The sequence below is a fragment of the Schistocerca serialis genome, chromosome 2, assembly GCF_023864345.2.
Source record: "Schistocerca serialis cubense isolate TAMUIC-IGC-003099 chromosome 2, iqSchSeri2.2, whole genome shotgun sequence".
In the NCBI taxonomy this organism is placed as follows: domain Eukaryota; kingdom Metazoa; phylum Arthropoda; class Insecta; order Orthoptera; family Acrididae; genus Schistocerca; species Schistocerca serialis.
Window position 1 is genome coordinate 68,351,276 of NC_064639.1, and position 72,089 is coordinate 68,423,364.

Here is a 72,089-nt window from a genome sequence, read left to right on the forward strand (position 1 = left end):
GCCTTCACCTCAATAGGAAAGGGAAGGGAAGGGAAAACTTTCTGGGTTGATTGCAGAAAACTTAAGGGAGGACACTGTTACAAGTGGTAAAATACCAGTGGTCACATGTGTCAGAGGGATGCCTTTTCCAGGATTGGGAAAGGGGAAAGAAAACGCGTTTTAAGGGAGATTGGCAGACATACTCAGTTTGTGAAGACAGATGGAGTCAGATTTTAGCATACAGCCTCCATTTAAACAATGTTTAACAGAAAGTAATCACAAACTGCCAGTTCATCTTCGCCAAAGCAGTTATAATCCCATTAGTATACAGTATCAGTTATCTTTATTACACCAGAACATTTCAGGACTCAGAAATAATGTTGATGAACTACTCATCTGTATTGATGAAATGAATTCATCTAACCAAGTTGACATAATCTGCCTCTCTGAACATCAAGTGACCAATGATATGGATATTTTAGACTGGATTTAAGCTAGCTTCCCACTTCTGCAGAGTAAAAATCTGCCAACCGGTTGCATAGGTCCTTCACGACAAGATTAAAAAATCATACGTTCTTCAGAATAATTATTCAATAATGAATAGCCAATTACTGATTAATAAGATAAAATATTTGGAATGTAATCAGGAGCCAAAGTTAATATCGTTCAACACTACTAACCTTTACACTAATGTACCAGTCCTGTATATGACAGAAATTGTGGAGAATATCCTTCGTAGCCTATAAAAAACATGTAACAGACAAACAGATTACTGATCTCATACGTTTGTTGTCATTGGTAGTAAAATATAACTCCTTCGAGTTTAATGGCAAACTGTATAAACAACTTGACGGCCTAGCAATGGGTAATCCGCTAGCGGGAATTTAGGCTGACATTTTCATAAATTCGCTCTTCAGTAGGTACAACTCTACAGAATTGGGTGTTTTATCCTATTCGCGATACGTAGATGACATTTTGATTATTTACAATGGCACTAATGAAGGAGTAGATCAACTGAAAATTGGTTCAATTTGTGAAAAAATTAGTTTCACATGTGTGTTACAAAATGAACCTCGCGAATTAAATTTCCTAGATCTGAAGTTGGCGATAATAGAGAATAAAATAATTTTTGACATTTTTCGAAAACCCATAAGAAAACTCATAAGAAAGCTTTCTTTCATTCAGCAATACACTGTGCCGTGGTTACTCCTTTATTATAGAAAAACTGCAGAAAGAAATTTATTTAATTAAGACAATAGCATTTAATATCGGCTATGAACACTCACTAGTGGAAAACATCCTTAAAGTGGTGACTCTTTCTTTACTATTTTCTTTAAGTACTGGTCAAACTAATAATAATGATAAAAAGTACATCTTAATACCCTTTTTAGGTAAGATATCGTATAGGATTCATCGTCTGATAACTAAAAAATGCGGCTGCAAAGTTGCTTTCTCCACACATAATAATTTACAAAAAAAATTGATTCATAATCTATAAGCTTCAAACGAACCTTTACGTGGCTCAGGGGTATATAAAATTTCCTGTAATACATGTCCAGCATTTTATATTGGACAGACAGGCAGAGCTTTCAACGTAAGATACAAAGAACATCTTTTAGGCAAGAAAGGCACTAATGTGCACAATTCAACATTTGCAGAACATCTTTTCATAACATGGCATAACCCCAAAGAATTAAACGAAATCAGATTTTTGCATTGAGAAAATAAAGCGAGGAAACTTGATGTCTTGGAAGAACCTGAAATTTTCAGGCACACACAAATAAAGATACCATGTTGAATGAACAAGAACAGCTGAAAAATAGAAATTTCTTTAATGCTTTTAAACCAGTGCTCTCAGTTTTATGATACTTATAATCCAGGTTCTCTCCTCCTTTTCAGAAACATTATTTTACCTCTGTTAAGTTATGCTCATTACTAACACATCCGAAGGCCTCTGTGCCCTAGTTATGCAAACTTGCTTTTCAAATTTTGTGTAATATAGTGAACTGATGTTCTTCATTACGTATATAATTCCAGTCGTATTTAACTCTGGTTCTACCTGTGCTACGTAAAACGTAGCGAACTTTGTGCTATTTTGTCCCATTTGGAGCTCATTTATAAATGTTAATAATTTGTAAAATTAATTTTTGTTAAAAGTTGTATTGGCTATACATATGATTTACTTCAGAAAATGTTTAATATACATAATTGTTTTGTTCACGTTATTAGTGGCACCCTACATTACATTTACTTAGCAGCGTGACTAGTTGCCACACAGTCAGTCTCCTCACACCACACTGGTGTTACTTATGTTTTAATGTTTGACTTTTTGAAGAATATGATGTCTTATAATTAATGTATGACTTGAGAAACTCAGCTCTTAAATCACTGTACATCTTTGATGATATGTTCTTCATGTAAGTACTATTTGTTTTACACTCATTTACATTAATGTAAACTTTTAATAGATAAGATATTTAACCTGACATATTCATTTTAGGTAATTACTTTACCTTGTGTTGAAGTCACCCTTAGAGGTGACGAAAGCTGGTCAAGGTATATAGAAAATCTATGCAACTGGTTGGCAGATTTTTACATGTATTTCAAATTTGTGTATACGGTTGCTGCAAATGTCAGCCATGTTCAAAGTTGTCTGCAGAGTAGATATGGCTGGAGGAGGAGTTGTCACATTTATTAAAAACTGCCATAAATTCAAGAACATTGACATTAATAAATTCTGTTTAGAGCAGCATCTAGAAGCATGTGCAACAGAAGTAGAGTGCCATGACAGATCCTATATAATAGTAACTATTTACCGAGCACCTGCAGGAAATTATAATCTATTCATAAAACATCGAGAAGCCTCTTGGGTTATTTAACAGGAAGAAACAAAGGAATTTTGATTGCTGGTGACTTTAATCCAGATTTTCTAATGCAATCTCCCAGTAAATATTTCCTGCAGTTAGTAATGTTGTCTTTCAATCTAACTCACATTGTAAACTTTCCAACTTGGATTACTAAATCCTCAAGGAAAGCCATTGATACCATTTATATAGACAAAACAAAGGGCTATCATATGATGACATGCAGCGCCTTGTTTTAGAAGTAAATTCTAAGCAGATTATCAAGGCTGCTAAATCAGGGTACAGGAGAGTAGTCAGTCAACCAAAGTTAAGTGTTTTAGAAAACTGCTCAAAGACATGAACTGGAGAGACGTTTATAGTGTTCATGAGATGAATGAAAAGTATAATGTATTCATGAACAATGTCAGTACCATGTTTTAAGACTGTTTTCCTCTAAAAGTTACTCAAATTAAACAAAGTCTATAATAAAATCATGGATTACACAAGGAATAAATATTTCCTAAAAAACAAAAAGGAAAATGTATCTGTCGACCAAGAATAGCTCCAACGCTGATGATTTAGCTAAATACAAGCAATACTGTAAAATATCAAAAAAATTAATTCAGCCATCCATACAAATGCACTACAAAAATAAATTAGCAATGTCAGAACAAAATAAAAACAATATGGGATATAGTGAAAGAGGAGACTGGTAGAACCAGAAAGGAACATTATTAACCGATGGGCAAAGTATGGCAAACCAATTTAACAACTACTTTATATCCATTACCGATAGAATGGGATTGTCAGGATCAGTAAATAATGCCCTTGAATATCTGAAACTCTCTTCACCAAAAGAAATAACTTCCATAATAAAATCTTTAGAAACAAAGCATTCAAGTGGTTATGATGAAATATCAACAAAGTTAATTAAGGCATGTTCTTGTGAGTTTAGTACAATTCTAAGTTACTTGTGTAACCAGTCAATTATAACTGGGACATTTCCTGACTGGGTAAAATATGCAGATTTTTAGCCTCTATTCAAGAAAGAGGATAAGGAGACACCATCAAACTACAGACAGATTTCACTTTTGCCAGCATTCTCAACAATCTGACCACAAATAACATTATCTAGAATACAGTTTGGATTTCTGAAGGTTTCTGATATCGAGAAGGCTATTTACACCTACAGTGAAAATGTACTTAATTCATTAAATAACAAATCACAGGCAGCAGGTATTTTCTGTGATTTGTCAAAGGCATTTGATTGTGTGAACCACAACATCCTTTTAAATAAATTAGAATTCTATGGTGTAACAGGCAGTGCTGCAAAATGTTTCAAGTCATACCTCGCTAACAGGAAACAAAGTGTGTCAGTGCAAGAAACCAGTGAATTAAGTCATCAGTCATCATCAAAATGGAAAGAAATTACATGTGGTGTCCCACAAGGATCCATTTTACAGCCATTGCTTTTTCTTGTGTACATTAATGATCTCTCATCAGTTACACTGCCAGAAGCAGAGTTCGTTTTGTTTGTAGTTTTGTTTGCAGATGACACAAGTATTGCAAGAAATAGTATGTCGAGTGTAGTTCTAGAAAGATCTGTTAATGATATTTTCATGGATATTAATTAATGGTTCAAAGCCAACTCACTGACATTAAACTTTGAGAAGACTCACTATATGCAGTTCAGAACCTGTAAGAGGTTTCCACCCAGCATATGCATGAAGTATGTAGAAGAGCAGATAGAAGAGGTTGACAGTCTTAAATTCCTGTGATTACAACTCGATAATAAATTCAGTTGGGAGGAGCGCACCACAGAACTGCAGAAGCGGCTTAACAAATCTGTATTTGCAATTCGACTGTTAACTGACATACGCAACATAAAAATGAAAAAGCTTGCATAGTTTTCCCACTTTCATTGCATAATGTCATATGGTATAATATTTTGGGGTAACTCTTCAAGTCCAACAAAAGTTTTCAGAGTCCAAAAGCGTGTAATACGTATTATTTGTGGAGTAAATTCATGGACGTCCTGTAGAAACCTCTTCAAAGAACAGGGTATACTAACTACTGCCTCTCAGTATATTTACTCCTTAATGAAATTTGTGCTAAAAATATATCTCTTTTTCCAACAAACAGCTCAGTTCATACATACAATACCAGGAACAAAAATGATCTGCACAAGGACTTAAAAAGGGGTCCACTACTCAGGAACACTCATCTTCAATAATTTGCCAGCAAACATAAAAAATCTAGTTACAAATTAAGATCAGTTTGAAAGGAGGCTGAAAGACTTACTAGTGGCCAACTCTTTCTACTCCATTAAGGAATGTTTTAATAGAAACAAATGATGTATTGTATATATTCATAATATTAGTATTATTATTTCAGCTTTTAAAAAAATGACATGTTCCACATCCACGAGGATCTCTTCAGCACGGATCTATGGAACGAAAAACTAATGTAACCTAAACATAGTTGCTACGATCGTGTTTTTAAGAGGTTAGTCCTTTTGCTAAATGTAGGTGTGGGCTGTAGAATCCCTCTGCGGTCAGCTTCAAATGACTGTTCACAACAGTGTTCCTCGAAAAGAACATCATCTCCCCTCCACGGATTCCCATATGAGCTACCTGGTGAGTATAATCCAACTACTGAAAAGAAAATTACTCGCCATGCAAACTCACTCTCATGATCAATATAATAACTTAGCCTATCAAAAAGATTTCAGTGATGTGTCACCTGGTGGGTTGGCTAGGGCACCATGGAATGGTTCCTGACAGGCATTTCATTTTTCTTTTTTTTCATTGCAGTGATATCTTTTAATGAAATTTCAATCTCACACCTACACAGGGCGAAACAGGCTCGCACGATTTGTTTCGTAAATGCTTGCATCATATAGCAATGCTTTGGTAAAACGGGAAATGCCACAGAGGACAAAACGGCTACGTCCTCTTGAGTTATATCTCCTTGTTGTCGAACGTAAAATGAATGTGTTTTTTTCTGACATGTGAGTCAACGGTGTGAAAGATTGTATTGTCTAATGTTATTTCACGTGTCTGAATGTGAGTCAATGGTGTGAAAGATTGTATTTTCTAATGTTACTTCACGTGTGTGAAATGTGCATGTGTATGACGGTTTATTTACAGACGCTGAATGCGAGAGGTGCGCTCAGGTCCTGTAATTTTTCCATCAAGCTGAAAGAAATTGCTTGATATAGATGTTTTTTTTTTTTCATTGGAGTTTGAATTCGCGCTTTTTCTTTACTTTGATGATGGTTCCGAGATGACGAGGACATTCTGCAGTGATCGGAAATTTTCGCAGAAAAATAGTCAAAGTTTCTTTTCCTGATTTTACTCACGGTGGACTTGTCTCTGATAATAATTTTTGATCGGTAGTAGTGCGCTTTGTGGGGGCGTCACAAAAAATGAGATGCACGCTATATCCTGCAGTCTAATGTAAAAAAGCTATAGGATTTTGCCAATAAAACTTAAAAAAAATGGACTGTGCCTATTTTCATCAAAAGAGGACATTTGATATCGTCACTATTGCGTTTTCCTTTTCTAATAGATGCTTTATTATAGGAGTCGTATTGACGTTAAACACAAATGTTACAGTCCAGTGCTCAGAACAGCGTGGTGGCCGAGTTCCATAAGAAGTCGCGGCTGTCCCTTTACACAAACAACCCGAGGTCGAGATAGCCCTGTTTTGTCATGGTATTGTTCTGAGGGACGACGCCGTTGCGATCTATTGTATGTGTTGCTTTGTCGGCATCGATAACGCTGACTGCCCAGTTGCGTGCTCACGGGAGCGCATTATACTGAAGACAGTGTAGTGTGAGGCGGTCCATTAGGCGAAAGGCTTCCTGTTTCCCAGGCATCTGAGTTTAGAAAAACCCATCTGGAGTGTTCTCAGGAATTTAGTTGTTGTTCCAGAGGGATCAAGTCTTTACAAGAATTACGTTTAACAGATCGCAAGAAAGAGTTACGTTGATGTTAAATAAAAGTGTTCTCCGCTGCAGAACGACAGGCCTATTGGAGGCGTTGGGAGCATGCCCAGTCTGTGGGTGGACGCCCTCTGACCAGGGAGGCGGCGTGTGGGGGCTGTTTCACTATTTTTTAGATGAACAAGTAGCACTTGCGGCGGCTGTCCTTTTATCTCCTATTGTTTAGTTGACTAAACATGCTGCTGTGTTGGTTGGTCAGGGGCGGGGGGTTTAGTTGATCAATTTAATTAATTTGCACATCAATTTGATATCAAAAGTGTCCTGACGCCGCCATCTCCCCACTACTCACAGAGAGGTTTACTACTTTAATTCCGAAAGAATACGTTACGCGGACAGCTGGGTAACACTTTGCTTACGACATATGAGTCTCGAAATGACCACAACGAGGATATCAGAGAATTGTAGAGCTAAATCGAAAGTTTAGCAATACTAATTCTTCCCATTCACTACTCGAGAATGGAACAGGAAAGGGGCGAAGATTTGCTGGTACCATAAGTACCCTCCGCCACATAAGGTAAGCTGGCTTATGTAGTATAGCTGTGTACGTTGGTGTGAAAATGTAATCGTTAGTTTAAATTTTAGTGCCCAGAGGTGCATTGTGATCACCGGAGTTAAATGTGGTGTGTGTCGGTGGGATGGCCTACTTTCGAGGGTTTGCGGAGCACGGCGGTGGACGGCTGCAGACGGGGACCTGAGGCACACAATTCTTCACGCCGTCGCGACGCTGTCTGGGGCACCGTCACTCAGCGCTTTCGCCACCTGACGGCGACTGGCGTGACGCCTGTGCGTCTTGTACAGCGTCCTCTGGTCCCTCACCTTCCCTCCTCCCTCCCCTTCTCATCACTCCATAGTCCTGACTGCACGCCTGCTTCCGAACAGGAAGCGAGATAAATCGCGCCTCCAGCGCCGCTGTCAGACGGCTGAGGTGCTCAGCTTGCGGCTGAAATCCCAGCAGACTCGGTGGTGGCATCTCAGCGTCGGACCAGGCTGTCTCCTTGCCGCCATTTACCATTTTTATCCTTACTCGGGGACCATTTATCTACAAGCGAATGTTCCACCATCTACTGTCAGTGTTGGCGAAAGTTTCAGCTGCGTAATTACTTCCCAGGTTCCGACACTGTGCAACATCGTTCACAACTAACAAAGGTACTCCTTAAGTGATAGAACCCCTGGGTGTGCTTTAGATGGTGACTTTCATCAGACACCAGGGTACAGGCAGGAATGCCGGGGGAAGTGGGTTAGTATCATTGCGGTTCCTTATATATATATATATATATATATATATATATATATATATGATCTGACAGGCAGCGTGAGCAGTGGATTGCAGCTGTTCACTGATGGCGCTGCAGTGTACGGGAAAAAGTCATTCTTGAGTATCTGCAGGACGATACAGCATTTCTATTTATCCGCGCGGAGTGACCGCTCGATTTCAGGCGTCATGTCGCGGATTGCGCGGCCCCTCCCACCGGAGTTTCGAGTTCTTCCCCGGGCATGGCTGTGTACGTTGTCCTTAGCATAGGTTAGTTTACCTTAGTTTAATTTAGTTTAAGTAATGTGTAAGTCTAGGGACCGATAACCTAAGCAGTTTGGTCTCTTACACATTCGAACATCTTGAAAATTTTTATTTCTATTTTTGCGATGATTGGCAGCAGACTCTAAATGTAGGAAAACGTGAGTTAACGGGTATGAGTAGGAAAAACAATCCTATAATGTTCGAATACTGTTTGACATGGTCACAACGATTAAATATCCAAGCATAACGATGCAAAGTGATATGAAATGGAACTAGCGCGTAAGGACGTAGTGTGGGAGGCGAATGGTCGACTTAGATCTCTTGGTGCTGTTGTTGTTTTCAGTTCGAAGACTGGTTTCGTGCTACTCCCCGTGCTACCCCATTTTGTGCAAGCTTCTTCATCTCTGAATAACTACTGCAACTTACATCCTGCTGAATACGCTTATTGTGTTCATATTTTTGGTCCCTCTACAATTTTTACCCCCGCCCTTCTCTCCAATACTAAATTTACGACTGCTCGATGTACCAGAATGTGTGCTATCAACCGATCACTTCTTTTAGTCACGTTGTGTCACAAATTGCTTTTCTGCACAGTTAAATTCAGTACATTCTCATTAGGTACGTGATCTACCGTCTAATCATCACCATTATTCTGTAGCACCACATTCCAAAAGCCTCTTTTCTCTTCTTGTCTGAACTCTTTGTCCTCCATGTATCACTTCCATACATGGCTACACAATTGCAACAAACACCATCAAGAAATACTTTTTGAGATTTAAATCTATATTCGATGTTAACAAATTCATCTTCATCAGAAACATTTCTGTTTCTATTGCCGGTTTATGTTTCATATCCTCCCCACTTCGGCTATCATTAGTGACTTCCAGCCCAAATAGCAAAACTCTTCTACTACTTTAAGTGTCTCGTTTCCTAACCTAATTGCCTCAGCACTGCCCGATTTAATTCTACTACATTCCATTATCCTAGTCCTGAGACTAGTTTGATGCAGCTCTCCATGCTACTCTATCCTGTGCAAGCTGCTTCATCTACCAGTACCTACTGCAACCTACATCCTTCTGAATCTGTTTAGTGTATTCATCTCTTGGTGTCCCTCTACGATTTTTACCCTCCACGCTGCTCTCCAGTACTAAATTGGTGATCCCTTGATGCCTCAGAACATGTCCTACCAACCGATACCTTCTTCTAATCAAGTTGTGCCACATACTCCTCTTCTCCCCAATTCTATTCAATACCTCCTCATTAGTTATGTGAGCTACCCATCTAATCTTGAGCATTCTTCTGCAGCACCACATTTCGAAAGCTTCTATTCTCCTCTTGTCTAAACTATTTATTGTCCATGTTCCACTTCCATACATGGCTACACTCCATATTAATACTTCCAGAAACGACTTCCTGACACTCAAAATCAATACTCGATGTTAGCAAATTTCTCTTCTTCAGAACCGCTTTCCTTGCCATTGCCAGTCTACATTATATATCCTCTCTACTTCGAGCATCATCCGTTATTTTGCTCCCCAAATAGCAAAACTCCTTTACTACTTTAAGTGTCTCATTTCCTAATCTAATTCCCTCAGCATCACCCGACTTAATTAGATTACATTCCATTATCCTCGTCTTGCTTTTGTTGATGTTCATCTTATATCCTCCTTTCAAGACACTGTCCATTCCGTTCAGCTGCTCCTCCTGGTCCTTTGCTGCCACTGACTGAGGTTCGCCGATGACATTGTAATTCTAAGTTTTTATTTCTTCTGCATGTATTTTAATACCTACTCCGAACTTTTCTTTTGTTTCCTTTACTGCTTGCTCAATATACAGACTGAATAACATCGGGGAGAGGCTACAACCCTGTCTCACTCCCTTCCCAACCACTGCTTCCCTTTCATACCCCTAGACCCTTATAACTGCCATCTGGTGTCTGTACAAATTGTAAATAGCCTTTTGCTCCCTGTCTCCCTGTATTTTACCCCTGCCACCTTCAGACTTTGAAAGAGAGTATTCCAGTCAACATTGTCAACAGCTTTCTCTAAGTCTACAAATGCTAGAAACGTAGGTTTGCCTTTCCTTAATCTATTTTCTGAGTCAAGTCGTAGAGTCAGTACTGCCTCATGTGTAGCAGATGAGTTTTGCTACTTGGGGGCAAAATAACTGATGATGGCCGCAGCAGAGAGGGTATAAAATGCAGATTGGCAATGGCAAGGAAAGCGTCTCTGAAGAAGAGAAATTTGTTAACCTTGATTATAGTTTTAACAGTTAGGAAGTCTTTTCTGAAATTTTTTTATGGAGTTTAGCCATGTATGGAAGTGAAACATGGAAGATAAATAGTTTCGACAAGATGAGAGTAGAAGCTTTCGAAATGTGGTGCTGCAGAAGAATGCTCAAGATTAGATGGGTAGCTCACATAACTAATGAGGAGGTATTGAATAGAATTGGGGAGAAGAGGAGTTTGTGGCACAACTTGACTAGAAGAAGGGATCGGTTGTTAGGACATGTTCTGAGGCATCAAGGGATCACCAATTTAGTACTGGAGGGCAGCGTGGAGGGTAAAAATCGTAGAGGGAGACCAAGAGATTACTACACTAAGTAGATTCAAAAGGATATAGGTTGCAGTAGATACTTGGAGATGAAGAAGCTTGCACGGGGTAGAGTAGCACGGGGAGCTGCATCAAACCAGTCTCTGGTTTGATGCAACAACACTCACCTTCTCACCAGATGTTGTCTCATGACTGGATCTCCCAAAGCTGTCAATAGTTCTAACGGAATATTGTCAACTCCAGGGGCCTTGTTTCGACTTACACCTTTGACTACACTGTAAAATTCTTATAAGGCATCATATATCCAGTTTCATCTTCTCTCTATATTACGCTGCCTTCAGGTTCATCTGCCTTCTATTGACTCTCTCAGTTTTGGTTGGCAGGAGAGCCAACACCGGGTTACTAGAGGAGGCCGAAAGGCACGCGTTTCAGCTCACGCAGGCTGGCGTGAGGTCTGGAACAGGACAAGGAAATTTGAATTTAGAAAAACGGACGTAGCTAGTGGAACACTTAACTTTAATCCGTTAATGGTGAACGTCGGTCTTGATGGTACATGAATCAATATCAATAGTAACTGATAATGGCGCTTTGCTAGGTCGTAGCAAATGTCGTAGCTGAAGGCTATGCTAAAATATCGTCTCGGCAAATGAGAGCGTATTTTGTCAGTGAACCATCGCTAGCAAAGTCGGTTGTACAACTGGGCGAGTACTAGGAAGTCTCTTCAGACCTGCCGTGTGGCGGCGCTCGGTCTGCAATCACTGATGGTGGCGACACGCGGGTCCGACGTATACTAACGGACCGCGGCCGATTTAAAGGCTACCACCTAGCAAGTGTGGTGTCTGGCGGTGACACCACACTCTCTCTACACACTCCTTTCACTTTTCACCTTTTCTCCTTTGCTATGGACTAGTTTTTCATTTGATTTCTTGATATCCACACAGCAGCTACTCTTTTCTTCAAAGGACTGTATAATTAGCCTGCAGTTGGTATCTTTCCCGTAGTGAAATACGAATCCGATTCTAAATGCTCACATTTGTCTTCTACCCATTCCTGCTTAGGCGTTTTGCGCATCCTGCCTGTTTCATTTTTTAGACGTTTGCATTCCCTTTCATTTTCTTCGTTTACTGCACTTTTATATTTTCTCCTTTCATTAAATTCAATATCCTCTGTGATATTCAGGATTTCTACTAGCTAGTACGTCTTGTTATTTTCCCCATCTGATCATCTGCTGCGTTCACTATTTCATGTCTTTAAAACTACCCATTAGTCTCCTACTGTATTACATTGCCACAATTCTAGTTAACTGTCGCCAAATGCTCACCCTGCAGTTCTCACCAACCTCTCGTTCTTCCAACTTTTTCAGGTACCAGCTCCTCAATTTCCTAATTTTCTTGCAGTTTCTTGATTTTTAATCTGCAGTTCAGAATCAAGGAGTAGTGGTCAGAATCCACATATGCCCCTGCAGATGTCTTAAAATTTAAAATATGGTTCCGTAATCTCTGTATTACCTCCAGGTCTCTTCCACATATAAAACATTCTTTCACGATTCTTAAACTAAGTGTTAGCGATTGTTGAATTATTCGAGTCAAATGGTTCAAATGGCTCTAAGCACTACGGGACTTCTGAGTTCATCAGTCCCCTAGACTTAGAACTACTTAAACCTAACTTATCTAAGGACATCACACACATCCTTGTCCGAGGCAGGATTTGAAGCTCTCTGGTATATAAACCTGTACCTCTGTGCTATGTGTGAGCTTAGTATGTGCCTTAGCTACGATAATGCGTTGACTACGCCAGTTATAGAATCTCACATGCATTCCTATTGTACTATTCATTGTTACATTTTGTATTTATAGCTTTGTGTTCACCTGACAAAAACCTGTTCCTCCTGCCACCGAACTTAATTAATTGCCACTATATCGAACCTCACTATATACCCCTTTTTAAATTCTTTAATCTTCCTACCGGATTAAAAGATCTAACATTCCACACTCGTACCCATAGAACGCCAGTTTTGTTGCTTCTGATGACGGCAGCCTACGGGTTGTCCCTGCCCGGAGATCCGAATGAGGAACTATTTTACCTCCGGAATATTTTACCCAAGAGTATGCCATCATCGTTTAAGCGTACGGTAGACCTGTACGCCCTCGGGAAAAATTATAGCTGTAGTGTCCCCTTGATTTCAGCCGTTCGTTGTACCAGCACAGTAAGGCCGTTTTGGTTGATGTTACAAGGCCACATCAGTCGATCATCCAAACTGTTGCTCCTGCAACGAGTGTAAAGGCTGCTGCCTCTCTTCAGGAACCAGCCGTTTGCTGGTCTCTCAGTTGGTACCCCTCCATTGTGGTTGCACCTACGGTACGGCTATCTGTATCGCTGAGTCACGCAAGCCATCCCACCAATGGCGACGTCCATCTTTGATCAGGGGGCGGGGGGAGTTGGGTTGATTGGGAGAATTTTAGGAAAATGTAGCTTCTCCATAAGGAGATCGCGTATAGCACATCAGTGCAACACATTCTCGAATGCTGCTGAACAATTTAGAATCCATACCAAGTCGGTTTAAAGAAAAACATCCGAGCAATCCTGAGGCGTTCTGTTGGATTTGTTAATAACACAGCTGCTTGAGAATGAAATGAGGTTGCCTGACGTGCAAAAGTAGTAAACTGATGATCTGAAGCTCCCCAGCGGGATGCGCAGTCTACCCACGAGCAGAGAGATACAGGCAGTGTGTCCCTTGGCGTAACTGCACAGTACAAGCGGACTGGTAGGCCTCCTTGGTAATTACGTAGCTAAAGAAGTCTGTTGATTCCGAAATAACTACTGTTATTTTATCTTCAGCGCTACTTCTAAGATCTGATGCTGTTTCAGGCAGGTTTGTAACTGGCTGAGCGTGTTACTTGGTAAGGACTTTTGCAATTAGCAGTAACGCGATGTCTCGGAAAGTTCAAATGGTTGAAATGGCTCTGAGCAACATGGGACTTAATTTATGAGGTCATCAGTCCCCTAGAACTTAGAACTACTTAAACCTAACTAAGGACATCGCACACATCCATGCCCGAGGTAGGATTTGAACCTGTGACCGTAGCGGCCGGCGTATTGGAAGGAATAATAAATTTTTTAGGAAGTGCAAGTGTGGCTTAATCCCAGTAAAATATTCCGTATAACACTGTCCTGTTTTTATTGGCTGTATATGTAAAGGTGTTAGAATGCAAGCGAAACAAATACAACCGAAGGCAAACCATAAAGTTCAAAATGTCTTTCGTTAATGTCATCTCCAACTCCAGGTCATTATTGAAACATTTAGACATCAGCTGTATCTCTTCTGTGATAGCCGGCTTATGTGACCGAGCGGTTCTAGGCACTTCAGTCTGGAACCGCGTGACCACTACGGTCGTAGGTTCGAATCCTGCCTTGGGCATGGATGTGTGTGATGTCCTTAGGTTAGTTACACTTAAGTAGTTCTAAGTTCTAGGGGACTGATGACTTCAGATGTTAAATCCCATAGTGCTCAGAGCCATTTGAACCATTTTCTTCTGAGATAGTTTTGGCTTTCTTTTAGGATGGTATATTAACAATCCGAACGATTAATCGTGCCTGCTGTTTGCTTTTTTTGTTTGTTTTTTGTTTTGTATATTTCGCTTTCCAGGCATCCTCACAGATAAAACTCTGAAGTTAGAAGACCTTGGTGGTCAAGATACGGGCACATTTCTGTCAAGCGATCTTCAATGGAATGTTGGGTTCAGTTTCACCTGATGACAAAAATGTGCAGGAAGATGGTCTCGTCTTCGTAGCCAAAGGGACGCCGTCCAATAATGATGCAAGTTCATTTTCAAGAACTTCTACGTAAGGGGGGCGCTAAAAGATGACGCAGGAACACAACGGGCTCAATAAACTGCCTAACATACGACTCCACACGTTTACAGAGGGGTTCGAGGTGGAATGTAGCAAAATCTAACAGGTGTATCTCCTTAATCAGTAAAAAATTGGCAGCGCGGTCTAACGGCAAAACGCACGCCTGGAGACTGAGAGGCTAAAAGATCGAATGCCAGCCAGACCACAGATGTTTTCAGCCTTCGTTTTAACTTAGCATTCACTTCTCAACGATCGAATCTGTCGTCAGGAAGGGAAAGTTGTTCGCTCTACTTTACCTGGCGACATAACTAGGATACATTAGGAGTATGTGAGAATGCAAAGCGAAGTCCAATTGAAAGACTTGCGTTAGGCCGTTGAGCCACACACACACACACATTTATTATTAGAACTTTCTAAAATATATTATTGTTCATCCTGAAAGACCCTATATATTTACAATACACTGAGACAGTGACGATATTAAATATTGGCAATAGTGTAAATAATAAAACGCACATTTAGTTGTTTTAGTACTGTAACTCGGATATCAACGTGCAAGAACCTCCCACTTATACTATACATCCAGTATTGTCCTAGTTTAGGAAGTGAGTCCGTACAGGATCGTAGAACAGGCGTACAGTATGACTGGCCGTGCTTTTCCATCCGAGTTTTGCGGAGATTGAGACAAACCGCCCTTAGACTATTTTAGTGAGCTGTTGTGTAGGACACTTTCTGCCGGTTTTGCCGAGACGGTCTCGAAGTTTATCTCGAAGTTTATGCCCCTCACAGAAGCAGTATCAGCGCCGTCGGGTTCTCTGTAAAGTGCACTCTACTTCCTGTGATTCTAAGTGATGAAGCGGGAAGCTATATTATTTGTAATAACGTTCTAAATGGATGCCATGATGATGTATTTATTTACTAAACACCATAAACTGATAATACTGACGCAATTATTAATGATTAAATGCGTGATATTTGGTCGTGGTTCGTACATTTTTGTTACTTTAAACATTATTCATTTATTTTGAGAGTTGGCAACACTCTCTTAGGATTTAAAGTTGGCTACAGCGCGCATACACAAACTCTGGAATCTAACATATTGTTGTCGCGCTTCGCAGCGCACGGATTAACTAGTGGCAGTTTGGAGGCCAGTGTAGGAGCCCGCCTGCTGTGGTGGGCACGTGTGTTGGGCGAGGGGTCGTCGCCGAGCTGCCGTACTGCTGTGTCCGCCAGCAGCGACACAGGATTTGGCAGTGAGTTGATATTTTTTTTTATAATTTGCAGCGCGCCTAGTAATTTAAAGAAAAGAGTTTGTGTATGTGCGTAGCAGCAGACGGTAATTTTGATAATGATAGGAGTTGAATTCTTAATGGAAACAAAAAAAAAAATGGCTCTGAGCACTATGGGACCCAACTGCTGAGGTCATTAGTCCCCTAGAACTTAGAACTAGTTAAACCTAACTAACCTAAGGACATCACAAACATCCATGCCCGAGGCAGAATTCGAACCTGCGACCGTAGCGGTCTTGCGGTTCCAGACTGCAGCGCCTTTAACCGCACGACCACTTCGGCCGGCAATGGAAACCATTGTTAGGCGAATAGATTAAGTATTGATTTTTGTCATTAATTTTTTTTTTTTGTAATTGTCAGGGAATTATTTCACTATATATTTAATTGAAAAGTATTTCAGTCAGTCTCAAGAGTTTGATTAATTTGTAATATTACTTTAATGCCACTGGCAGATTTAGATACGAAGCGATTGTTCAAAGAGCTTCTAGTGTTTTTTTTTTATTGAATGAGAAAGAATCGCTTTCAGAGTATAGTTTTTGAAAAAAGGAATTACTTGTTTGGGTTATCATTTACCGAGTTTAGATTTGACCAAACCCTTTCGCTTGAATTATATGTAGCTGTAGTAAGCAACAGCAGCTGCAGCAACAGCGGGAGCCGCCATACAGAACATGCATTGCACTGAGCATGAATAACAGGTTTTTTTATGTTTTTGTTAAATAATGTAATGCAGAAGATAAAGCAGTGGCAGCAGAAAGACCAAGTAAGTTATTTGTTGCGCACAGGACCAATTAAAAAAAAAGATAAAGTTTAGGCGATCTCTGTAATAGTAAAGTTAACAAGAGTACAAGCACGAATTTTTCAGTAGAAAACACGATATAAGAAGACAGAGCTCGCGACATTCAGTTTACTAAGACGATCGGTTCGTGGCGTTGTAGTAGATTTCTAAGAAAATACCTGTGACCTGCAGGCTTCTCCTAATCTCTCTATTGGAGAAAGAGACTTTTGTTAACAGGCATTCATTAAGCAAGATTACTGTGCTTGGCCTACGTACCTTGCTGTTGACGTAACAGGCGCTCACATGTCTAGCAACAGCGCCCCACACCACTGTCCACTGGTAACGCCATATGGTCCACCGGCTGCCTTAGCCAGCGTGGGAACTCCAGACTTTGTGCCTTCTGCAGTACCGCTTCACTCACTGAATGCTACATGATATCTTCAGACACGAAACAGAATCATAAGGATATCAAGTGTGGCTTTTACAGGAGGGGCCCCTTACTTGAGTAAGGATGTTCAGTATTCATGGGTACGAAAGGAACGATCATTTGAAGCATATCACTTCATGTGGTCGTATGCCCTATTCTGAATGGTTTTAGAGATAGAACACAGGTTGCCACTGGTGTGGCGAGGCTCATTCGGAAGCATTCCTTACCAGGTTACACAACACACAACATAGGTGAAGTATGACGGAGGTGGGAGGCTGATGTCACTCCACCTTCGAAACTGTCTCTCCTGCCTCCTTTTAACTCCGCCGCTTCTGCAGACCTGCTCTCTGAATTCCGTGGGCATCGGGAATAATGTGGTCATAACAATCGCCATATTTAATAAGCATTTCAAAGTCACAAAACGAGTTTTTTTAATTTTTTTGCAAATGATTGAACGCAAGGAGTCACATGTGTTTTATGACAAATACTCGAAACATTCTTATTCATCGAGCTACGAAAGTAACTCGTACGCAGCAGTAAGATTTCGGAGGCTCACGGCGCATAGAGACGTCAATAGCACTGCGGGAAAATCAAGCAGCTCGCTCATAAACGTCCACAGAATCCGGGGAACATTAGAGCTGGGTGTGTATACGAGTCCTCAGCAGCGAACAGTGACACAAGATGTCCGCAAATGTTCTGTTCTCAGTCATATTTTCTGTTGTTTGTTAATCATTGGCCCATCAGTGTCAATATACTGTAAGTTCTTTTTGCAGATTGTGCATCTATATTACAGGGCTATTACAAATGATTGAAGCGATTTCATAAATTCACTGACATATGGTCACGACACACTACAGATACGTAGAAAAATTCATAAAGTTTTATTCGGCTGAAGCCGCACTTCAGATTTCTGCCGCCAGAGAGCTCGAGAGCGCAGTGAGACAAAATGGCGACAGGGGCCGAGAGAGCGTATGTCGTGCTTGAAATGCACTCACATCAGTCAATCATAACAGTGCAACGACACTTCAGGACGAAGTTCAACAAAGATCCACCAACTGCTAACTCCATTCGGCGATGGTATGCGCAGTTTAAAGCTCTGGATGGCTCTGTAAGGGGAAATCAACGGGTCGGCCTGCAGTGAGCGAAGAAACGGTTGAACGCGTGCGAGCAAGTTTCACGCGTAGCCCTCGGAATTCGACGAATAAAGCAAGCAGGGAGCTAAACTTACCACAGCCGACAGTTTGGAAAATCTTACGGAAAAGGCTAAAGCAGAAGCATTTCTTAAACAGGAGATTGGAAAACCGATGGATCGGTCGTGGTGGAGATCATGATCAACAATTCGTGTCATGGCCTCCATGCGCTCCCGACTTAACCCCATGCGATTTCTTTCTTTGGGGTTATGAGAAAGATTCAGTGTTTAAACCTCCTCTACCAAGAAATGTGCCAGAACTGCGAGCTCGAATCAACGATGCTTTTGAACTCATTGATGGGGACATGCTGCGCCGAGTGTGGGAGGAACTTGATTATCGGCTTGATGTCTGCCGAATCACTAAAGGGGCACATATCGAACATTTGTGAATGCCTAAAAAAACTTTTTGAGTTTTTGTATGTGTGTGCAAAGCATTGTGAAAATATCTCAAATAATAAAGTTGTTGTAGAGCTGTGAAATCGCTTCAATCATTTGTAATAACCCTGTATTTGAACACAGGTTTGGTGGTTAAAGCACATACGTGCCCACCACTAGCCTAAAAACAAGTGCACTTTAAATGTGTCCTACCTCGGAAACCGTTCGGAATAGGGCAGATGTCCATGTGAATTTCTTCCTTCAAATGAGAGTACCTGTTATATGTCGCAATTATGGCCATACTTCCTGCGACACCCTGTATGTGTAAATAATGCAGTCTTAGCATTCACAGTACAGTGCATCACCTTTTGGTAATCTGTTGTAAACTGAATTTAAAAAAAAAATTGTAGTGAGGCATTAATATGGCGTGGTATTCCACGTCTCCTGATCTTGATTCACATCAGCTGACAATACCAATATACTACCTCCAGTACACTTTTGCAATGTATATCGCGAAAATTCTCACCACCTTATTCCGTCATCGATTATAAATGGATCAACAGTATTACATTCAAACATACATCTTTTCTCCCTTGAAGAGATGTTTTGCACGTTATAATAAGGAATCAAAATGTATAAATCTATATTTCACGTCCTTGAATCGTTTTACTTACAGAACGGAGACTTATCTCAATTGATATAGCAGGTCGAATGTGTCGCTTTGGCCAGTGGTAACTGCAGTCACCATGTTAACTAACCATCATTGCCGCCAGGGGCTTAGGGCAGCCGCGCTGTAAATGGACTACTATTGCCTCCACCATGGAAACGGACATTCTTCGCCACAATTTTTAAACTGGCCATCATAACCCACCCTGTAAATTAACAACATTGCCAAACACTGTAAACTGACCACTATTTCCCCACGTCCCAACCATTATTCCCCCCCCCTCCCCCCCTGCCCCACACACACTATCAAATGACCATCACTGCCTCAGCTGAGTTCATTGTAATGGTAGTCACCAAAATTCTGGATCACGTAATTCATGGTAATGGCTGGATGGACAGAGCAGGGAGAGAGACGTGCTGTCAACTGCAGCTTCACGCACAATTCCGCCCCCACCACTCCCCCTCCCGCCCCCCTCTCCTCCACGGTAAACTAATTGCCGCCTCTCAAGCCCATGAATGTGACACACGCGAGCATAGATTACGGACATAATTACAGTAATGGCACGAAACACAGTAAACACAACAACACACGGCCAAAATGTTCCATGCTGCTACGCGTTCTACCATGTAAACAAGGCGTATAAAGAACTACCATGTTCAACATTTCGTTGTCACTGCTCGCGACCGGGCAACACCGCACGTTGTGCCAAACAGTAAAGTCCCAAACAGAAACTAAGAAAAGAGGCTTCAATCATAGACAACAAAACCACGGAAACGAACTTGAGCTAAACTCAAAGCCTTGATAAATCACTTCGGCTAGCCTGTACAGGAGAATCTGCTAACAATTCACAAAGAAAAGCTTCTATCCCTGCCAGTCTCTCTTGTATCTCATTCAGCACTAACCTAGCTTCCGCATCAGCTACAGTCAACCAATCAATAATTTGATTCACACAATTTATGTCACTTGTTAGCCTTGGGCAGCTGACTCACCTACAACTGTAATAGCTCTGCCACGATGCCTGTAGGAGTCTGCCCACCGACCACTACTTCATTCGTCAGCAACTCAACTCCCAGCACATCCCTAGCAGCCATACCGGCAACAGCTCGCAGGAAAGTCAGACACAATACCTAGTTCATAATTTAATACTACGGATTTGTATGAAGTGGGGTTCAGGATATATGAGCGAGCGAGGTGGCGCAGTGATTAGCACACTGGACTTGCATTCGGGAGGACCACGGTTGAAACCCCCGTCCGGCCACCCTGATTTGGGTTTTCCGTGATTTCCCTAAATCGCTTGGGCAAATGCCGGGATAGTTCCTTTGAAAGGGCATGTCTAACTTCATTTCTCATCCATCCCTAATCCGATGGGCCCGATGACCTCACTGTTTGGTTCTTTCTTCCAAATCAACAAATCAGGCTATATTGTTGTTCAGAGGTGAGCTTTCTTTGAAAAACAACTTTCTTACATACCAAATTATCAACAATAATCGAAATAACAATATATCGGTTTACTTGTAGTATGTAGCCCAATTATAGTTTTTGAAGGCAGGGCATATGAACAACAAAATTGAAGAATTTAAACTCCTTTAGCACAATGACCAATGACTTAAATTTTAAACACTACCCGCGATAATACTATAATGGAGGCCAACAAAATCAGCACAGCAGATCACACTATGCAGCCTCTTGTCCAGAAAGACAATAATCACAAATTATAATCGGTTGGTTACATGGTTAATCAGTTGATAAAAGCAGTAAATCTGATAAACAAGCCTACAACTTCGTTGGACTTTCATACGTTTGTACTCAAACTGAATCTAGATCGAGTAACCAGTGTCTTCACAACTGATGACTATTAGAAACAGTACTATCAACCATTTAACATTCTGCCAACGCAAGTTTAGGAATTAAATTTTCTGTACAATGACATGCACGTTTTGTATTATCTTCATAGTTTAATACATAGTAACAACAATAGCTTCAGTATGTGTGATCTGAGGCTTTCCCGGCGAATGTGCTGTATCCGAGGTTCTCGGGTGTCCAGCCGAATCCGATCGTCGAAGTTCCACGATATTTCGGCGAATAACCGTTCCGCCATCATCAGGTGGTGCTGACGGAAGCACCACCTGATGATGGCGGAACTGTTATTCACCGAAATATCGTGGAACTTCGACGATCGGATCCGGCACCTGAGAGCCTTGGATACAGCTTCAGTATGGTTCACATTTTGTGGAAACAATAGCATGTCTACCTCGCCAGCAACCACCAGTAGCCTCTACACACTGCACTGTACACAGTGTCCTTACACTTATAAAATGACTATATATTCGTTACATTCAATGTTCAGCTTTTGCCCTTCTGGATACACTAACTTACATGATTATGCCGACCAATATACCTCTGTTGGTCAATAAAGCACACTGTCACTGCTTCCACTGTAATATTGAGCACGCATCTGCAGCTCTTCTGCAGTTACCATCTTCTTGCGCAAGAAAAGACACCAAGAGAATTCCTGGCTTGTGTCTGTCCACATCAGCGTCCGCGCCTTCCGTTGTCCATTAACGAAGTCCCACTGTCAGATCCTAGGCGTATCGGCTCTAGAGAACGCTGTCCACCGACTGACTGCTCTGACCACACAGCTGTAACTGCAGCCAACGTGACACCTCTGCCTGCTGCTTTGATTGAGGTGGGTCAGGGCAACTCCCAGTTTCCCGTCCAGCACGGCATCACAGCGTGTCAGCTGCATCACGGGTGGAGGTTCTCCTTGTCGTTGCTGCATCTCCTGCCCCGCTGCCCCTGTCTCGAAGTACATCCAGATTAAGCAACCACGACTACCTCCCATAGCTTGGTCACAACGCATACCGACCACAAGTAACACGAGTTACAAATTCATGACACAAAGCAAAAGTCATTATCTTATTTATGGATTCTTCAGTTACTTCTTCGTAGAACAATTTCACATTTAAGGCTGAATGACGACTACACTGTTTTTATTTTCCTGATTGTTGGTTATTTCGAACAAATTTTCGGCTTAACAGGCCTTCTTCACGAAACAACTGAATAGCGTCTGGAAGATACACTGGTTCTTTGGTAACTAAACATTGTAGGCGAAGACACACTCACCTGCGTGGAGTGTTGTGCACCAAACTTGTTTCTTAATATTGAAATAACAATTTACGCAATGGACAATGTTAAGCTCAATAAATAATTAAACTACACAGTATTACAGGTTAAATGAATATTTTTTTTTAGGACACTGTTAAACTGAGTACTTTTCATTTTTCTTGTGCAACAAAGATTCTTTTTTTTTATTTTTACAGAATTACACCCAATAATTAGAATACACAATCTTACATTATTTTTTTCTGAGATACTGGTAAAGTACTCCATTCGCATCAACAACAGAACAGGCTCCGCTAATGGTATACTATGCCTTCCACATCGCTGGTTTGGATTCTACACAACGCTGGTGACTACTTTGAGGACAGTAAAAGGTGCAAGCATGTAACTCTTTCGTATCGGTTGTCAATAAATAGTTGCCAACCCTAGTAGTATCTACATATCTGTACTATTACTTGATGTTATCAATTAGAGGCTTATTATGTGCGATCTGTTTTTCGACCATGAGTATTTCTGCTAAAAGAGAGCTGAGGGGAGACACCCTTTCCAAGCCTTCTATCTGTTCGTATAGAGTACTTTCAAATTGAAAATAAATTATCGTAAACACGTCTGGGTGGCCTGTTTTATGTCTGCTACTTGTACAGGGTTGAACCTGTCCTGTATAGTAGTTCTATCAATATATCGTATATTTTAACTGTGTACTGTGTTCAGTATTGCCCACTGCGTAAAAATGTTGTTTATAGTGTAAAACATTTTTGTTTCTCAATACAAGTTGCTAGTGATCAGTTATGGCATCTTAACCACAAAAAAAAAAAAAAAAAAAAAAATGGTTCAAATGGCTCTGAGCACTATGGGACTCAACTGCTGTGGTCATTAGTCCCCTAGAACTTAGAACTAGTTAAACCTAACTAACCTAAGGACATCACAAACATCCACGCCCGAGGCAGGATTCGAACCTGCGACCGTAGCGGTCTTGCGGTTCCAGACTGCAGCGCCTTTAACCGCACGGCCACTTCGGCCGGCCCTTAACCACATATCCCGTAATAATGGAAGACTATGTATTCTAATTATTGTGTATAATATTCTCCATTACCTAGAGTTATCTTATAATGTAAAAAACCATTTATAATGGATCAAATCAGATATAATGTGGGGCTATAGCCACAGCTGCATGGGAGTCGGCAACCGCTTCCAAGCCTGCCAGTAGTATTCTTGGAGGGTGTTGCTGGAATTTGTTAGCAAACTCAATTACTACTAGCCGGGCCACTCGTTATATGGACGTTTCCAGTACTTTGTGATCGGTAATGGAATTTAGAACAAGGCCTTGCTAGTACTGACAGTGATATTTTGTTCATTTTCTTCTCTTTTTCCTTCTGTTTTAGGACCATCTGGGGATGAGATCTGAATTTTAAATCATTGTTTCACGAAGTTCGTTTCCTCTTAGCGTCAATGGCAGTATTCTGTGTTGCTTTTCATTCAGAATTCTCACCGTTTTTTTCCGATGCTTTCGCCACTCCTGACGTGCTTATTTATTTTGATAGATGAAAATACCTTATAATGAATTTAACTTTCTGGTATTGTCTTTAAGTATTTCATGGGTTACGTGTGCCAATTTTGATCTAGCTTCCGATTTACTGGTGGCTTTCTCTACGTTCTTTCTACAAAGTGATCCTATATTTTGCTACTTGGGGTTTTCAAAGGATCTCATCGAATTCATTAATATCCTTGAATCTTTCCTTTGTAGTTTACTTGTTTCTCTGTGATCATACTTCCCAGAGCATCTATGTTTCCCATTATTTTCGTTCTTTTTGTTACAGCTTCCTGGAATAGGTCTGTCGTCCACAGACTTCTAAGTAGTAGTTAACTGAAATATTTTCTTTCCCCTGTTCTTAATTTGATTCGTCAATTCTTGTATTTTGCCTTCGAGAATCATTTTAATTTTCTTCTGAAAGTTTTCTGTTTCGTTTATTTACCCTCCAGAGATTAGAGCATTCAAATGCTCTCTTCCATCAGACCACGGTTACACATTTACTGTGTGCATACACGTGGAATGCCAGTACCGGATCGAAGCTAACAGTAGCTCAACAAAAACAACTACTACTATTACTACTACTACTGCTCAACAACTACTACTACTACTCTGACTACTACTATAATACTGACAGGAATAATAAATTTAAGGAATTTTGTGTTTTAGTTACAAAGTTCAGTTCCACACCTCGTAACAGATACAGAAACGCAACAGCTGTATCTTATTTGTGCCTCAGGAGAATATAATAAAAACGTAATCAGTGTAAAGAATTAGCTGTATAAGTACAGGGTTATTACAAATGATTGAAGCGATTTCACAGCTCTACAATAACTTTATGTTTTGAGATATTCTCACAATGCTCTGCACACACATACAAAAACTCAAAAAGTTTTTTAGGCATCCACAAATGTTCGATATGTGCCCCTTTAGTGATTCGGCAGACATCAAGCCGATAATCAAGTTCCTCCCACACTCGGCGCAGCATGTCCCCATCAATGAGTTCAAAAGCATCGTTGATTCGAGCTCGCAGTTCTGGCACATTTCTTGGTAGAGGAGGTTTAAACACTGAATCTTTCTCATAACCCCAAAGAAAGAAATCGCATGGGGTTAAGTCGGGAGCGCATGGAGGCCATGACACGAATTGTTGATCATGATCTCCACCACGACCGATCCATCGGTTTTCCAATCTCCTGTTTAAGAAATGCTTCTGCTTTAGCCTTTTCCGTAAGATTTTCCAAACTGTCGGCTGTGGTAAGTTTAGCTCCCTGCTTGCTTTATTCGTCGAATTCCGAGGGCTACGCGTGAAACTTGCTCGCACGCGTTCAACCGTTTCTTCGCTCACTGCAGGCCGACCCGTTGATTTCCCCTTACAGAGGCATCCAGAAGCTTTAAACTGCGCATACCATCGCCGAATGGAGTTAGCAGTTGGTGGATCTTTGTTGAACTTCGTCCTGAAGTGTCGTTGCACTGTTATGATTGACTGATGTGAGTGCATTTCAAGCACGACATACGCTTTCTCGGCCCCTGTCGCCATTTTGTCTCACTGCGCTATCGAGCTCTCTGGCGGCAGAAACCTGAAGTGCGGCTTCAGCCGAACAAAACTTTATGAGTTTTTCTACGTATCTGTAGTGTGTCGTGACCATATGTTAATGAATAGAGCTACAGTGAATTTATGAAATCGCTTCAATCATTTATAATAGCCCTGTAGATACAGCCATCTGAAATACGAACAGACGGTCGGTGTCGTCAGCAAGAGAAACAGCAAGGAACAAAAAGAGTAAGATGCATGAATGATGGAACAGTAAGAATTTAAAGTGTCGTCTAACTGGTAAGAGCAAATACCACACATTCCAGAGTAAAGAAGACTATTACTTATCGAAACCAAAGAGCACAAACGGTGATCAAATGAAATAGAGAGAAGTGAAAATGCTGAACAAGACAGAAAAAAACTATCAACAAAGGACAACCACGAATGTTAGGAATAGTGTAAAAAAAAATTCTAAGATACGATCTCCCTGCGACCTGTTATTAAACGAAAAACGACACCTTTGCAGTGTTAAATAAACAGAACTATGAAATACTTGCAAACATTTTAAACACCTTGTAAATTATTAATTAACAATTAAACCCAACAATTAACAAACTGAAAGATCAAAATGGGTCGCCTGCTCTTTCACATTGCAACGAGATCAAACACAATATGATATAAAACTACAAGAATCCTTCAGAACATCTTATGGTAGCCGGATTAGGGAATTTTAGGTCCGAAGAACCGATAGATAGGAGTATTTTACATTAAACAATAGTAAAAGTGTCAGAGATATGAAATGACCGGAAACTATGTTGGATTTATCCTGTGAATGAAATGGAAAATGGAACAGACGTGAACAATTACCGTGGTACCTCATTTCATCCGAGAAACGTACGTAGATCCCACCCCTGTTCATCTTAAAATGACCAGAACAAGATGAGAAGGATAAACTGGAAGAATATGAAGGAGGATTCAGAATATTTCGGTCGACAATGGGACAAATACTAAATTGGAAAACAGCTAGGTGCATAATGAGAAGAAGACACTAAATCTTTAAATCGTGCTACTTGCATATGAGTTGTAAAAAACTACTACGGCAGACAGAGGCATATTGACAAGTGTTTTCCACGGACCTTACTGCAGGCTATTAATGAAGGTCCGAGCATACGGATTACGTTCCCAGACGAGTGAGTCGCTTTGAAGACTTCTTGTGTTACAGAACCGAGTACGTTGTTGTCGATAGTGCTCTTCTGAGACAAGGGTGTCGTCAGGGGTACCCCGGGAAAGTGTGGTAGGACACCTCTCAATGTCTACATACATATTTGAGGTGACTGGCAAGGTGAACAGCAGTCTGCGGCGGTTTGTTGGTGATGCTATGGTACAGGGGAAGACGTCGTCGTTGAGCGACTGAGAGAGGATACAAGATGATGCGAACAAAATTTCTCGTTGATGAAACATCTAGACCTAATTTTGTAAAGCAGTGTGTAATGGAACGAATACCTAAGGACGGTAGTAGGGAAATGCGCATAGTCAACCTCGATTTATTAGAAGATTTTTACGAAAGTGTAGCTCATCAATAAAGGAGACTGCTTATAGTGCACTAGTGCGACCCGCTCTTGAGTACTGCTAGGATGTTTGGGATCCATACCAGATTGCTTTAAAGGAGGACATCGAAGCAATTTACAGGCGAGCCACCATATTTGTTACCGCTAGGTTTGAGTACTATGGGGATGCTTCCTGAACTCCCTGGAGGAAGGTGTGATATTTCTGGCTGTGGCCGCCAGTATTTTATTTTGATAGAATCTCGCTTTAATGCAGCTTGACGCATGGGAAGTAGCATATTGTACAAAAGTGGAGCGAAGTACAAGCGACAGATGGTACAGTATGTACCAGCCCCATGGGAGAGTCCGTCAATTGTATTGAACTTGCATCTGATTGGCGGCATATTCGGGTGCTAGGTTGCAAAACACCTAACTACTCTTATTAATTATTTATGTACTTTTCATTTATTTAACCTGGTTTTTTGTATGACGATCTCTCATGGTTACCCTTCGAATATATCGTTTTTGTTTATTAAATTTCACTAGGTTTGAGAAACGTCTTGAGTAACGATATTGCAACCGATGTGCTTCGGACACCTTCGGGTCCCTTTGGTGCGCCTGGGAGACTAAGCGCTTCGGCTGTGCTAGTCACTCTGTTCTGGGCGTTTTGGAGGGACGGACGTGTCGTACTCTGTATCGGAATTGTAAGAAAAGTTACCGTACAATTAAGAAAGCTATGTCGAGAGTTGTAAGAAACAGTGTACAATGTGTGAATATTTAAAGAATAAGCTGAGAGGCACCCACTTACCTTGCTCATACTGTGGCATCAAGCAGTCAGGCCTGCAAGATGAGTGGTCTGCCAAGTGAGCGGATTTATTCTTATTTCTCGAGTAACATCAGTGACCGATTATGAGCTCTAGTACCCACAATTAAGCTACAAATTATTCTCCTGTTTGGATACTGCGCAACGGAAATGGATAACGCACATCTGACTGTTTAGAATTTACACAACTCTGATTGTTCACTACGCTCTTGGAACACCACATTTTCTTTCTTACCCAAAGGCTTTGATCAACACGTGGCCATCGCACTGAATATGAATGGCGCACAGTGCAGTTTCTGGATAGGATGGCGGATCTTTTGCTATATCTCACACTTCGACTCTCGCACCCATCATCACGAAATTTTACGCCAGACCGAGCGGTACAGAAAGGAACATTCATAACCCACTGCCTCTGAACCTATCTTGCTGCTCTCCCATGCATACCACAAATACTTAAATTACATGAAATACATCACACTGGCAGCATAGAATACATCACAAAGAATAGTCACAACGTTAGAATCACTTCACTTTCAGCTTTCCCACATAATGAGTATTCATCCCAGTTTCACACGACACTGCCCCACTTCGTAACTTTTCTTTCCTACTACGAACTCTGGAGGACATATGCACGTCTTCCTGTGCAATGCAAGCCAAGTGGCGTTGCTGGATAGACGGCTGACTCACCTTGCTTCTCCCTCAGAGTATTAGAGTTTGAATCTAGCGTCACACGGAAACATAACACGCAAAGTAATATTAAGATCAGAATCGTCACACACGCGAGTCCTCAACTGATACCTTGGACGAGTACTTCTCTTTATCCTTTGTCTTATACACAGATTGAGACTCACACAGTACTCACCACGTGGAGGTGCTCCTCTTTAATTTCAAGTCCCGCACACGCCATTTCTTAAATACTTCCAACATATAGTACACACGCCGGTAATTCAGCTCAACTTTAGCACTCGGGAGTATTTCAACTTAGTACTAGCACTCTCAAGCATTTCAACTTAGTACTACACGGGGTTTCATTGTCACCGTTGGTCAGTTCCGAAGATAACTACGATCCCCTAAATATTACCTCCCCCCAAAAGTTCCTGAAATAGAGGAATAATTATTCCAAACTACTCTTAAGTATTTCATATGCATACCAATGTTCTCCACTCTTTTGTCTTTACGGAGCACACCTAAGACAGGTCTTACCAACACAAGATCCAGCGCCAGAGTGATGAAACATGGTCGTTATGCAGGTCATCTCGCATCTCCGCCGAGGTGGGGGAGCACTATGCTACCGTATTGGTCAGCCACATGTCAGACGCTCAAAGCTCAGGTAAATTTCATCTCTTTGGTTCCATCAAAGGTGACCAAAGGACCGTCTCAAAGATGATCATATATTGCACATTCACTATCTGTGGTTAGCAGACAACCATACATTCATTCATTTCACTGATCTCACCAAATTGGATGTAGGGATTTATTTTGTGGGAGTGCACATGTGAACAATTAAATAAATAAATTGTCATTCTTTACTACACTGGTATCCGGCTTCACTGTATTAAGTGAAATTGAGTTATTATTACAGAAACTATGTTGTTCTGACAAGAATAACGGAGAATGTTGTACCTATTTTCAATGTCGGGCGATACTGTACCCTGTCAAAGCAAACAGGATACATCAATGAGAAGTCTCGCCTAACATCATTGTCAATACTACAGATCTTGCCCTCTGTAGATACAGAGACTAACCATGAAAAGCACAATCAAAGGTTCGAGATGACGGCATAGCAGCCTCCGCCGAAGAAGATCCCAAGACTGTTGAGCTGTGTTCTGCGTTTGGGGACACGAGTTTAGAAGACGGCAAGTTGGTGGAAAGAACGGTTAGGTACTCTCTTTCAGTCTCTCTGGATCTCTCCATCTTCCAGATCTGACTTCCATGGGACACATAATTTTTTCGCAAAAAATTGTTGAGAAAATTTATAGACTGACATTTAAAGCTGCCTGCAGAACTATTTTATTTGCCACCAACGTCCTATAAGGACAACCAAGGTAAGAGAAATTAGGATTCGTACGGAGGCATATACACAGTCATTTCTCCCTTTCTCCGTTTCCGAGTGGGACAGGAAAGAGAGCGACTAGTAGTGTTACAAGGTACCCCCACCATGTACCTTACGGTCGCCTGCTGAGTATGTATGCAGATGTAGATGCAGATTATGAGAGTAACCGTGACTAATACGAAATCCAAGACGAATCGTCAAGACCGTTTCCTTCAAAACTTTGAAATAGAAAACAGAAGTTTGGTAGGGAACCGGATTCTCTTTACTCTTTTTCAACGGCGTTTTAGCGCAAAATAATAAAAGGATGATTCACGGAATTAAAACTTCGGAAATATTTTAAATCCTTAAGGACAGTGACGAATAAAGTGGCATGGAAATAAGTTGTTTCGGTTTTACAGGGGTTGAAGCCATAAAAACAGAGGAACAAATTAATGGACTGAAGAAAGTGTAAGAATGAACTGGTTTGGAATTATCTGTGGGAAAATTGGAAGTAAGGTAAAATATGAGGGTTCAACATCATTTACCACTAACCAGATATGGAAGAACAAAATGCATGATTAACTGCAAATTTCTAGGTGACTGGTTTACAGCAAATGGATTCGGAAAAGTGCCAAAAAAAGAAAAAAAAATGAAACAGCTTTGCAAACCGAACTCCACATTTACTACAAATACTGTTTTTCCACAAATAAAAATGTACGTCATTACAACTGTCACATCATAGCCTATTTAAATAGTTCTCAGTGTATTATCATATCTGAAAGGTGTTATCATGTGGAATTTTAAAGAAAAGAGATAAATTTACTAGGTCCACATTAGAAATACGCGGTCTACATAAGAAATCGGAACTAAAATACATTTGAAAATAGAAAAATTTTAGGATACAGTTATCAAAAGCAGAGTGCGATTTCACTGCCGCGTAAGAAGACTGAATGACTATAGATTGATGAACCATGTCTTTAAAACATTTCACACGTGGCAGAAAATAAGAATTCCCTGGAACATGTTAAAAACATCCTGTAGGATATCGCTACACAACCAGGAGACAAGAAAAACTGAAACATCGTCAGAAGACTTGTATTGACATTTGGGATTTCCCAGGATAGGAAACAACTGTAGGGAAACAGTTTGATGAACGGTTTACTTGAAACAGTGCATACCATTGAATGTACCTACACAAAAATGTCGTTATACGTCTCGTAGTTCGAGAGATATGACGTCATAATCACTAAGATGCGTGAACAAATGTCGCATCATCCACGAAGTTTTTATTACATTGATTCTTTACTACTAAAACTGTCTTACAGTCGTGTCAAAGTAATCCGAGACATCTGGCAACTCTTGACAGCTTTCAACTGCGAAGTAGAAGTAGCTGTAGCCGAAAACAATAGCCGCCTATACAGCTATGAAGAGATGTTGCCTTAGAGACATTTAGTTGGTTGGTTGGTTTGGGGGATGGAAGGGACCAGACTGCTACGGTCATCGGTCCCTTTGTCCAAGTACTAAAAATCACCCACAGAGAATAAAAAACGAGTAACAGAATAGAGCACAGACGACACTTAACAAGAGAAACTGAGACAAAGACCAGACAAAACGAACTAAAAGCACACAGAGTGTGACGGTGGTTGGCCGACCAGAGAAATAAAAAAGGAAAAGCCAACCACTTGAAACACATTAAAAAATCAGTTTAAAACCGGAGGCCAAAGGCCAGAATCAACACAAAACAATAAGATAAAAACAGAAACACTCAGATTAAAGAATAAAAACCCCCTGCCCGAATAAAACGTAAAACTAAGTCAGCCATAGCCGAGTCATCTGTTAAAAGGGCAGGGAGCGAGTCAGGCAGCGCGAACGACTGCCTGAGCGCAGCTAAAAACGGACACTCCAATAAAACATGAACCACGGATAAAACGGAGCCGCAGCGACATAGAGGCGCATCCTCACGGCGCAATAAGTGGCCGTGCGTAAGCCGAGTGTGCCCAATGCGCAGCCGGCAGAGGACAACAGACTCCTTGCGAGAGACCCGCAAGGAGGAGCGCCACACACCGGTAGCCCCCTTGATGGCCCGAAGTTTGTTGCGTGAAGGCAGGGCGCGCCATTCAGTGTCCCAAAGGTCCAGAATTTTGCGGCGTAGGAACGCTCGCAAATCTGTCTCCGGGAGGCCAACGTCCAGAGATGGTGCACTAGTCGCCTCTTTCGCCAGCCGGTCAATATTCTCGTTGCCGGGGATCCCAACATGGCCTGGGGTCCACACGAAGACCGCAGAGCGGCCGCAACGCGCAAGAGTATGCAGGGGCTCATGTATAGCCATCACCAGACGGGAACGAGGAAAACACCGGTCGAGTGCTCGTAAACTCCTCAGGGAATCGCTACAGATAACGAAGGACTCACCTGAGCAGGAGCGGATATACTCTAGGGCTCGAAAGATGGCGACCAGCTCAGCAGTGTAAGCGCTGCAGCCAGCCGGCAAGGAACGTTGTTTGGAATGGTCCCCTAGAGTGAGCGCATAACCGACTCGACCAGCAACCATCGAGCCGTCGGTGTAAACAATGCCAGAGCCCTGATACGTGGCCAGGATGGAATAAAAGCGGCGGCGGAAGGCCTCTGGAGGGACTGAGTCCTTCGAGCCCTGTGCCAAGTCTAGCCGAAGGCAAGGGCGAGGAACGCACCACGGGGGTGTACGCAGAGGTGCCCGGAAAGGAGGTGGAACAGGGACAAGCCCAAGCCCGGAGAGAAGCTCCTTGACGCGTATGGCGATCGGACAACCCGACCGGGGCCGACGTTCCGGCACATGGACGACTGACTGCGGGAACAGGAGACGATAGTTAGGATGCCCGGGCGAGCTTAGAACATGGGCAGCATAAGCGGCCAGCTAACGTTGGCGTCGGAACCGCAGTGGAAGGACACCTGCCTCCACGAGTAAGCTGTCCACAGGGCTGGTGCGGAAAGCACCAGTGGCAAGGCGTATCCCGCTGTGGAGAATTGGGTCCAGCACCCGCAACGCAGACGGGGATGCTGACCCATATGCCAGGCACCCATAATCCAGACGGGACTGGATTAACGCCTGGTAGAGCCGTAACAGGGTAGAGCGGTCGGCTCCCCAGCGGGTGTGGCTCAAACATCACAGTGCATTGAGATGCCACCAACACGTCTGTTTGAGCTGCCGGAGATGAGGCAGCCAAGTCAACCGGGCATCGAAAACCACCCCCAAAAACCTGTGTGATTCGACCATCGAAAGAAGTTCGCCGTTAAGAGAAAGCTGCGGCTCCCGGTGGACAGTACGTCGCCGGCAGAAATGCATAACGCAGGTCTTGGCTGCCGAAAACTGAAACCCATGCGCTACAGCCCAAGCCTGCGCCCTACGAATAGCGCCCTGTAGCTGACGTTCAACAGCTGCAATGCCAGTAGAGCTGTAGTAAAGGCAGAAGTCGTCAGCATACTGGGAAGCGGAGACAGAGTGTCCCACGGCCGCAGCAAGACCGTTAATGGCTATTAAAAACAGACAGACACTTAAAACGGAACCCTGTGGCACACAGTTCTCTTGGACGTGGGAGGAACTATACGAGGCCGCGACTTGCACGCGGAAGGTACGACACGACAGAAAATTGCGGATAAAAATCGGCAGAGGACCCCGAAGACCCCATCCATGAAGCGTAGAAAGGATGTGATGACGCCACGTCGTATCGTACGCCTTCCGCATGTCGAAAAAGACAGCGACCAGGTGCTGACGGCGGGGAAAGGCAGTACGGATGGCCGACTCCAGGCTCACCAGATTGTCGGCGGCGGAGCGGCCTTTACGGAACCCACCCTGAGATGGAGCCAGAAGGCCCCGAGACTCCAGTATCCAATTCAAGCGCCGGCTCACCATCCGTTCAAGCAACTTGCAAAGAACGTTGGTGAGGCTAATGGGACGGTAGCTGTCCACCTCCAGAGGGTTCTTTCCAGGTTTCAAAACGGGGATGACAATGCCTTCCCGCCATTGCGACGGAAACTCCCCCTCGACCCAAAGACGGTTGTAAAGATCGAGAAGGCGCCGCTGGCAGTCCACTGAAAGGTGTTTCAGCATCTGACAGTGGATGCCATCTGGCCCAGGAGCGGTATCAGGGCAAGCAGCGAGGGCACTGCGAAATTCCCACTCACTAAATGGAGCATTGTAAGATTCTGGGTGGTTGGTGCGAAACGAAAGGCTCTGATGTTCCATCCGCTCTTTAATGAGCGGAAGGCCTGGGGGGTAATTCGCAGAAGCGGAACTCATAGCAAAATGCTCTGCTAAGCGATTTGCAATGACGTCGGAGTCAGTACAAACGGCTCCATCCAGTGAGAGCGCAGGGACGCTGACAGGTGGCCGATAGCCGTAGACGCGTCGAATCTTGGCCCAGACCTGCGAGGGAGTGACATGGAGGCCAATTGTGGGCACATACCGCTCCCAGCACTCCTTCTTGCCTTGGCGGATAAGGAGGCGGGCCCGTGCATGCAGCCGTTTGAAGGCGATTAGGTGGTCGATGGAGGGATGTCGCTTGTGGCGCTGGGGCGCCCGCCGGCGATCTTTAATCGCTTCAGCGATCTCAGGCGACCACCAAGGCACAGCCTTCCGCCGAGGGGACCCACAGGAATGGGGAATGGCAGATTCGGCGGCAGTAACGATGCCGGTGGTGACCGATTGAACCACCGCATCAATGTCATCGGTAGAGAGAGGCTCAAAAGCGGCAGTGGAGGAGACATTTACAAATTCGCTTTGTAGATGGGCGAAGCAGTTGCACCCATCTTACAGAAACTGTCCATGGTAATGTACTTGTACGTTTATAAATTAAGCTTATTTGTTTGTATGACTGTTTCATAATTTCAAAGATATTTTCACGAATACGCGGAAATGAGGTTCTTTTTTTTTCTATTACACTACGAACGCAATTCATTTTCGGTTTTCTTTTCCATTACAAAGTTTCCAGCTAGAAGAATGAATAAACAAGCGATATTACTACTACTACTACTATTTCTACGTCTACTACTACTACTATTAATAATAATAATAATAATAATAATAGTGACAGTAACAAATACAGGGTGTTCCACTCAAACCTCCCTGATTTCAAGGATCCAAGAGAGAAAAACCACGGTAGATAGGACAGTGAAAAATGCACCACATTGTAGAGAATCTTAAAGAATTTATATTCCCGCATCAGCAGTGCCAAGTATCGTCACCAGAGTGCAGCATTGTCGCATGAAGTGAAAATGGCGACTCCACAGCAGTGCATGCAATCAGTAGTGTGGTTTTCAGAAACCAAACCGCCGATTAATGTGCAAAGAAATTTTCATCGCGTGTATGAATGTGATCCACCTGACGTGAAAACAATTAAGGAGTGGTATAGGAAGTTTCTGGCAGCAGGAGGTGTTCTGAAACATTCTGGTGGTGCACGTTATGGAGTTTCAGAAGAGTCAATGGAGGACATCAGACAAACGTTTCTCAGAAGCCCACGCAAGCCAATTTGTCAATCATATAGGCAACTTGATGTGCCTCAATCAACATTGCATCGTGTAGTTCATGAGCGTCTTCGTATGTGTGCTTACAAAGTGCAGATTCTGCAACAACTGACGCCGAACGACAAACCACGCCAACAACAATTTGCTGCGATTATGCTGCATCTTTATTGACATGTATGCCAGCTTCCTGGAAAGATGTTTATTCTCAGATGAGGCAACCTTTCATCTATCAGGAAGGGTTAATAGTCATAATTTTCGGATTTGGGGTTCGCAAAATCCGCATGTTGTCCTTGAACATGTTCGTGATAGTCCTAAACTAAACGTCTGGTGTGGGTTAATGCACGATAGGATTGTTGGACGGTTCTTCTTTGCGGAACAAACAGTGTATGGGTCAGTGTATCTGGACATGTTGGAGCAGTTTGTGTACCCTCAGATACAAGACTTGTAACCCAACATAATTTTTCAATAAGATGGAGCTCCGCCGCATTGGTCAACGGCTGTTCGCAAGTTCCTGGATAGGAAATTTTCCAATCGTTGGATCTGACACAGAGGACCCATTGCCTGGCCACCACGGATGTGCAACCAAAGTGGACGATATTCTTGCATCGCGACATCGTATCTCTAATTGGATTGCAATGATAACAGAGGAAAAGTTACAAAGAACTTGGCAAGAAATTGAATATAGACTCGATATTCTTCGTGCTACAAATGGTTCACATGTAGAGGTGTATTGATGATAGATAAATAAATTCCTTGAGATGCTCTACAATGTGGTACATTTTTCAATGTTGCATCTACTGTGGTTTTTTTTTCCCCTGGGTCTATGAAATCAGGGAGGTTTGAGTGGGACACCCTGTATAATCATGAATAAGAGTTTAGTACTGAGGAATTTCGACATAGTGGGTTTGTGAGTCAGAGATTCAGGTAGACTGCTTAGTTAGGGACTCTGGGATGTTGGATAAGTGGATACGTAGTTATAAAGGAGTGAAAATTACATGCAAAAACCAAGGCAAAAATTTCCATACATTTAGAGTATAGGTAGTTAGTTTATTTCGATGATAGAGATTTTAATTCTGGCACTGCGAAGGAAATCATTTAAATGTCGATTTCCTGATATGGAAAAGTATAGGGAGAAGCAGTTACTGGATGGAGTGAAACAAAAATTTTTGTTGTCAAAGGAATGATTATTTATGGTGTGGTGATGAGCAAAGATTGTTAAGGTCGAAGTATTAGCAAGATAACTATAATTTGGGGATCGTTTTTCGTTAGAAATTCACTTTATCGTATGGTGAGGTACCGATAACAGGAAGTTTTGTACCTTGTAACATTGGCGGCAATAGATAGCTGGAAAATTAGGAAGTCGAGACTTGCATTTTTCTGAAGACGTGAGTGTTGTCTCTGTGTAAATCTGGCTGAGCGCATAAACTAAATCGCTAATCCCATCAGTTGAGCAAATAAAAAAGTAAGAGCATTATGATTACAGTGAATCAGTTCAGGTATATGTGGGTTATGAGAAACTATTGCTCATGATCGTTTCCATACGTACATATTAATGTTCTAATTACAAGCATTAAGGCTGTCAGCTGTTCTGCTTAGGCACCACGTGATGAGTCTACTGTAACAGCCTACGAAGCCAATGATACACTAATGGAGAATCATGCAAATAAATCAGAACTTACAAAAACATGAACCTCTCTGAAAAATAATAAACATTGTAAGGTGGCTATATTTTAAGGTGTTATTGGATGTGTTAATAATTGTAGAGGAAAATGATGTATTTGAATAACAGCGGTCAGAGAAACACTTGTTATGTAACAGTATCTATGTGTGACATGACAGCGGCACTGGAGAGTCGTAGAAACTTTGGCAGTCAGTAGTGGAAAGCTACAGTGTGCAACAGGCGGTGTTCGTTGAGTGTGTAGTGTAATGCGTGGACGCACTTTTGGAACTATGTGAGTTGAAGAGCAATGATGGCTCAGAACAATGGTTGGATAGCATACGGACATAAAATTGGTTTTGAAATGAAGAACACTATAGTATTTGATGAGGTAAAATTTTATTTTCATTTTTATAGATTTGTGTTGTTGGTCCACTTCACCCTCATCACAGCTGAGTTTCTGTTTATTATTCTACTGATTGATCTTCTGAGTTAATTTGCTGTACCATGGAAGTTGTTACATTAAATGATTTTCATGTTGGAGTGTGTAATTATTTTTGTCGATAATTTACATCCTAACTGCAATTTCAGAACTTAAAGATTGAGTCATGTGTTCCATTGGAATTCTGTGTCAAGATTATGAACGCAATTTCCCTGTACCTACTATAGTTAGTTTTTTGCAGTATTCCATTTTAGCAGTTGTGGAGTCCTGCTGTGTTGCAGTTTCCGCCAGTACTTCATTCTGCAGGCGAGATTCATAATACGTGATTGTTTAGCTTCCTTTGAGCAATGCAGGTTCTGTCACTTTCGTTATTTTATCAGGGCCATATGTCACTGCAGAAATTTTCGTGTGTTTTAGTTTACATTCGTATACAGGTAGACATTACAGTTTGCTCTTTCAATGCAGTTTCATTTTTTTTCAAAAAGTTCGCACTGACCAAGTCCACTGAGCGTGAAATTGTTGGTTTGTTTATATATTTACAAATGGATAAGATCGATTTTCACATACAGCGGATCCTTTTCAATTTCATGTAAGTGGTGTGGTTTGAGCTCAGGAGCGCATTTAGATTGTCAGTTCACATCCCCAGGGTTGTATTTACGATAATACACACACAAGTAAAGGCTACTCATTTACACTTGACGACAGCTTGTGTGGAATACGTTAATATGGTTTTATTTGAAACGGTTAAACTATTAATGGAATATTAATTTTTTGTTAGCAGCAGCAAACAGCAATAACTAGTAGTTAGCACAATGTTAAACCGTTTGTGTAATTCCTTTTCAGGTTGTGTTTTACCTTCTGTGTATTCTATCTGTATAATAAGTATTTCTATATGTAGTGAAAGTTATTTTTGTTGGTCGAGGTAGGAAGTTTGTGCTTTCTTACATACGTTTTTGCGTTTGTGTAACTACGGTTTCTGATGCAATTTATTTTCGGGTTTTGTTTCGTAATTGAAAGCCAGCTCATTATAGAGAATTAGTTTCATTTTTCGATACGTGTAGTAACAATCAAATTTTTTTGGATAACTTTTTCGATCAGCAGTTTCATCTGCCAGTCTTTAAACCTCGACAATTGGCACCAGAAACGCAAAATGCCGCAAAACTTCACGGAGTGTGCTTACGCAACTGAGTGACGCTGTAACCACGGAAGCAGTTAATATCATTCGGCAGTCTATCGTGTCTGACATGACTTGTGAATCAGATAAGAATATTAGAATGGATTCACGAGAAAGTACAACCACACGTAATGTAAATCAGTTTTCTGACGTAACAAACAGTGATAGAATCGGTCAAGAGTTAAGTAATATCCAACTGCCGGTATGCAATGCAAATACGGTTAGCAACATGGATTCGGGATGTGTTACGGAAACCATTACGGGTAGAAATCCTAGCACAAATTTAGTAAGTACAAATGGTAGTACAGATGTTTCAGAAGGATGATCTAGCAACTCGAGGGAAAATTTGACAAATTAGACAATATTAGGGAAGAATTTAACACACGATTTCACATAGTAGATGAACGGTTGAATCAATCCCAAGAGAAGTGCGAAACATTGTCGGAAGAAATGAAAAAAGAGCTCAAAACTGAATTACAACCTGTAATCGATCGCATGCATATATTAGAGACGGAAGTCGAAAAAATTAAAAGAAGGCAACAGAACGAATACGATGAGATTCTTGGCAAAATTACAAGAGTTTTTCCTAATGAAATGGTAAAACAAGTACAACAACGCATCACACAACTGCAGGAACAAGTCGACATGATAACTGCCCAAGTAGAAAGTTTGCAGACCTTGACACGAACGAACACTGAATGTTTTATTGCAATAAAAGAGCAAATAGGTGAGATCAGCAATAAAATGACAAATTTGTCCACAAACTTTGACAGTGATTTATTTCACACGACACCAGTGCATTTTTCGGGAACGGCATAACATCAATCACTGAAAAGTCAAAGAAAAAGAAGAAGATTAATGAATTGCTGAAGGAAGGCAACAGGTGGCCTCAAGCACAGTCAAAACGCATCGAAAACAGACTGAACGGAAATGATCCGCGAGGAGGAACCCTCTCCTTATTTCACTAGCCCAGCAATAGAGAATCCAGAAAACTATCGCCATCCCTGGCGTCTTGGGGAACAGCAGTTTGTGCCAAACAGTACGCCGCAACGACACAGTGTGCGTAGCGCTTGGCGGAGTCAAAGTTTAGGCGCGCCACGACGCGAGGAAACTTTTGACTGTAAACACTTCTTACCAGTACGCAAATTTAACATTCCCTAATTATAATGACGAAATACATCCCCAAACGTGGACGAACCAGTTTTATTTAGCTATTCCACCTACTTGGCCTTTAACAAAAGTTACGAGTATTGTGCAATTTTCCTGAAAATGAACCTGCTGTAAGAATTGAGCACTCATTAGCGAATGTGGTTCTGAGTAATTTTTTTACAACGTTTTTCTCTCAGAGTACTGTCACTGTGTTAAACATGCAAAACGTCGAAAAATCAGATTTTTCCAGCCCTGCACAGTACCTTGAAGATATAATCAGACGCAACAGACACCTTCACAGCCCCCCTGAATTAATCATTATCTGTTAGAAAAAATTACCAACACATTTATACGAAGAATGAAATTTACACTCAGTGGAGTGTGCGCTGATATGAAACTTCCTGGAAGATTATAACTGGGTATTGGACCGAGACTCGAACTCGGAGGGACTGAGCTACCCAAGCGGGTCTCACGACACGTCCTCATAGCTTCAGTTCTGCCAGTATCTCGTCTCCTAGCTTCCCAACTTACAGATGCTTTCCTGCGAATGCAAAGGTCCGGAGTTCGAGTCTCGGTCCGGCGCACAGTTTTAATCTTCAACGATGTTTCACATTTACACCAAATTACGAGCAGATGTAAAGACAATATTGTGGAATCTGTTAATTTATTACAAGAATTAAAGCTTGACAGTGACAGTAAATTGTCTGGCAAAGAAGCAGCAAGAAAGTTTGACGATTACGACAACGTGTATTTTCGTAATCATAGCAGAAACTACGGGTCACGAAGCAGTTTTCACAACAAAAGATATTTCAGACGCAACCGACAACACTAAACATCCGGCATCGAAACAGCTACCAAAATCGTCAACATTTTCCGTCATGACCACCAGTATTTTAATCAAAACAAAAATCAGAGCTGTAACGCTAATAAGTGTAACGACAAACAATACAACGGTAACAGGCACGTTGCAATCAGTAGTGTAATCATTCAAACAAAGGTAACTGCTGTCGCAGCCAAGCCCAATCAGACTTTAATCAGAGGTCAGGACAATAGCACCAACACGGTCAGCCACAGTGGCAAAAGTCAGGACAGTTCAACGAAGAGAGGCAAGTAGAGATCGTTGAAGTACGTAATCCCAAGCCGAAAGATAACTGGAGCAAGAACAGAGGTAAACAATGACCTGCAACTCCGGCAGCTGGCGAAAATTGTTATCCAAAATAACCGCTCGCACGCATAACAATAAATTACGTGGACTTTGAGAGCGTTAGGGATATTCTATAAGAATGCTCATCCAGTTATTACAATCAAAACTTCCAGTCGCATTGTTACTGTTGTGTTTGATTCCTGTAGCGCGGTATCTGTTATCAGTCAGGCTGCATACAACAAGTTCACCAAAAATACTTTCTACCCCGCACTATCGCTGAGATAGCTGCAATCTTAGGAAAGCCGTTCGATGTTAAAAACGAAACATATGTTGAGTTTAGTTGTCAAGGTCATTGTTTCGCCACCGACTTTTTAATTGTGCCACTTCTAATCACAGAAGTGATCTTTGGCGTTAATTTCCCTAATTAGTAAAACACTATAATGAATTTCAATAATACCGAGATTAATCTCACAGTCTCGGGTGAACAAGTTAAGTTTAAGTTTGAGGAATGGCTTAGTACTCAAGACGAGGAAGTTAATCGACTTTGTTTTTTGTATGATGACAGTTTCAGAAATTGTAACGATGCAAACACTTGTCTTGAATATGTCTCACTCGAAAAGGTAATACAAGGGAAATTGAGAGAAGGTGAGAGTGGTGAACCTTTTGCGAAACAACAGTTAGATAACATCTAACATACTTACTCTGTGGTGTTTACCCATATTCCAGGTACTATTAGAGGTTTCTAGCACAGTCGCAAGTTCGAAGTCAGAGAGCATACAAAATTTTGCGTCAACCATAATGTTATTCCTGCACAGTACACAGATAAGCTAAAAAAAAAAGCTTTAAGGTATGGATCCTCCCGTTTTGCAAACACACTGCCGTTTCTATTTACGGAAACATGTTGTAGCACCACTGTGCCATCATCAGTGGGTTTTTTGTTTATTAAAAGAACAGTAAAAAGTGAAAATGTTTTAGGATACAGTTGATTTAACAAAGTGAGGCTTAAAGAAAGTTTTTGTTCGATTTGCTTCATACCGGGATTTTGCATTATATGGTTTTGCAGGACCAACTCCATAGCGTCCTGCTCCAAGAGCTTGTCATCTGCAAACCAAACGATGTAAATGTAAATTTCATAGACGAAATACGTCGTTTGGTTTGCAGATGACAAGCCGTCAGTGCGGGACAATATAGATTTGGTTCTGCAAAACCGGATAAGGTAAAATCACGGAAAGAACCAAAACGAATAAAAATTTTCTAAAGGACTCACTTTGTTAAGTCAATTCTATCCAAAATATTTTTCACTTTTTACGATTTTTTCAGAAACAAAAAACCCACTGATGATGGCACAGAGGTGCTGAAACATGTTCGGGTAAAAAGAAATAGCAGTGTTTATGCAAAAAGGCGGAACCCTTACCCTATAATTTAACTGCAAATGTGGAAAGAAAGGACGAGAGCTGCAGATGTAAAAGATGAATATGTAAAGAGAGAAATACAAACAACGCTAGAAAACGGTCTGATTTAACCTGTAATCAGTTCGTACAGCAGCCCATTACATGTAGTAGGAAAACTAGAAAAAGTTGTTAGATTATTGCTTGATTCAAGGCCATTTAACACAATCATTATATCAGAAACAGACAAACCACAGATTTCAAATGAACTTTGGCAAAACTTTTTCGGCGTACGAGTTCTACCCCTGTTGATTTGAGATAAAGCATTTGGCAGATAGGGTTGCATCCTGACTTTCGATAGTACACCGCTTTCCTCTGCTTTGGCAGATGTTATCAGTTTAGAAAGTGAAATTTGGCCTTGGTATCTCATCAGCTACCTTCATTTGTGGTCTTAATGGCATACTCCCTGAGAATTTAAAAAAAATGGCTCTGAGCACTATGGGACTTAACTGCTACGGTCATCAGTCCCCTAGAACTTAGAACTACTTAAACCTAACTAACCTAAGGACAGCACACAACACCCAGCCATCACGAGGCAGAGAAAATCCCTGACCCCGCCGGGAATCGAACCCGGGAACCCGGGCCCTGAGAATTTGAGAAACCGCATAACTACTTGTGTTGACGATATACTTATAGCAGAACCCGACACTTTTTTGCACAACCAAGTTCTGACAAGTCTTTTCGACATCATCGAAGAATACGGTCTAGCCGTTAACATGGAGAAATCACATTTCTGTCAAAAGAATCTCAAATTCCTAGGACACATTATTTCGCCTGACTGCATATTTCCGGCCCTCCTGCATCTAAAAAACAAGTACGAAGATCCATAAAATTTCGGCCGTGCAGCCATATAAATTCAACTTGTTCTTCTAATATTTCGCCTGAATGCCGTCCAGCCATCTTCAAAGTGAGCCGAGCTGGCCAACGCTCCAGCACTTGCTCCGTCCTTTTCAACTCGAGGACCGAACCCCGTGGTTTAGAAGGACGGGGCAAGTGCTGGAGCGTTCGTCACCTCGGCTCACTCTGAAGATGGCTGGACGGTATTCAGCCGAAATATTAGAAGAGGTTGAATTTATGCTGCTGCACGCCCGAAATTTTATGGAACAGTCTTTACGCCGCGAAAACATGAAGAAATAAGTTTTTTAGCAGTCCTAAATTTCTACCGTTGTTTTCTTTTAATTAAAATCATTGACGACACCGAATCTTTGACTCTCAGCAGTAAAAATGCACCCTGGGTTTGGACTGAACAAGGGAAATTGGAATTTCAAAATTTAAAGGAAGCACTTGTCTCTGCAGGCGCACCCCGACCTAACCAAAGAATTTTTCCTGTTGACAGACTCATCTAAAATTGATCACGGTGCTCAACTCTTCCAGGAATTTGAAGAAAATGGTACAACACTGTAGAAAACTATTGTGTTTTGTAGTAGGTTCCTCAGCAAGGCTGTACAAAATTGCTCCATCACAGAAGTAGAGGCTCTCGCTATTATATGAGCATTTAATGAATTCCGCTTTTACCTTCTTGGTAAACATACAAACGTCTTTACAGATCACAAAGCACTATAATTTTTAATGAATTCCAAACTGAACCTTGAGCGTTTGCGACATTGGGCTTTTACGGCTTCAGAAGTACAACTTTAGCATTCCTTACATTCCAGGAGAGTAAAGTATTACTACTGACACACATTCTCGATAACCTATTGGCTGTAAAGAAAATTTTGAGAACAACCAACTTCTGTGCCTCATATTTGAAGAAAGGTATTACAGCATTTGAAAATTTCATCACACATTCATTGCAGCACTTAGCACACGAAAAAATGAAAGACAGTATTTGGCGTGACAACATTGAGAAATGGCATAATAAGGAAAATGTTGCAATTGGTCATTACTATTTAGTCAAAAATGGTATTCTCGTTACATGTAGCACAGTAAATGATACAAACAGAACATCCAGTATCCCTGAGGATTTTATCAACAAGTCGATCTGGTACACCCACGTCAGCCATGCTCATTTTTGACCATGAAATGCTTTTACAAATTTAAGATATCGTGCTGTTCCAAGAATATGGAGGAGCGAATACGAGCCGGCCGAAGTGGCCGTGCGGTTAAAGGCGCTGCAGTCTGGAACCGCAAGACCGCTACGGTCGCAGGTTCGTATCCTGCCTCGGGCATGGATGTTTGTGATGTCCTTAGGTTAGTTAGGTTTAATTAGTTCTAAGTTCTAGGGGACTAATGACCTCAGCAGTTGAGTCCCATAGTGCTCAGAGCCATTTGAACCATTTTGAGCGAATACGCAAAGTTTTAGCGGTCTGCAAGCTATGGCCAAAAGCCAAACCTGCTACCATATTTTACTCCGCACCTTTATTATCGATTACACCGTCCAAGCTTAATGATTTTGCAGCAGTTGACCTACTTGGTCCCATGGTCACATCAAGGAATGGATACACATAGTACTTACACTCCTGGAAATTGAAATAAGAACACCGTGAATTCATTGTCCCAGGAAGGGGAAACTTTATTGACACATTCCTGGGGTCAGATACATCACATGATCACACTGACAGAACCACAGGCACATAGACACAGACAACAGAGCATGCACAATGTCGGCACTAGTACAGTGTATATCCACCTTTCGCAGCAATGCAGGCTGCTATTCTCCCATGGAGACGATCGTAGAGATGCTGGATGTAGTCCTGTGGAACGGCTTGCCATGCCATTTCCACCTGGCGGCTCAGTTGGACCAGCGTTCGTGCTGGACGTGCAGACCGCGTGAGACGACGCTTCATCCAGTCCCAAACATGCTCAATGGGGGACAGATCCGGAGATCTTGCTGGCCAGGGTAGTTGACTTACACCTTCTAGAGCACGTTGGGTGGCACGGGATACATGCGGACGTGCATTGTCCTGTTGGAACAGCAAGTTCCCTTGCCGGTCTAGGAATGGTAGAACGATGGGTTCGATGACGGTTTGGATGTACCGTGCACTATTCAGTGTCCACTCGACGATCACCAGTGGTGTACGGCCAGTGTAGGAGATCGCTCCCCACACCATGATGCTGGGTGTTGGCCCTGTGTGCCTCGGTCGTATGCAGTCCTGATTGTGGCGCTCACCTGCACGGCGCCAAACACGCATACGACCATCATTGGCACCAAGGCAGAAGCGACTCTCATCGCTGAAGACGACACGTCTCCATTCGTCCCTCCATTCACGCCTGTCGCGACACCACTGGAGGCGGGCTGCAAGATGTTGGGGCGTGAGCGGAAGACGGCCTAACGGTGTGCGGGACCGTAGCCCAGCTTCATGGAGACGGTTGCGAATGGTCCTCGCCGATACCCCAGGAGCAACAGTGTCCCTAATTTGCTGGGAAGTGGTGGTGCGGTCCCCTACGGCACTGCGTAGGATCCTACGGTCTTGGCGTGCATCCGTGCGTCGCTGCGGTCCGGTCCCAGGTCGACGGACACGTGCACCTTCCGCCGACCACTGGCGACAACATCGATGTACTGTGGAGACCTCACGCCCCACGTGTTGAGCAATTCGGCGGTACGCCCACCCGGCCTTCCGCATGCCCACTATACGCCCTCGCTCAAAGTCCGTCAACTGCACATACGGTTCACGTCCACGCTGTCGCGGCATGCTACCAGTGTTAAAGACTGCGATGGAGCTCCGTATGCCACGGCAAACTGGCTGACACTGACGGCGGCAGTGCACAAATGCTGCGCAGCTAGCGCCATTCGACGGCCAACACTGCGGTTCCTGGTGTGTCCGCTGTGCCGTGCGTGTGATCATTGCTTGTACAGCCCTCTCGCAGTGTCCGGAGCAAGTATGGTGGGTCTGACACACCGGTGTCAATGTGTTCTTTTTTCCATTTCCAGGAGTGTATCTGTAGCAGTGGAGCTTACTTCAAATTCGTAACTTTGACACCTCTGCGCAAAGCCACAATGAGGACTGTGTCACAAGGTGTCATAAGATTTTCTTAAAGCAGCTAGGCCACGTCAATAAAGTCTCAGATAGTGGAGTACAATTCCCTTCTAAAATTTGATTAAACACGTTAAAGGGTCTCAGAATACAACTACTGTTTGTATCTTTATATTCGCCTCGCTCAAATCCTTCTGAGACGATTGTCAAAGAGACTGATAAGCTTTGTCAGTTGTACTGATATAAACAACATAAGAACTGGGACAAATACAACTTCCCATTTCTAACTATATTAAATGATTTACCTCATGACTCTACGTCTTTTCCATCCATTCGAGTCTTAAGGGTACAGGGTACTTACAAATGGCAAAAAAATTGGAATTTTTTATAACTTTATTAAATTCAATAGTCTTTTCTGATTACATTGATGTCCACATTATAGGGTTTCAGTTAGAAAATGATCTATGTATATTTTAAAGTTTCATGTATGCCACCACACCCCCTTTATTTCTATTACAGAAACCAGTGTTATTTCGAGAAGAACAGTGAGCTTTCTATTTCCAGCGATTATACATATGATAACTTGTATATGTTGGTAACAGTGGAGGTTTCTAGTGTCTGTAAATTATTATCTTTTCTAGTATTTATTTTTGTTTCGCTGAAACAGTTTCTTCACATGTTACTGAATGTTTGTTGCCTGAGTGCTACATATATTTGTGGAAGTACATATCCTTTAGTGTGCAATAAATACGATCTATGGCACACATCAAAAAATTCAATAAAAGGAAATTCCGTCGTAACCAGTTAACAAACAGAGCAAGCCACACTGTTGAAAGTTACCTATGTAGCAGGTATTCAGGGAAGAAACTCCCACATGGCATGCCTTCTGGAAATTCAAATTTTTGTGTTAACAATGACGCTGTTTGTAGTGGAATTGTTGTTGTGAATGTGGACATCTTATCTTCTTTGTAAAGCAAGTGGCGAAATGTAGACAATGTGATGGTGTAGGCTTTCTGGAAATAACTGAACAATAAAGTATCAGGAAGGGCTTAGCATGTCTCTGTAATGTAATGTGGCTCATGCTCTCATGCTCTTAATCACCATTTCTCATTCTGCAGAGCTTAAAAGACAGTTTTCTGTGATAACAGCTGTTTACGAAATAAAAAAGGAGAATGAAAAAGGAAGCACAATGATAATTACTAGTGCCATATAGCACACAATAAAGAAATAAACGGTAGTTTGACATAAAATTATGTATAGTTTTGGAAGGACAGCATAATGACCCATTTTTCTTACCCTAATTTTTGTTTTTTTCAGATTTCCTTGCTTGACAATGTGTGTTCTTATTCATTAGTATATGTATGGTACATACTGTGAATATATTTTTTGTGCACATGTTCTCTGAATATTTTATTTTTTATATATAGTGGCAATGCATCTATATATTAGTTTCACATGCTGAACTTTGAGTTTTCTCCACTTTATTTACTGTAGAAATTGGCTTCAAGTAGGGTTCGTTTTCCTTTCCTGTTACGAATGAATGAGAGAATGTGGGTACCCCATGAACTAGATTAAGCATTAATTTTAGGGATTGTCATAGGACATAAAAATAAATCTCAGCCTTAGGTGCATGAGACAGACACTGTCAGAGGTAAAGGTATACCGTGGTATGACATGACGATAAAGTAAGAAAATATAAAGGTATATGTAGTGGAAGATAATGCACTATATTTCTTGGTATGAGAAGAGAAATGAATTTATGTTATGAGAGAAAGGAAATTAGTGTGTTATATTATAGTGAAGTGGTTGAAGACGAGTTCTTCTAGGAAGATGAAATGCAAGCTTGCTAGTAGGATTACACAGAGGTTTATGAACATAAGGTGATGAAACAGAAGTTAATGATTTATAAATGAAGATGTATAAGTTTATATGAAATACATGATGAATAAGTGGTCTTTGAGTCTATAAAAGAGGTATTTGTAATAAAGGTGGGGGTATAATTCTCCCCTTAATATACTGTTTTAAAGTAGTTTGGAGTTTAATATTTTGGAGGGTAAATTCTTTTGTGACCACTGTATTGTAAGTTACGATAGGGGTTCTTTTCTCATGTTGCTACGCTTTTGAAAGGTTCTTACGTGTTCATGTTCGATTAATTTCATTTAGTTTGTGAATTCGTTGTCAGGATCTTCCTAGGATTTTCCATTGTCACCAACTGTACACTTGAAGCCAATGTGTATGTTGATTTTGTAACAAAAATATTTAGTACAGGTAACAGTTGTTTGTGAGTTCTAGAGCAGAGGCTTCCTTACTAAAATATTATATGGCATGTATGACAGCTGTTATTCTGATGTTTAACTGTGACTCTACCCTGGATCTCCTTACCTTGCAGGGCCTGGGTTCACAGACACTCTAGTTCTGTCAGATATCTCCATGTGTGGCAAGTGCTAAGGACAGGTCATAACGAGCAGGGAGCATACATTAGAAGTATGACGAAATTTTGATTAATATATGGGTCAATGGAAAATACATTTGAAGTTAAGTTTATCTGAGATCTCATAGACAGATATGCTAAGCTTCAAGCACTTAGATACTTGACACAAAATATTTTACTTTGGGGACAGATGACTGACATTCAATTTTTTCCTTCCCACTTGTGTGTGTCCTATCACTAACAAATTACCTGTTATGTTTCACTGTTTTTTCTCTGGGATTTAAGTCTGAGAACAAATTACATAATTCAATTCTGCGTTACTTAAAACACACTCTACTGTGAAAAATGTACACTTATGTTTCAACATACTAAAAGGACGATAATTTTGAACATTTTCATTGAAATATGTGCTTATATTTTGCCAGCAGATATGTACTGCTGTTTAGACAAACAATTTCATGTTTCTATTGTTTTTGATGTATGAGAAATTTTTTTGTACACATGTACTGTATTCCATAGATTTTTCTCTTTTGCATTTATATGCAAGTAAACATGTACTTGATTCCATAGGTTTCCTTCTTCATGTATGTGGAAATATTTATGTAATACTCATATACATAAGCAAATTGTATTCTGTTTATACTCAGTGGTGTGTAAGGGCCAGGGTGATCTGCACCAGTAACAGTTTAGGAAGATAGTCTGATTATCAGACAATACCAAACTATGCTGTTACACACTATGAACTTCTACATGCTACCAACTATAGTAAGTTTGGCAATCAGTTGATCAGACTTTTATAATTTGCTCTTTGTGATGAGTCTAGAAATGAGAATTATACTTTGCAATTTAGTAGCTGTGAGGTAGAACTTGTACCGTAAACAATGTACTATGGGAGTGACTATGACCTAGGACACTGTGCTATTCCAAGTGCCGAGTTCTGAGTACCTACTTAGCCCTTCAGTCAGTGTCGAGACTTATCCTGCCACATCTTGCAGTATTCACTCTTTTTCAACTATGGTATGTCTGCAGCTGCCTTGCCTGTCAACGGCTGTGAAAGAACTTACGTATCTTTGGTACAACTGCAGTGGAATATCTACCTGCACTTATAAGTCTACGAGACGCAAATGCCTATCCTACATGCAGCCAGAACTCAATATTATTCTGTAGGTGGCATACATCAGCTTGAACTATGTTTGTCTACTGTACTGTTTGCAGTGACAGTTTTGACAGTCCCTTATTTTTTGCATTATAGGTGCTACGTGTGGACTTCTTAGGTGAAGCCACCTGCAATAGCCAATTATTATTCACACATTTTACTACATTTAGATGATGTATTAAATAGTGGACTTGTTATATTGTGAACATAGATCGCATAGGACTTAAATCAAGTTTGGCCCTGCGTTAATGGAAGGTGTAATTTGAACTTTTAAAGGATCTGTGTTCAGAAATGATTTGTAATTTTTTGGACTTCTTACTAATTAAGCTATGAATTTGTAAATATTTTTCACTACATGGCTGTGCATCTACGTATAGAAATGTAGTACCCTGAGCATGTAATTTTAGTAAACATTATTTTAAGGGAATTAAGTATTTCTTTAAAAAAAATTCTGTTTGTCTGCTTCCATGGCAAGTTATAAAAACAAAATGTTTTTTGTTCACAGGGCGAGGGGTGACGTAAGGTAACTATTTTTTATGATGTTCTTTAATATGTTAATATTTGTAAAGGAAAATTATATATTTGAAGAATTGAGGCGAGAGATACACTTGTCAGGCAGTGGCAGCACTGTGTAGTTGTAGAAACTTTGACAGTCAGTAGTGGAAAGCTGCAGTGTATAGCAGGTGGGCATTGTTGAGTGTACAGTGTAATGAATGACTCACTTTTGGAACTATGTAAGTTGCAGATTTATTTCGAGGAGGAATGATGGCTCAGAATAATGGCTAGATAGCATGCAGACATAAAAAAGTTTTGAAATGAAGAACAAGGTATTATTTGATGAGGTAAAAAGTATATTTTACTTTTGTAGACACTTCACCCTTGTCACAGTTGAGTTTTTTTATTATTATTCTATTGACTGATATTCTGAGTTTATTTTCTGTGCCACAGAAGTAATTAGATCAAATTAATGTTCATGTTAGAATCTGTAATTTTCTTTCGATAAATACATTCCAAACTGAAATTTCCGAACTTAAACGTTGAGTCATGTGTTTTACTGGCATTCTGTGTCAAGATTATGAAGCCAGTTTCCCTGGATCAACTAAAATTAGTTTTCAGCAGTATTTTTATAGCAGTTTCGGTGTCTTGTTGTGTTGCTGTTTCTGCCAGCACTTCATTTTGTTGGTGAGACTATGTGATTGTTTGATTTCCTTTGAGCACTGCAGGTTCTGTCAGTTTCTTTATTCTACCACAGCCAAATGTCAGGACAGAAATTTTCGTTTATTTCAGGTTGCATTCTTATGCTGGTCGACATTATAGATTTTTTTATGCAGTTAGGTTTTTTCCAAACAGTAGACTTATGTATTATATCCGTTTTCACACACAGAGGATTCTTTTCGATTTCATGTAAGTGATGTGCCTTTGAGCTCAGTAGCACGTTTAAGCTGTTAGTTCACATTCTCAGATTTGTATTTACAATAACACACGCACAAGTAAAGGCTACTCCCTTACCCTCTGTAATGCAAGATACTCAGTAATCAACCAGCCTTTGTTTTCACTACATTCTTACAATACTTTCGCTGTTAGAGAATAGTGTAAACTCTTCGAACTTACAGGTATTAACAGTGTGCTTTTGAGTGTTTTGCGAAGTTGTTGCTGCCATGTTCTGGACAATATTTCTATAGATGTGCTGTGACTTTTTCAGTTATATCCACTCGCAGCACCCGAAGAAGATGGCTGAGTCTGTCATAGAAATATTTTGCAGAAAATGGAAATAACAATGTAGCAGAACACTTGGAAAGTATAATCAGTGACGACAAGAAAACCTGATGGATCACATACTGGTTAATTAGGTCTCACACAATACACAAACTCGGAACTAAGAGTGAATAGAACTGGGACCACAATTCCTCAGCTGTCTACATTATAGCTCAACATTGCTAATTACTTATTTTGTTATGTTAAATTGTAGGAACCTTGACATACAGATAGTTTGTACTTTTGTCATACCTCTTTTTTCTACTTTCCTCTTTGTTCACCCCCCTCTCATACATTCCTTCCTTCCTCCCTTAGACTTCACTTGTATCTCACAATTTCGGTCTCACTACAAACTTAACATGTAGTTACACAATAAATGGGAGTAACTAAATACATGTCTCATGCCAGAAAACATTGTAGCAATAATGATAGACATACGTAGAAGAAAATCGTTTTGTCCGTTACCCAAGCACTCTAAGAGCGGAATACAGTGTCACCTTTTTTTATTGGTGTAACATTGCTAGTTCTGACTAGACTTTAGCCTGGATATTAACAAGAACAACCTTCGTACAGTGTGAATCTGCAAGGTCATATTTACATGTATAACTGTGATTCATATTACTTTATAACCAACTATTTTCTTCATCTGCGTTCATGATACATGAATTTCACTTTTTACCTATTTCCACGGGTTACTCTTATTTTTAAACATTTTGTCATGAAATGCCACTCATTTTTTGTGATCGCACAGTGAATCTTGGTAAAACGCATATCGGTGTATTTATAGACTAGAGAGCCTACCTCTTTATGTATTTTCGCTGTTTCCATCCAGTCAGTGCGTGCAGTTTTGTACCGAAATTTTCTGCGTGAACTGCTGCGCCAAACAGAGACACGTAAGCTTCATAATGTTGATTTTTTCGTTAATTTATTTCGTTACGGCTGTTATTAAAAATAACCTCTTCTCTCTATCTTTACACAACGCAATGGCTATTACAATAAGCTCTTGCACAAACAAATGTAAAAACGAACGAACTGATTCTAAACGTGGTTCTGTGCCTATTCATTTATGCAGTAATAAAAAACCGAAGTTACTGATAGTTGGTTATCATAGTAACGCATAAATTTTTTTCTGTAATCATAGAGCAAATCAACAATGTGGAAAGGAGAAACAGAAGATATTTTGTTAGTCCGTTACCGGCATAGAGCCGCGACCCGGTAAACCATTTTAGTGTGTCATATACCTAAGGTAGTGCTCACCGATAACAGTTGAAGTTAGGGAACTATCATATTGGTTTCTCAGGTACGTCGGCGTAGAAGAAAAAAAGTATTTCTTCGGAAATATGGACGTATATCGTCTTCGTGAAGTAACATCTCGTATCATCGCGATTACCCACATTTGCACCAACAACTTCCTTCGTGGATGGAACTGCTGAAAATTATATCTCCCAGAAATGTAAACGAATGGTAGTATTCAAGGTAACCCACCTGAAGTTTGTCGCAAGATCTGATCGGATATGGTGTTGCTTTCAGTTTGGTGACCCCCAGTCATGAAATCTCTACAAGTAAGCATAAAATATTAATAATGCCCAGATATTATCCAGTATCAAAAGACACAAGACAACATTAAGAACAGTCCCAACTGGGCATAACAGTCGAATACTTTATCAGAAAAAATACTAGTACATCATACGTTAATCACATTTTTTTAATACAGCCCCCTTTTTTCTCGATAGCGTTTCCTGCAAATTTTACTCCTCGTTGGTTGGGCAGAAAAACTAACTTCTTTGTTTCTTCTCTTAATATTCCCCCATTTCCAAACATTTATTTTATTCCACTTGTTTTTCAGCATACTTTTGTTGCACCACATCTCAAAGGTTTAGTTAGGTTCTCGTTTATTCGCTTTTCTCACTGTCCATACAACGTAGTGTTGTAGGCGTCCATTCCCAAAAATTTATTTCTAATACTGTCGTGTACGTTTGTTACACTTCTTATATCGACGAATACTATCTTTGCCTGTGATAGGTGTTTCCATGTTTCATTCAGTATACGTTGTGATTCTAGCAGAATATCAGAAGCCATTCGCTTCGTTTACCGCTTTCTCTTTCTTCGGAATAGTCTCAGTTCACAGATTTTTCAGTTCACCATCCGGGTCTGTAATTCTTGTTCACTTTAGTTGAAGATATTTACGAAAAATTTAATGATAAATTCCGTTTACTGCCTCAGTAATATTTTTATTAAGTCAATACAAGTTTTGAACTCACAATTTCATCATCATGGATTTTACGAAAAGCGTAATAGAAGTGCCGTTAAAGGAAGTAGACGCAATTTATCGTTAAGTTTTCCATTATTTTCACTATCTCAGTTGGTCAAGATCAGCACTATGGCTACCATGGAGGAAGAGAGCAACGTTAGAGTCTCGTGCCATTGATATTCTTACATCCTTAATTTCAGTCTCCATTCCGTACTTTTGTTCCTTTAGTTATTCGCCAAATATATCTTAAACTTTTGTGTTCTCGTACACATCATAATCGTGAAGAGCATAGATCTCACGGTTTAATTAACATTCTCGAACTGAACAATTCCACCAGTACCATGCTATACTGGACTTCTGCCAACTACAAAATTGTGTCGACGTTGTACAGATGTCTCTCTGTTGCACCCACTAGTCCATTGCCCCAAAGTCAACAACGATGTCGTCACTGCCATGGTCTAGACAGTACGATAATTTGTGGCGGCGTTAATACTCCCATTAACATACCCTGTACAGCCGATTATTCTTCCAACATTCCGAGCTTCCCGGAGGAACACTGGCGTGTTGTCAGGATGCTAGGAAATGGCTGTGAACGCGTCAGAAACGCCAAATGAACATTATTAACTCATAACGCCTTTATTCCTGCCGACTACAATGTGGCTTGGTGATATCAACGACGTTCCCTGAGTCCTCGCTGACTCGTAGTGGTGACACCAGCTCCGGGCCGCACTGTCTTGCTGGTGCAGCACCGCGTGCTGTGACGTAGCGGAGGAATGCCCTTACTTCGGCCGCGCGTGGCTGGCGGCGCCCGGCTGGGCGGCCGGCTCGGCTGCGGACAGCAGGCTGCTGCACGTGGAGGCTCTGGGTTGGAGTCCCGGCTCTGTCGGCACGAGAGGCGTTCTCGTAGTATCCCACCCCGTCTTCTTCCCTGCTCCTCCTGGTGGCTCGTCCGCGGTGGGCGGGCGGAACGGGCTGCGTTCCCCAGCGTCGTCGGCTCACCCGGTTGTGAGGGCGGATGCACAGGGCCTAGGCCCCGCACGATCTCGACGACGGCTCACTGATGTGGTCAGCATTGGCGGCGGGCGAGTCTGCCACGATGTCTGCTAATCCTGGGTTGATGATTGACAGCGGCAGCAGAGAGGACCAGAGCTGGTACTGTCCCCTCACGTCTGCTGCTGCCTTAATAAAGATTAACATGTCGATCACCGAGCTGAGCGCTACGCAGCGACCCAGTACACATCTAACTGCAAGTCTAACTGCGAGTGCGAGAGCGAGTGCCCTGTTGCTATCAGAGCTGGCGTATTTAAAGGAAGCACGAGCGACGCCCTGACGTCATGCTCGTTTGTAATGACCGCATTCGTTCCACTTACACCGCTGATTCATCTGTCGTACTCGCCCCTTAGGTGTTCTTGCGACACAGTTACGTGTTGTTACGGCAGACTTACGCGAAGTTGTGAAATGCAGTACAGCTGACTCTATACCTCTGTCTTGCACTCTACGAAGGTCTCCGTCTAACACAAACCCGCGTGCTAAGCAATTCTCTCTCGCCTGTTGTGTGTAACCCGGCCATTGCCCCTGCGTGACGACATATTCCGATATATGTGCAGTCCTCTTTGCTCTTGGCTAACCTACTGCCTCTTGTTCTCGGCATAGGCAACGAAACTTTCACAATATTCCACGTTTCCAACTCTTTACTATTCCGCGACACTACAGCATGGAAACGAGTGTCCAGACCACACCAACATAGCAACACGCCGATTTTACAAATGAGAAGGAAAAAACGTGAGTAAGCGCCGTTGAAATACGAAACATGACCCAATGAATACTAAATCTCAGCAAATAGTTCTCCATACTAACGCTTCGTAAAATATTTACCGATGTCAGCAGGTCAGTCCAACTACACAAATGCAACGAAAACATGGTCTGTGGAAAAAAGGGATACATGCAACGATTTTTACTGGAATATATATTCTAAGGGTTGGATTATAAGAACAAATTCAATGTAGATGATATCCTAACATTCCTTCTGACCCACTCACTCACTCACTCACTATATTGATAGGCCTGCCTTGGCCCGAGGTGTAGGAGTTTAAGCTGATTGAGCTGTTCCTCCTGAAATCTTCTGTGTTGGGAATGGTTTTCTTCTCGTTTTGGATTGGCCTCTGGTTTCAGTGGATAAAGGAACTTATCTGCCGGATGATTCCAGCGCCTTCTTGTTCTTCTTTTTCTTGCTGCTTCCTGGCTGCCCGAATTCTATTTTCTTGAGGCGGGAGAAGTCCAACTGTTGCTGGATGTACATGAGTGCTTGGTCAGTCATGTACCGTCAGTCGTCGTCGGTGAAGATCGGGTGCTTGTTTATGAGCTCCAGATCTGCACGCCTGACAAGTTCCCTCCCGTGGATCTTCTGGTCCAAGGGTTCGCACCCCCAGTGGAATGGATATTGTTTATGAGGTAGGGGAGGGATGTTGTCTGCTGTGAAAGGTTAAGGATGACCGTGATGGGGGTAGCTACCGTCGCACAGGGAATCTGCGATCTTGGTGAACACCTCCCTCACACAGTTCTTGTTGGGGACGGGCAGGCACTCGAACGGCTCGTCTTCTTCTTCTCCCTCGGTTTCCATCGGCACTTCCTGTGTCGTCTGCATTTCCGCAGAGACGAGTGACGACTGCTTCCGAGGGGCCGTTTCCTTGTTGTCGGCGGTTTTCCCCGACTGCATGACCACCTCCCTAGCAACCTGCGTTGCCGAGTCGGCCAGGGAGGCGGTCGTTTGTGTTACCGCGTCTACCCCCGTACTGGGGGTAAAAGGTAATGATTTTACTATTTTATATTTCTAGTTTTTACTGAGTTTAACGAAGGCGATGTTGGCCTGATATATTTGACGATGCCCTTTGGCTACACTGACTAAATGATTCTTCTAAGAAATACCAAATTAAGGTATATGCTCTTTCAATAGGTGATCTGTTTATACATGCTTATAGGTTATCCAAGTCTGCACAATGCTATCGCGATTCTTAAATAGATGTCTTTGTTCTCTGTTTTCTGTGTAGATAACCAGAAGATCCCTAAATAAGGCGAAACGCGTCGTTGAAAAATAAAAAATCTAAAATTGCAACCAAGACTGTTTTAACCAATACTGTTAAGCACTGGTTTACTGTATGCCACATATGGATTGGAAAAATTTCTATTGATCTCTGCAGTTCATGGGCACTCATTTTCTGTCTCCCTCTTGATGCACATGATGAGTCATTGGCAAGTAATATTTTTCGTGTCACAATTGTTAACACAACTCTTTCAAATGAGCCTTAACACAGACGGAACTTGCGACCTCGCTCCCAAGAGGGTTCCTTGTCCGTGTTGCCACCGATCAAAAGATAAAGAGCTCAGTCCCATTACTTGCACAGTACACTTACTTTATGAACATGCCTTGTATATTGTTTCAATACCGAGACAGTATTTCACATACTGTCCATTTTATGTATATTAGGATTTTCTTCGAATATCACATATATCATGTACACTTGTAGGAAGTCATTTTTTGGGAAGCTGTTTTCATTTGTACACAATTTATATTCTTCAATTACTGCCTGCAGAACTGCTATACACAGGAAGCAATAATGTATGTAACGTATCTGGACACCTTGAATATCCAGTGAGTTACAATGTCTGCCGTCAACAAGGTGTATGGGCCGATAAAGGATGGGCTGCTGCCGGTTGTGGAGCTTCTCGCAGTGTGTCTGGATTGCACACTTACTTGGCGGAGTAGGGTGCAATCGTCCTACTAGCCGACGAGCTGTAGATATAGCCAGGTGCACTCTTCGCCTACAAGATTATCTTGCTTGTTTGTATGGTGGAGAACGTGCCACACAAACTGTGGAGAAACAGGGATACTTTTATGCCGAGTAAATCATATACGAGTTACTACATTTGTAGAGTAAATCTGTGTGTGTGTGTGTGTGTGTGTGTGTGTGTGTGTGTGTGTGTGTGTGTGTGTGTGTGTGTGTGTGTGCCAGAGAGCAGTTTCGATATTTTTAATACGTAGATAACTTTCGTATGGAGCCAAATAAAATTGAGACCACTTCAACATTCCTGTATACAAAATAATAGAACACTTGTAAGGCAAACTTTTCATGAAAACAGCCTACAACTCTTCATGCAAAACTGTAATTAGTTTTGAATATTGACAATTATACATAGGAACTATTCTACATGAAATGCGTAAACTACTGAAGATATTTACTCAGTGGGTAAGAAAATACAAAAAATTTTATCTAGAAAAAAAAACACATGTGTATTTGATAGATATACTTCTGACACCATTGAAATTTCTGTAATTTAAAGACTGTATGGAGTCTAAAGGACATTACATTGAAGCTACATAAGTCTGTTCTTACCTGCATGTTGTATATGGTCTAAACATTCCACTCTTGCAAGTAACAGGCAAAATGTAAGGTGATTAAAATCCTAAACAATTTTCATCTTAAGATTGGTTAAGATCATTATTATCAGTTTGATACGGAGGCAGTCGTTGTGCTACCAGTAAGAAATTGGGAACAGAATATTTCAAAATAGTTACACAGAGAACTTTTTGAATGTTGACATAATTATTATCCTTCGGCATGAAACACGGTTACAGTCACTTCGTCATAGTTCCATTAGTAGAACCCTTTAATTAAACAAATATTGTTAAAGAGTGTAAATTTTATCAAGTAGTGAAAACACTACCTCGTGTCCTTTCTTTGTCAGGGAGTGTGTACTTTACAAATGCTGAAGTGCGAGGAGAGACTGTGAACCACTGCAAGACCACTCCTCAGGAGAGGAAATTAAATAATAGTTTAGAAGAAAAAAGAAGAAATTACGTATATACACGATGTGATCACAAGTATCCGGACACCTGGCTGAAAATGACTTACACGTTCGTGGCGCCCTTCGTCGGTAATGCTGGAATTCAATATGGTGAGGTCCACTATCGCAGCCATACGTTCGATCAGTTGCTGGAAGGTATCCTGGGGAATAGCACACCATCCTTCACGGAATGCTGCACTCATGTGAGGTATCTATGTCGACCCGTGAGGCCTGGCACGAAGTCGGCGTTCCAAAACATCCCAAAGGTGATCTATATGATTCAGATCAGGACACTGTGCAGACCAGTCCATTACAGAGATGTTATTGTCGTATAACCACTCCGCCACAATTCGTACATTATGGATAGGTGCTCGATCGTGTTGAAAGATGCAGTCGCCATCCCCGAAATGCTGTTAAACAGTGGGAAGCGAAAAGGTGCTAGCCCTTTGCTGTGATAGTGGGCTCTGAGCACTATGCGACTTAACTTCTGAGGTCATCAGTCGCCTAGAACTTAGAACTAAGTAAACCTAACTAACCTAAGGACATCACACACATCCATGCCCGAGGCAGGATTCGAACCTGCGACCGTAGTGGTCACGCGGTTCCAGACTGAAGCGCCTTTAACCGCACGGCCACACCGGCCGGCTGCTGTGATAGTGCCACGCAAAACAGCAAGGGGTGCAAGTCCCTCCATGAAAAACAGGACCGCACCATGACACCACCGCCTCCGAATTTTACTGTTGGCACTACACGCCCTGGCAAATGACGTTCACTGGGCATTAGCCATACCCACATCCTGCCATCGGATCGCCACACTGTGTACCGTGATTCGTCACTCCACACAACGTTTCTCCACTGTTCAATCGTCCAATGTTTACGCTCCTTACACCAAGCGGGGCGTTATTTGGCATTTACCGGCGTTATGTGTGGCTTATGAGCAGCCGCTCGACCATGAAATGCAAGTTTTCTCACCTCCTGCCTAACTGTCATAGTACTTGCGAAGGATCCTGATGCAGTTTGGAATTCCTGTGTGATGGCCAGCGTAGATGTCTGCCTATTACTCATTACGGCCCTCTTCAACCGCTAGCGGTCTCTGTCAGTAAACAGACGAGGTCGGCCTGTACGATTTTGTGCTGTACGTATCCATTAACGTTTCCACTTCACTATCGAATCGGAAACAATGGACGTAGGGCTGTTTGGAGTGTGGAAATCTCGCCCACAGACGTGTGACACAAGTGACACCCAGTATCCTGACCACGTTCGAAGTCTGTGAGTTCCGCAGAGCGCCCCATCCTGCTCTCTCACGATGTCTAACGATTACTGAGGACCCTGATATGGAGTACCTAGCAGTAGTACCTACTATGAGAAACGTATGTTTTTGGTGACCGGATACTTTTCATCACATAGTGTAAGTGAGCATAACACATTTGTTGCACAGCTTTTAGTAACATTTAGTGATTATATTCCAAACTGATACGAGCATAGCGTTCACATCAGTATTAACTGATTTGCTATTAATTTTGACTAATGTATTTCGTTATTTACAAACATCTTCTTACCGGGTAACATAAAAGCAGCTGTGTATATTCCTATAATAATAACCTAAATCTCCCTTAATGTGGTACTAGTACGTTACTGTCGTGAATATTGGAAGAGAAGAAATGGAAATTCCACGGGTGGCAGTTGCAGGTCAATGCAGTGGAGTGAGAAATATCATCCGCTTGTCCTCTCTCTGCCCCAGAAACGAAATTTGGCAAATACAGTATGGAGATTTGATTTAAAGGTAGGGTGTGCCGCTGACTGCCTACGTTAAAATCGAACAGTCGATATCAGGGAGCGGCTATATTGCATCGGATTTATTGCGAGGCAATGCCATTTGCGTCGGTTAATAAGGCCGCTATCCGCTTTTCATGAAAGCGACGAGAGTGGCTTCAGCCGCAACCGCCCGTGGCATATGTATTAAACAAATGCCGATAGTGGAGGACTGCTGATTCTGCGTTGGGAGATTCACTAGACGAGATGCCGCTACACGTCAAAACCAGGCGGTTGTAGACAAAAGGCCGTTGCGGACAAAGGGCGGGCCGTCCTTCGGGAGAGCTGGGAAGCTAGACGAACAGTGGCAAGTTCAAATCCTTGGTGTTTATGACATCGCCCTAGCCTACACCGAAACTTCGTCCTAATAGTAGCGACAGCCACGCTCCTTAACGAAATTGAAACCAAAATCCTCTGAAAGTATTGGAACACGGGTAAATCCAACATGTATACTTCCAAACCAGTTTCACTTTTGCGTGTAGAAGCTGTGAAACTGGAAAGACAGCATCACACTTTCGGAAGAATATCATTCACACAATCCTACGTACAGCACAGGAAGATAAATGCGAGGAATAGAGCTCATTATCTTAATAACTGATGCATGCAAGTGCTGGCAAGAGCAACATTTGGAAAAAAGGAAAATAAAATTGAGGATCTTCTATATGAATATGAGACTGGCATTAGGAGTAAGGGTATAGCCACCAGAGATGCAACAATGACACCGTTATTCACATGAAATTCAAAACGTAAGAAATATCAAGACACATCCAATGGATTTGTTGACGATGTAAGAAAGGTGCAAGATGTTTAAAATCATTAAAAAATGAAGCATGTTATGTATAAGCTGCAGGACAATATGGGTAGCATACAAAATGCCTAAAACCCACTGCAGGACAAAAAGAATTAAATATTAGTTTTTATGGGGGACAGTATGATTCGAAGTTAAGGAGTGTTCGGATTGAAAATGCCGTAAGGAGGTAGTATTACTGCCCTTACGTTCAACTTGTACATCGAAAAGGCTATAAGGAAAAAAATAAAAGAATTTTTCAGAAGTGGAATTTAAATTCCAAGTGAAACTACATCGGTGACAACAGTCGAAGAAGACATGCATTTCTATAGCGAAAATGAGATAGAATTACAGATCATGAGGAATAAAATGAACTGTTTAATGACCATAGAATACTGATAGAGAATAAAACGAAGACATTTGATAATAATAAGTCCAGCAATAGACTGAACATCAACATTGTGGGCTACACAGTAGAGGAGATGAAGATACTCGGGTACTTGGGAAGTAAACCATTGCTTAATGGTTTGTAGCAAGGAGGATATAAGAAGCTGACTACCACAGAAAAAGAGAATATCCTACTTTAAAAGAAACTTCAAATTGTGAAGTAATTTTCTGAGAATTTAGGCGATTAAAGAGCATTGCATGCAAGTGAATAACGGACTGTGCAAAAATTTGAAAAGGATACAATAAAGCGTTTGAGATGTGGCGTTACAGAAGAATGTCTAAAAGTTAGGTGGACAGACGAAAAATTTGTAGGAAATCCGTAGAAGCAGCCAGGAAACAGAATAAGTGGGAAATATTCTCTAAGACAAGACAGAGGATGACAGGAGATCTGTAAAGATACCGGGGAATAGCTTTCGTGGTTATAGAGGAAGAAGGAGTAAGGAAAAACTGTAGGGCAAGACTCGTCTTCCTGGTGCATCTGGAAACGTGTCTGCAGCAATGTTCCGCAGTCTTGATCCGCGAGAATGAGCAGGCGGTACTGGCGGTACTGCTTTAACAGCTACACAGAACAATTGTATCAGAATGAGGGAGTTGTACTCACATCACTATGCACTTCCTGTCAGTGCTCAGGAAAATCCAGCCACAGGCGACATGTTCCACCGATACTAAGCCCGACAGCTACTACGTAAGAGACGCATATCCCTCCTGGCCGTATGTCAGATTCTGACATTGAAGCTATTGAATATCTCTGATGTCTCCGTTTTTAACTCAGACACGGCGTAGCTAGAATACTGAGGCATTTTTATAAAAGCTTGCCACTGCGAAAATCTCCGACGACATATCGGTCACACAATTCTTTGATTTACGGTATTTTATTCTATTCTGATCTGAACTTGACGCTTCTGATTTTCTTTCAAAAATTATACCCTTTTAACATTTATATTTTCCACGTGGCTCATTTTAAACCTATCAAATAACTTCAGCTATTGAGTTTCACCATAATGGGATCTTCTTATAAGATCGTTATCCCATGCGCGACTGCCAACTATGAGAACCAGGTAATTTTTCCTGTTGCCTTTGGAGAGCCAACTCATTACTGTAAGGCAACATCGGCTGGTTGTTGTCCACTCCACACTTCCCATTTTATCACCCGAGGTGGTGCCTAATGGGAGCGCTAAAACTCCACAAGATATTTGGGATATTAATACAGGTCAAACCAAACCAAATGCAACCGACACCTTAAAAATTCTTATACAAAATGTTGTTGAAGAAAATCAGTGCTATTAACCTATGGGCAATTTTACTAACAAAGACAACGTTAAAGAAGCAGTAAAGTAGTGGAATACATGAAGTAAACTTTTCACAATGGAGGACACAACAAAAATCAAAATTTTCTCTTAAATTTGCAGTACGTAAAACCCGTTTCATACCAGTTATAGCATACGCTTGTGAGACTTAGATATTAAGAAATTTAAGACACATAAACTAAAAATGTCAGATGGTTCAAGTGGCTCCAAGCCATATTTCACACTTGCCTAGATAACAGCGATTAGAACTCGCTGCCCACCCCAGAATTTATTGTTCTCTTGTGTTTCCATAGTTACTCTTTCGCAATTCCGATAAAAGCCAAGTAAGAATTATGACTAGATTTACAGTTTTAAGGTTCAAATGGCTCTGAGCACTATGAGACGCTACATCTGAGGTCATCAGTTCCCTAGACTTAGAGCTACTTAAACCTAACTAACCTAAGGACATCACACACAGCCATGTCCGAGACAGGATTCGAACCTGCGACCGTAGCAGCAGAGCAGTTCCGGACTGAAAAAACTAAAAATATTTGAAAGGAAAATTTTGGTAACGGTGTGGAGAAACTCAAGGTAAAATCACAGCTGAACAAAGGAAACTAACAAATATGTTTATGATTTACATGGGTAACTAGACATAAGAAAAACTGGGAAACATTTGTGGCATGGAGCCGCACTTCATCCTCCGGAAGGAACGAAAAACCACCAAGTGTGTACAAAAATCTTCAAGGACGAAGACGTTAAGTACATTTCTTTGACAGCATCAGTGAAGATGTGAAAATCCGCCGTATGAGGAACTAGGAAATTAAATGTCAAGACAGAACTACAAAACAATGTGAAATCAACGGTGGAGAGCTATTTTAGCTTCTGAAGCTTTGTAATACTAATGCTAATATTAGAAATAAATTGGCACATTGTAGAAGTAGATAAAAATACCGTATATTGGTGTTGAGGTAAATATATGCTTAGATGAAGTTGACGAGTTACATTCCAGCTAAGCTGAAAACACTTAAAGATGGGCCATACAGCAAAAACTGGTAATCGTCTACATTACATCACAAATGCGACTAAAATAATTATGCAACACCTATTATATTTCCCTAAAGGCATACTATCCACCCTTTCATGAAACTCTGTTGAGTGTATATTGAGGACCTGTGATCAGGTCAGATTCTACATTTACGCTTGAAACGCCCCCTTTGAAAAATTGTACAAGACTGTGCTTAAACTGATATACAATATTTTTAGCGCAACGCAATCTGACTTTAAAAAATCCCTGCAAAAGAATGGCCCTGACTAACACTAAACTATACCTTTCAGAAATCACTTACCTCACAAAAATCTTCATTACTCGAACTACTACAATACAGCGAGCGCCACTACTGCCAGCTAAATAAAAGATTCAAACTACAGAAGGCACTAACTACTGATAGGGATAGTTAGCAAATCAAAGATATTAATAGAGAACAAACAATGTATTTACCTTAATAGTCATAATATATATAGCACTTCATGACAAATTACAAAACTCCGCCATCTCTCTCCCCACATCCACCACTGCTGGCGGCTCACCTCCAACTGCGCAATGCTACGTGCTGTTCACAACCAGCTGCTCAACACTACAATGGCGAGTATTACAACAATGCAAGGCAGCCACAGACTGCACACAGCACAGCCAGTGATATTCATAGAGAGGTGGCGTTACCAATAAAAAAACCTAAACAGCCTACTTACATAGCCCCCATGCTCCCCAAAAAAAATTTTACAAATTGGTTTGGGCAGTGGCCAATACAGATCTGAAAAAAATTTTTCATAATTACAATAACAAAGAAATCAAATGCACACACTTATTGATACAATGTTGGCCAAAAGCTAAAATTTTCTCACAGTCCATAAGGATAGTCCTGATCATTCATCATGGTAAAATTGCAGTGTTTTTCTCAAAGTCTGAGCAGTAAAAGAAAATGCACACAGAAGTAGTGGATTTCCATGGAGTATTGAAGAAGTAGTGTTGTCTTTCCAACGGAAAGACAGTGCTGACTCTCGACATGCGGACAGGTAATGCGCCACAACAGAGCAAACCCACAGCAGAATCAGTTGAAGTTTTGAAGAATATTGGTGGGTAGGTCATCACAGAGCAGACCCACTGTAATCCTGGTAGAGATTACGGTATTGGTGGGTCATCAAAGGTGCAGACCCACTGCAGTCCTTGTAGAAATTATGGTATTGATGGATCATCAAAGATGTAGACCCACTGTAGTCCTTGTAGAAATAATGGTATTGGTGGGTCATCAAAGGTGCAGACCCACTGTAGTCCTTGTAGAGACGGCCAGCAGCCATCTGTTGCAAATGTGCAGGTGCACAATCACCATCGAAGAGTCTTGCGGACAATATAGCAAGTCCATAAACCACCACTTGTGCACTCACAAAGTTTCTGGAATTGTCCTTAGATCCAGCAATGCTGTTATCCAGTCCCTTGCTGAATCATTAACACACGTGCAAACACTATCAGTCCCTACTTCTCACATATTGTCCATGTACTATGACCAACAGAAACGTGTGCAGTGAAATGTTACTTAATTTGAAGAACTGGTAACAATTACAATTTGATAACATAAAAATACAATAACAAAGGTACAAAATACATCGTTAAAGAACATGACAATACAGAGAACATTTGTAGTACAGGCTTTACAAAAGAATCGAAATAACATATACGTCAATGTTACAGGAATTATGACATGAGTACATACATAAAAGATCAGAATAACTTTCGAAACACCAACTTCACACATGAACATTAAGACAGAACAGAATAAATAATGTATAAACATCTTTACAAAGAAAATAACATAGTATTTGAAAAATTCTACAACATAAATCTTATTATCTAAACACATAAAGACAGGAGAAGGACAAATACACAAGGGTACATAAAAGGAAAGGACAGGGTTTGTTTAACTGCAGTATTTTGCAAACAAAACTTTCTTTACTTCTTGGAGATCTCCCTTCATTCATCATTATTTCAAAAAAGTCCTATCTATACCTGCTTTCTGTATTTATGTTCACATATTTCTTACCTCATTATTTATTTTCCATTATCTTGCCTCATCATTTATTTCCAAGAAAATCCTACCTAAACCTGTTGTCCCTAAACCCTACTTTTTTGTTCATATCCTCTTTCAAAAATAGTTTTTCTCCACTGTACACTACTTTTTTGGCCAAACCATTTTCTTATAACTTCTCAATGCATTTTTTCCCTATTGTCCATAGTCAGTTTCTTATATAGTCCACCCCCTCTTAAGCTAACTTAAATCTACTGAGCTCAGATGCTAAACTAAGGAACGAGGCAATGCAGCAGCACAAAACAGTTAACACAAACAGCAATGACAAAAATACAAATGGCGAAGCAAGCAGCATAAATTACAACTAATATAAGGCAGTGAGCAGCAAACAAGAAAAATAAATCAGTAGTAAACTGGGTTAGCAGAGTAACACAAATTAAAATTCAGTAGCACTAAGCCTGGCAAACAGCAGAAGCAAATGATATAACTAGTACCTAAACATGACAAAGCTCAAACAGAAAAAAATTTACACTAAAGACAACAATGCAGATAAGGGAAATGTCTATTCACATCTTAATGTCTATGAAATTAAAGTTGTGTTCCACCAGAAGTTATTCTACCAAAAAAGTTACCAAGTACTTGAAAAGAAAAATATGAATGCAGTTGCTGTGAAGGTAAATGTCTTTTTGTGCTCCCTCATTTTTTAAAAAAAAAATTATTATTCACTCAATCTGTAGACAGAAGATATTTATATTAGTACATCTATAAAATTTTATTTTAACCAATGCTGCAGTGCAGCTAGAAACTAAATATTAAACAAAATAGGCAAAGCAAGGCGTCAAACGTCATTCACTAGCCATATGGCATTTCATAATGCAGTAAACAATCTTTCAACTAGAAAGACAATAGACATAAAATGTTTCTCATCATTTCATTTCAGTAAATATCATAAATTAAGAACTCTACAGTGTAATCATGTTTTCAAGTTTGAGGGTGTCGTATTTACGATGCTTTCTACAAAGGAATGTCGATAGCGAGGATAAGGCCTCCCTTTTTTTTTTCTTCCTGTGCTCTGAAAAGGCACGCACTAATGGCTTTTTCTCCAGGCGTCTGACACAGCTGGGTGCCCACGACGCATTACGTGCAGGTGGTCACTTAATTTTCTTACGGAAATACGTACGACAGCAGTTTTCGCTACAGTGGCAGTCTCATATAAAATATTTCAGAGGTCGAGAATTTGCGTTACAAATGTAGAAACAAAATCCTGTAAATATAACATTGTCCAAAAAGTTTTCGCCGGCATTATGATACATTCACGCATTTACACACGTTTCATAACTCTTAAAGTACGATTCTTGGTTTCCAACAACCTTTTTCACAAATCAGAGTCCCTAATCAGTACTCATTATTCCTTACCTTATTCGTCGACACTTCTTCAGTATTTCATCATAAGAAATACGTAGCATAATCAAACTCCTCATATATGGTATCATCATCTTATTAATCATAAACATACCTCAACAGTATAATACACATCGTCATCGTAATAATATCGTAACATCTTAGTCAACTCTCAAAATCGTCGTAGCTTCCTCCAATAATTTCAAAACCTAAAAAAATTCTCTGCTCATGTCAATAGTGTCATCTGCCTCAAACGTACTTTAAAACTCATGATCCCATACCAAATACATCATTCAAAGCACTCATAGTATCATAATGGTTCCGAAAAAATATGAAAAGTTCACAAAGTACAGACAAAATACAAGTTCATAAGTGTGAAGTTACCCAACTGTGTAATTGCGTAAACATGTGTCACTGATGTAGTAAAAAAAATGTTTATGTCTCAGTTAAATGATCAGATAGCTGTGTAATTCGTGTGTTAGAGAAATATGGTACCGATGTGTAAAGTTGTATAAGCAAATACCATATTAGCTAGGGCTCCTTGTGCTTGCCAAAAACATGGTACACAAAGTAAGCGTGTACCCCCCTGAGGATCAATGTAATTATACCCTCAGGTGCTACAGATTACAGGGAATGAAATGTATCACGGAAAAACTGCGTATCATTGTACTTCAAATATCTTTAAAAATAAATGTTTTCAGTACAAAATTAATCACTCAAATGCGTGTCCTGTAGCGCTAAATGTGCGTCTTGCTGTAAGATAATTCTGTGGAAGTGTCGTAATTATCGTCCTCCGAAAGCTAAGTTCTGCAGAAGTCAATGTACTTACCCCATCATAAACGAAAGTGAAATGCTTTGTGTATAGATATCGTAGTTATTACGTACATTACTGTGATCAAGAAAGTACTATACTGTAAAGTATTGTTGTGCTACGAAAAAGGCTCTCACATTGTAGCTTACTACTAAATCATGTTTTGCTTTCCAGAAGAATTCAGAAAAACTGTGCGGATATAAAACAGATACACCGCAAAAACAACATTGTAAATTGTCACTCATTAGTAGCGTCGTGATATAATCGTGTAGCTGTCAAAGAAACCAAATGCTAAGTCATCATTAATTCCACAGAAAGTACTTTAAATCCAGAATGTATTTTCATGTAAACCAAAGTGTTGCATTAAAATCTCATTAGCAGTACTGGTAAATGTTCTAAGTATGTGAGCCTTATAGTCATTACGTAAACGTGCAACTAACAAGCAAGAATGTATACACACAATAACACTGTGTCGTCTGTTCACAATAACAATGCATTCGTAATTCCTGTTTAAATAAGTTCTATTGGTCCTTGACTGGATATTTAACTTCAAACATTGTTGCATATTAGCAGATTCTAAGTCTGACAAAGCATACTAGTAATGTAAAGTGAAAAGTTATATGACAAAGACAAAGTTAAAAAGCAGATTATCTTTCAATAAACGGTTTTACATGTGAAATGTGGTGTAAACCTTTACTCTTCCTAGTACGCAGAGTTTCAACTTCAACACAATTATCATGTGGTATACGTCGGATTCTGTAAGGTCCATTGTAAACTAGAAAGAATTTGTGACTCAAGTGTTTCTTCTTATGTGACAATGAATGAGCTTTAATGAGAACTTTCTGACCAATATACAATTTCTTTGCATTTGCTTTACCGTGTAGTTTTCTCCTTTTGTCTGCTGCAGATTTTATATTTTTAAGAGCCATATCAATTATGTCTTTGTGTCGAAGTTTACGTGTATTCGGGAAAGGTACAAGCTTTCTGATTCTGTTCGGTGGTTCTTCATTCTTTAGTACAAGAGTAGGTGGTAAAGCAGTGGAATCATGAGGCATTTCATTCAGCACGTTTTGAAATAAGTGTAAATATCTGTCCCAATGCTGATGCTTTCTGTGACAATAAAGTCTGCAAAGCTTATTGATTTCTTTCATAATCCGTTCGGAGGGGTTACAATGTGGTGAGTACAATGAAATAAAAACAGGTTTGATTTTATGGTTGCGAAGCATGCGTGACCAACAAACAGCAGATCTGAATTGCGGTCCGTTATCTGAAATGACTTTACTAACGTGTCCAACTTCACGTAAGAAATTTTTAACAAAGGCGTTGGATAAAGACCGTCCAGTGGCTTTACGTAACGGTGTGAAAGAAACAAATTTTGAAGTAAGTTCAACAGCGACTAGAACGTACGAAAATCCATTAGATGTTCTGACAAGCGGTCCCAAGAGATCAACACCAGCAAATTCTTTTAATTTAGAAGGAATAATAGGAAACAACGGAGCACGATGTGAGACAGTAGATGGTTTCGCCTTTTGACAAAGTTTACAAATAGACAAGACTCTTCGAATTCTCCTTTTCCATATTGTTAAAATAACAAGTCGTTCGAAGAATATGATAACATTTTCGTGGACCAAAATGTGCGTAGCTGAAATGAATGTACCAAATGAGCTTATTAACAAAATCGTCTGGAATGCAAAGTACCCATAGCTTGTCATCAACAGTGCAGCGTTTGAAGAGTATGTTGTTTCTAACCAGGTAATAATGCCGAATCTGTGTGTGTGTCTTTTCATACCATTTGCTCTTGATGTCTTTCCAAATCGGATCTTTATCTGGTTCATGAGCAATGTCCTTTAAAGATGTGGTGATGAAGTTTTCAAAGGCGACTTTCTGAATGTAAAGAATACTGAAATTTTTCTCGAGGTTGCCTTCTGTGTTACTTTTCTCAAGCCCAGCCGGTGCCCGTGACAGTGCGTCCGCAACAATGTTCTCCTTGCCGGGAATGTAGACTATTGTGAAGCGGAATTCTTGCAGAAACAATGGCCAACGTTTTAACCAGTCATGATTTAATTTTGAAGACATAAGAAATTGTAATGCACGATGATCACTGTATACTTTTACGTGCTTACCAGAAAGAAAGAAACGGAATTTGTTAAATGCCCAAACGATAGCTAAAGCTTCTAATTCAGTAACGGAATAATTTTTTTCAGATTTTGTTAGCACTCGGCTAGCAAAAGCAATGGTTTTCTGAACAGTAGTGTCAATTTCTGTGGCTTCTTGAAATAAATGGGCACCAAGACCGACTTTAGAAGAATCCGTGCTAAGGCAGAAATCTTGTGACAGACCTGGATGAGCTAGTATTGGCGCGTTAAGTAGCGATTCTTTCAAAGAATTGAATTCCAACTGTGCTTGTTCGTCCCAGTTCCAAATAGTGTTTTTTCCAGTGAGAGAACAAAGTTTTGGTGTAACAAGAATTTGCATATTCAGAAAACGACGGTAAAAATTTACGAGACCTGGAAAACTGCGGACTTGTCTTTTTTGTGGATGGAACTGGAATGGCTCTGATTGCTTCTAACTTTTCAGGATCCGGCTGAATGCCTTCAGAAGAAATAATATGTCCCAAAAACCTCACCTTTGACCTACCGAATTCAGACTTTTCCAAGTTAACTGTAATTCCAGATTCTGCAAAAATACGTAACAAACTGTTGAGGATGCGATTATGTTGTTCCCATGAAGCTTCTGCTATTAGGATGTCGTCCACATATAAGGTGATGTGACGTTTTAAGAACTCAGGTAATATGGAATTTAGCCCACGAATGAATGCTGCTGAAGAAATGTTCAAACCAAAAGGAAGTTTCCGAAACTGATAACAAACGCCGAAACAAAGGAAAGCTGTGTATTTTCTACATTCTGGATGAAGTTCGATCTGATAAAAGCTGGATCTGAGATCAATGGATGACAACACATTTACACCATTAAAATTTTGAAGTTCTTCCAACGTTTGCGGCCTGTCTGTTTCAGGAATAATGATAGTATTGATTTGTCTCGAATCAAAGACAAGCCTGATCGATCCATTTTTTTTTCAACAACATGTAATGGATTGTTGTATGAGCTTACTGCAGGCTCAATAATGCCCTCGTCAAGCATAGATTGCATTTCTGTTCTAACACGGTCCCTATAATGTGCTGGAATTACATATGGTCTAACACAAAATTTAGTATGCTCACGAACACGAAATTGGTATTGAAATCCCTTGATTGTTCCTGTTTTATGAGTAAAAACTGCGGAATGTGCTTGTAAAATCTCAAAAAGGTCCTGCCTATCAGTGCCATTACAATTCTCAATTGTTTGAATTTTATTCTGAATTAATTCATTAATTTCAAATATGCCGTCGATATCATCCCTGTCAGTACTTGCAGAGTGATTGTTAGTGTCTAGTTCCGTAGAAAATTCCGAACTGTTGTCCAACAGAAGGTAAAGCCGATTAATTTCTTCGTCATGGTTTGAGAGCCAATCTTCAAATTTCAAAGCTATTGACTTACCTTCCTTCTCTAAACTTAT